Genomic DNA, 72089 nt, shown 5'->3' on the forward strand with positions numbered 1-72089 from the left:
TTAGAAATAACATTTCCTCTGCTCTTCCTGTGAAAAGTTTAAATGGCTCCATTGTCATATAGATCCTGAAGCTGTACTTTTCTCCTTTAGGGATCCTGAAACCCAGAAACCTGGCCCAAGTCTTGTGTTATTTCTCATTTGTAGGGTATTGTGTCACCAAGACAGAGGTGGTCTTCATGTTGGAGCAAGGAGAGGAGATGAGAACATTAGAATCCTCAAGCCAGAGGCATCCAGATATTCTGGTCCCTTCAAGTGTTAACCCTTTGGAGTTTTTCAGGATTTGATTTCCTTCATCCCTCCCTCCTTCCCCTGCCCCCTTCCTTCCTCCCTTCCTCCCTCCCTCCCTCTTCTTTTATGGTACTGGGATTTGAACCCTCAGCCTAGCACATGTTATTTATTTATTTATTCCCAGCCCTTAAAATTTTTTTTTGAAATAGGTTCTTCCTAAATTGCTTTGGCTGGCCTCCAACTTGCAGTCCTGCTGTTTTATCCTGAGGAGTTGGAATTACAGGTGTTTGCCAACACACCTGGCAGGAATTTGGTATTTAAAGGTACCACTTTCAAAGAAGCTGAGAATAACTGGCCTATATTCTTCAGATGCACATCACATATTTACAGATAATGTTCTCAGATTTGAACATGTTTGGGTTTTTCTTTAAAAATTTTAGACATATTTATAATTCTTAGCCTTATAAAATCCAATTCTTTATATCTATTATATCTATATATATAATATATATATATTTTTTAGTTGTAGATGGACAAAATATTTTATTTTTTTAATGTGGTGCTGTGGATCAAACCCAGTGCCTCACAACACATACCAAGCCAGAGCTCTACCACTGAGCCACAATCCCAGCCCCCAAATTCAATCCTAACCTGTCTCATTTTAGATCATTTTCTTATTTATTCCCTTTATTTATATATCATTTTAATTATGGTTTTTTTTTTTTGCGGTACTGGGTATTGAACCCAGGGCCTTGTGCTTGTGAGGCAAGCACTCTACCAGCTGAGCTATCTCCCCAGCCCTTTAATTATGTATTTCTTATTCAACAAGTTTAAAATGCCTTATTAATGTATGTGCCAGTTATATCTGTGAGCTGAGGATAACATAACAATATAATGAGCTGTTGTGGAGTGCATGTTGTTGTTTTGGAAGAGAGTATGATATTTTAAGCAAATGTTTTTAGAAAAACCCTCTGAGGTGAAAATCAGAACACATTTTTTCCCCCTGTGCTGGGGCTTTGACCTTTGAGCCACATCCCCAGCCCCAAGAATACACTTTTTTTTTTTAATAATGGTGTGAAGACATATTTATTCCTACAGTTCATTACATAGTATGTGACAACAGATATGGTCCTGGTGGTCTTTGTTAAGAGGAGACTCACACCCAGCATGATGTATATTTTGGTATCAGTGGAGGATGATTAAAATAATGGTTGTAACAATAGAAGCATGTAAAACAAAAGCTACATGAAGAAAAAAATATACTGAAAGCACATGATAATAATTATTTTTGACATGAAATCACTTGGCAAACTTGTAAATCTGATTCCTTATAAACTTATGATTACAATGGGATATTTGCAGGTATCTTCTGAGTAAATGAAAAAAAGTTAACATTTGTTAGTCTACAAGTTGTTTAAAAAGATTGGAGAAAAATCGTGTTTGAAGAAAATATGTATTGAAGAGTTAAAACTTTAAAATCCACATTTAAAAATGTCATTTGTTTCATAAAAATGAAAGCCAGGTTACACATAAATTTTAGGAATATGCCACATGCCCCAATAGGAAAATAACACTTAACAAAAATTAATTTTTAATGGCACATTGAGCACAATTTTTTTATATAAAATTATAGTAAAAGTTAAGTCTACTGTAGGCTGGGGATGTGGTTTAGTATTTAGAGTATTTGCCTAAGCATGTGTGAGGCCCTGGATTCAATACTTAGCACCACCCCCACAAAAAAAAAAAAAGCCTACTGGGATAGGCATTCAGTTCACCTTTGAAACAAACACAGAAAAAACATTACCTGATTTGATTTCAAAAGATAGCACTCACTAAACTCATATGCTATTGCATTAACAAGTTTCAAAATTATATCACTTTAATACACTTGTTTGATACTAAGGATTGAACCCAGGGGGATTTAATCACTGAGCCAAAGCCCCAGCCCTCCCCAACTGTGCCATTTTTTTTGGTACTGAGGAATTGAATCCAGCAGTGCTTTACCACTGAGCCACATTCCCAGCCCTTGTTTGTTTATTTTTTTTATTTTGAAACAGGGTAATGCTAAGTTACTTAGGGCCTCACTAAGTTGCTGAGGCTGACTTTCAGCTTGTAGTCCTACCTCAAACCTTCCAAGCAGCTGGGATTACAGGCATGTGCCACTTTGCCCAACTTAAATTCTGAAAGTTTTGATAGAAATGACTATTGAATACCACACTTGAATCATTTGTTATGAAAATAGTTCTTTTAAAATATTGAGTTGGGCTGGGGATATAGCTCAAGTTGGTAGAATGTTTGCCTTGCATGCAGGCCTTGGGTTCGATCCCTAGCACCACCACCAAAAAAAAAAAAAAAAAAAAAAAAAAAAATATATATATATATATATATATATATATATTGCATAAAATTACCATTAAGAGTTGGGCACAGTGGTACATGCTATAATCCCAGCTACTCAGGAGACTGAGGTAAGAAAGTTTGCAAATTCAAGGCCAACTTAGAAAGACCCCGTTTCAAAATAAAATTTCAAAAAAAGATTGGGGATGTAACTGACAGGTAGAGTGCTTTTTTAGAATGCACAAGACCCTGGCTTCAATACTCAATCCAGAAAAAAAAAAACCTTCAGGCTATGTATATAAGATATATATGAAACATAAATTAATTTTGTGTTTGACTTGGGTCCTATCCCCAAGGTATCTCAGTATGTTTATATAAACCCAAATCAGAAACACTTCTGGTCCCATTCATTTTGGTTAAGAGATACTCAACTTGTATACAATTTAGTGACTTCTGGTCCATTCACAGTGTTCTTCAACTATTATCACTATCTACCTGCAGAATATTTTTACCATCCCCAGAAGAAACCCTCTACCCATTAAGCAGAGTCCTTATTTTCCTTTCTTCCAGGCTCTTTGCCACCACTGATATGCTTTCTTTCCCTATGAATTTGCCTATTTTGGACATTTCATATAAATGTAGTCATATAATATGTGGCTTTTATGTTTGCCTTTTTTCCATATAGTATAACGTTTACAAGTTTGCACATACTATAACATTTATTAGTACTTTATTCCTTTTTATGACAATAACATTCCATTGTTTGAGTATATAACATTCTATACATCCATTGATGGACATTTGGATTGTTTCCACTTTATTTATTTTTTGTTATTTGTACTTCTGGTGTCAATCTAAGAATCTATTGTAAACCCAAGGTCTTAAAGATTTGCCCATGGGGCTGAGGTTGTGACTCAGTTGTAAAGTGCTTGCCTGGCATGTGTGAGGCACTGTTGTTGATTCTTGGCATTGCGTATAAATAAATAAAACAAAGGTCCATTGACAACTAAAAAATATTAAAAAAAAAAAAAAAAAAGATTTACCCATATATTTTCTTCCAAAGGTTTTGTAATCTTATCTTTTTTACTTGGGTTTTGGATAGAAAGGAAAATTTTATGGTTTGATGGCTATGACCAGTTCTTTAGAGAATAACTCTGGTAGAAGATAATGACCTAGATATTTATTTGCCTACTCCAAATCTAACTTTCTTTTGATATTGCCCCTCATAACTGTTGTGTGCTTATTTTTCTTGCAGTTCTATTTGTTCTTCATGTTTCCTCCTTCATGTCTCAGATTCGTCTGAAAATGCCCTGTTTGTTTTATTTATTTCACATTCTTTGTCTTGTTTTGTAGGTAACATTTCTAAGTGCCAAATCACTATAGCAGATTCCTTTCCTGTTTTCTTTCTTTCTTTTTTTTTTGGTACCAGGGATTGAACCCAGGGGCACTTAACCACAAGGCCACATCCCCAGCCCTTTTTATTTTTTATTTTTTATTTTGAGACAGGGTCTTGCTAAGTTACCTAGGGCCTTACTATACTGCTGAGGCTGGCCTTCAACTTGCGATCCTCCTGCCTCAGCCTCCCAAGTTGCTGGGATTACAGGCATGCGCCACCACACCCAGCTCCTGTGTTCTAATAATAATCTTCAGGTTATTATTTTTTGTCCAGTTCTAAGGAAGTGAAATTATGCACTCAGAATTACTTTGAGAATGGAAGACTGTGCTGTGCTAGGTTTGTGTGTAGTAGGTTTTCTTTCCACATGAAATGTTAACATCATCAGGTATGGTAAATTATTCTCATTTCTAGAATTCTGGAAAGTTGATAACATGATGAAGAAGGGCCAAGCAAACCAAGACCAGCATTTTATTTATTTACTTAGGTACTGGGAATTGCACCACTGAGGCATATCCCCAGCCATTTTTTAAATTTTATTTTACATTTTTATTTTAATTTTTCTTTTTAATATTTTTTAGTTGTCAATGGACCTTTATTTTACTTATTTATATGTGGTGCTGAGAATCGAACCTAGTGTGTCGCATATGCTAGGCTCTACCACTGAGCTTAACCCCCGCCCTTTATTTTAATTTTTTAAATATTTTATTTTGAGAGTCTTACTGAATTGCTTAGGGCCTCACTAAGGAATACAGGCATGTCAATCAAGTGTCATCTTGCTGAGCAGCAGCTGTTATTTGGAACATTTGTGAATATTTTGAGTCTTGTAGCTTTCAAAATAATTCTTTCTTGATCATGTAACAGAGGTTTTAGCTGGTCAGAAATATACCAGTTTGGGAATTGAGGATAAATAATTTCTAGAAATATACTGAAATTCCTATTTCTAATTAGTAATATTTTATTGAAAATATTCAGATAGACATTTACTGTATAATAGGATTCTAACTTTGAGAAACAAAAGTTAGATAATCATGAGAATTATACTGGACACGTGCAAAGAGTCCCTGAATTAGTGTATGTTTTCTGAGAGAAATATTGTATGTGTTGGTTTTCTTATTAGAACTAAATCCTAGGTAAGTGTACTCTTAATTATGGTGCGTTTAAAACTTCCCATTCTTAGTATTCATGTCATTTCCATCCATAAGAACAAAATATGTATTTTAACTGAATTTTTTGTGGAATGTAAATTGACATATCTTTCTTCCTGCTCTTGCTGTATATATGTGTGGCCATTTTTCCTAAATTAACTCACCAATAAAGAACTCTTAAACAATTGTATTTGGAGGTGGATCCTGGAGGTTGAACTCAGGAGCACTTAACCACTGAACCACATCCCCAGCCATTTAAAAAATTTTTAATTTTGAGACAGGGTCTTGCGAAATTGCCAGGACTGGACTTGAACTTGCAATCCTCCTTTCTCAGTCTCCCCAGTCGCTGGGATTACAAGCATGTGCCACCACACACAGCTCAAACAATGTATTTTTAAATTCAGAGTCAGTTAAGTGGAATAATAATCAGTGCAATGGTTAAATACAAAATTATTTAGAGAATGTTTGCTTCCATCTGTAAACTTGCTCCAGCTTCCTTCTGAAATTCTGAAACTGGCAAAGGTAGAAGTAATTGAAAACATACCCTTGCTCAATAAAGAATAGATAATTCAGAGTTTAGGAAGCTCAAGGCAGCTGTAATGTGTGGGGAAGCATTCTGAAAAGGGAGCTAACAGAGAAAGAGCTTGAGAAATCTGAGTGCTACTCTGCACACACAAGGAAGAGATTCTTCAAGGCTTTGCAGAAAAGAGCAGTCTGCTGCAGGTACTCTTCCTGGGGAACTCAAACACTTCTCAGAGCTCATAGAGTTGAAAATCATCCCCCTTCCCAACCGGCAAGATCCCCCCACCTTCTGATCCTAGAATCACAGTCTTTCCCCCTTTGGCATTTTTTTAAAAACCCCTCATGAGTATATTGGGAGTAGACAAGCATGAGGAATGTTTTTAACGTTGTGTGAATCTACTTGGGCTGCCTTAAAAAAACCACAGACTTGGTGGCTTAAACAATAGACAAAGAGAAAAAACATGAAAAATAAGGTAACCCATTAGACCTAATAGAGACATCTAAAAAGAAAACTCAACCTAACAAGGGCAGAATAATCATTCTTTTCAAATATAAATGGAACATCTTCTGGGATAGATCATATACTAAACCATAAAACAAACCTTGATTAATATAATTGAAATATTACAAAATTTCTTCACCACATAAATAATTCAAAATCAGTACAAATTTGAGGAACTCACAAACATACAGAGATTAAATAACACACTCTTTAGTAACCAGTAAGTGAAGGAAGAAATAAAAAATCTAGAACATACTTTGAGATGAATGAAATCACACAATGTATTAAAATTTGTGATAAACTAAAGCAGTATATAAAGGGAATTTATGGGTATAGTGCTTTCCACCTTAAGAAATCATGAAGATACCTCAATAAAGCTGTGGGAAAAAAAGAAACCATGAAGGGTGGGTAGGGGGCTTGGAGGAAGACAGCTCAGTTGAGGAGGTTGTTTTCCAAGCTGCTCCATGGAGTGAGACTAAGAAAGTGAATAAACAGCTTCTCAGTAAGATGGGTGAAAAGGGGGATTTTACTGGGATCTAATACTAGTCAGAATCTAGTTCTGTTCTCAGAACAGCTTGGGGAGTCAGAAGTTTGGATGTAATAAAAGAAGAAAACCCATCACTGGTGCCAGTGGCTGCCAGTGGGGAGCTGATCCAGTGCAAGTAGATGGGGAGGGGGACTAAGAGAACCTGCATGAAAGTGTGTCTTAGTATGAAGAAATCAGAGATCAAGGACACTGTCGGACTGGGTGAGCTGCACTATCTCCTGTGGGAAAGATGTCACACATCATCTAGTTGTCTGTGGAGAGCTAAGGTAGGGGCCATCTTGCCACTGTGCTGTGGCATCCTGCAGCTGTCATAGCAAGTTCAGGAGCCTAGATGTGTAATCCAATCTGGGTCTAAAAACCACACCAAGCAGACCCCCCTTTCTTCCTCTCTCAGAATGTGCCTAGGAAGCATGGAGAAATTCAGGTGTGGAGTGTTTTACACAGAGGAATATGGGTCATTGAGATCCCAGGTACCTCTCACCCTTTGAGTCTGGTGACTTGAAGGGCCAGCTGGGGTGGGCTGAGAATTTGATCAGGTGAGTGGAAGCGATTGTGTTTTTGGGAACTGAGCTTGGGGGCCCAGAAACAATGGGATGCATGGATGGCAGAGAGGGCAAAAGATTGGTTCTTGGACCACATGAGTGGAACCCAGGGGAGACTCCTGGGGTACAAATTCCCAGTATGGATCAGCAGCTGCCAGACTCCGGGGGTGTGCAGATTTAAAATCTTTAGCCCAGCTGCCATTCAGTAAAGCATCTGGGGCCTACCTGGACCTAAACCCCACCTTTAGGAGCTTTGCCTATGGGACATCCCCTCACAGAACTCGACGACAACCCCATCCTGAGAGTGGAGCAGACAACACTCCAACCAGCCCTTCCTCATAAAAGGGAAGCCCAGAATTTTTGAACACCAACTGGCAAAGTGTTGAGCAACACTAAAAGAAGAACTCCTCCTGTATGGAGTACATACCTCAAGCAAAAATGGAAAGAAAGACATTTGGGAACAGACAGCAAACATATTCTCATTGACAATTTTTGACCACTGCAATGGAAACAATTCCTTAATTTTTCATCAAGAACCTTTTTTAAAATTTAATTAATTGATTTTATGTATATTTTTTTATTTTTCTTATCTTCCTCTTTTTTTTTTTTTTTTTTTTGCAGTGCTGTGGATTGAACCCAGGGCCTTGTGCTTGCAAGGCAAGCACTCTACCAACTGAGCTATATCCCCAGCCCTTCTCTTCCTCTTTTTTGATTATGTGCTGAATGGTTCATGCATATTTATACATATACATACATATTTGTCTCACTTTTCTCATTTCTAGCCTTTTTTGAAGGTTTTATTTTTCATGACTCCTTTGTGGGCTAATTTTTTTTTATTTTTATTTTTTTGTTTTTAGTTGTAGATGGACCCACTACTTTTATTTTCTTTCTTTATGTGGTGCTGAGGATTGAACCCAGTGCTTCACGCATGCAAGGCAAGCACTCTACCACTGAGCTACAACCCCACCACTAGGGCTAATATTTTTGATTAGTATATTTTGGGATTTTTTGGTATTGATTTTTTTAAGAAAAAATATTTTTACTAGTTGTTGATGAAACTTTATTTATTTATTTGTATGCAGTGCTGAGATTTGAACCCAGTGCCTCACACATTCTAGTGCTCTAGCCCCTGGTATTGATTTTTCACATATCTATTTCTCTTGACTCTCTTTCTTTTGCAAACAGCCAAATTCTATTATTCTCTCTTTTACTTTTCCTTTTTTAAAAAAAATTTTTTTTCTAATTTCTTCCCTCCTCAATCATAATTGAGGGCTGGGGATGTGGCTCAGTTGGTAGAGTGCCTGCCTCACAAGTATAAGACCCTGGGTTCAATCCCCAGCACTGCAAAAAAAAAAAAAAAAAAAAAAAAAAAATCATAATTGACACATCCTACATCTCTTCTGTATTCTCCCTGTTCACCTTTTAAATAGCAAACCCTTTTTTCAAACTTTCTGTTTTTACTGTTGGTAATTGCTTATCATACCACTTCTGTTTATTGTGCCAATTAACATTGTAAATGTCATAATAGGAACTATTATTTAATGCTCTATGTTGTTTGCATTAGTAGTTATTTGTCTCCCCCTAAACTGTGAGGTACTAGAAACCTTCAGGGACACTATAAGTTCATAGAGTAGAAAATCTGCTGCCTCAGATTCATACTGATAAGTGGGTAGACACAGAAACAATATGAAAAAGCAAGGAAATAAACCATCCCATACAAACCAAAATACTTCAGTAACAACGCATTGACACCAGAGTGGAAGAAATGTCAGAAAAGGAATTTAGAAAGTTTACAGTTAGCCATGTACAAACAGAGAAACAACACGTATCCCATTTGTTTACAATAAAAAAAAAAGAAAGTTTACAGATATACTGAACTGTGATGTAAAATATAATGTATGGAGTGAAATCAGAAAATACAGGAAGTGAAAAATCACTTCAATACAGAGAGATTCTGAAAAAGAACCAAACCAAATGAAAGTCCTTGAAATGAAGGAATCAATAGGCCAAATTAAAAATTCATTGGAACAAATAAAATTTTAAAAATTCAATGGAAAGCATCACCAATAGACTAGACCACTTGGAGGATAGAGTTTCAGTCAATGAAGACAAAATATATAATCTTGAAAATACAGTTGAACATGGAGAAAAGATATTAAGAGATCATGAACACAACTTTCAAGAAATATGGAATAACATGAAAAGGCCAAATTTAAGATTCATTAGGATAGATGAAGCCTCTGATTGTATTTCTAGTATTAGTATTGTATTCTAGTAATAGTTTGTATTACTAGAGGAATGCACAATCTTTTCAATGAAATAATATTAGAAACTCCCAAACCTTAAGAATGAAATGGAAAACCCAATATAGGAGGCTAACAAGACCCCAACTATACAAAATTGCAACAGACCCACACCAAGGCACATTGTTATGAAAATGCCTAACATACAATATAAGTATAGAATTTTAAAGACTGCCAGAGAAAAATAATAGGTTCTATTTAGAGGTAAACCATTCTGGATTACAAATGATTTCTCATCCCTGACTTTAAAAGCTAGGAGGTTTTGGAATAGTATATACCAAACTCTGAAAGAAAATGGATGCCAACCAAGAATACTATTGTCACTGGCTCTTAGCGGTAGCGAATCCGCGGGTATTTGTCACCGCCTGCAGCAACAATTTGCACGGGTATTTATGGGTGGTGGACTGGAAACTGAGCCACTTCCATTTCTGAGCTGCTTCCTTACTTGCCTGCTTGTCTATAGAGGATAGAGGAAATGAGGTTTACTTGCTTTGAGAGGAGAGAGAGAGAGAGGCCCTGCTTATCGGACAGAAAGAGACTTAAGAGAGAGAGACTACACTTTCAGAGATCCTATCCACCCAGCTCCGCTGCTTCCTCTTAAAGGTGTGTCCTGCATCCTGTGAACTAAGGGTGCGTCTATCTGAGGTGCTTCTTAGTGATGCGTCCCATGTACTGCAATCTGCCTATCTGTCATCTAGAGGTGTGTTCTCAATTCTCTGCTCTGTGATCTGCCTTCTGCCACTGCCTGCTGCTTCTCTCGGTGAGCCTCTTCTATCTGCTTGCTGCCTTTTCTTCTTCCTTTCTGCTAGTGGTTTCTCTTCGCTTCTTTCTGCTAGCTGCTGCTCTGCTTACTGCTGCTCCTTACTGTTGCACCTTACTGTTGCGCCCCCGCCCACCACCTGCTTATATTCCCTCTGGGAGGCAGAGGGCGGGGCCCCGCCAGTTGCGATCAGGCGAGGAGCCAGCTTGCCCTATCACGGCAAGGGTTAAAACGAGCAGGCACAAGCAGGCGCGAGCAGACGCGCTCGGGAACACCTGTGCATGCGTTGTGTGCATGGACTTAACTGAATATGGCCAGTGATAAATTACCTGAGTGCGCTTATGCCAATTAACCTCCTCACTGCCGATGTGATCAGGCACCATTCTGGCTGGCACAGCCCCCAACAACTATACTTCAGATTTGAAGACAAATAAAAACCTTCCATGATAAACAAAAATCAAGAATTCACAACCAGAAAACCTGCACTAAAGCATGATATATTTCATGAAGAAGAAATGAAAAATAAAATTGAAAACCAGTAGAGGGAGGAACTACATTAGAAGAATAGTCAAAGGAGAAACTAATACAAATTAAAATCTAGAAATAAGTCAAAATGATAGGAAATAAAAATTATCTCTCAATAATAACACTGAAGGTAAATGACCTAAACCCATCAATCAAAAAACATAGACTGGCAGGTTGAATTAAAAAATAAGACCTAGTAATATGCTGTCTCCAAGAGTCACACCTCATAGGCAAAGACATACATAAACTGAAGGTGAAGGGATAGGAAAAAAGCATATCATTCATATGAATCTTATAAACAAGTAAAAATTTCCATCCTCAAATCATATAAACTGGACTTCAAATTGAAGTTAATTAGAAGAGACAAAGAAGGTCATTTCATACTACTTAAGGGAATTATACAACAACAAGAAATAGCAGTCATAAATATTTATGCTCTGGAGCATCTACATACATGAAACAAACCCTTCTCAGTATCAGGAATCAAATAGACCACAACACAATAATACTGGGTGACTTTAACATGACTTTCTCATCACTGGATAGATCTTCTAAAAAAAAAAAAAAAGCAAGCAAACAAACAAAAAACCTAAATAAAGAAGTCATAGAACTAAAATATACAATGGATAATTTAGAATTAACAGACATATAGAATATTTTATCATCAGTGACTAAGTGCACTTTCTTCTCAGCAGCACTTGGATCAAGTGCTTTTGATCTATTATGGTCTATTTAAAATAGACCATATCTTAGGCCACAAAGCAACTGTTAAAAATACAAAAAAAAAAAAAAGATAATACCTTACATTCTATCAGATTATAATGAAATGAAATTAGAAATCAATGATAAAATAAAAAATAGAAGCTAAATAATATACTGAAAGATGAATGGATAGCAAAACAAATCGGGTGAAAAAATACTTATAAATGAGAATAGTGATACAACATATCAAAATCTCTGGGACACTATGAAGGCAGTTGTAAGAGGAACATTCATTGAATTGAGCTCATTCATTAAAAGAATAGGAAGACACTAAATTATCTAACATTACATCTCAAGGCCATAGAAACAGAAGAACCTACCAATACAAAATCAGTAGAAGACAGGAAGTAATTAAAATCAGGGCCAAAATCAATGAAATTAAAATGTAAAAAATTTCAAAATATTAATGACAAAAAGTTAGTTATTTGAAGAAATGAAATTGATAAACCCTTAGTCAAGCTAACCAAAAGAAAGAGGGAAAAGCTTAAATTATTAAAATTAATGATGAAAAAGGAAATATCACCACAGACACTACTGAAATACAGAAGACAATCAGAAACTGTTTTGAAAATTTATACTCAAATAAATTAGGAAATCTTGAACACATTGACAAATTTCTAAAACATAGAACCAAAACTCTGCCCAAATTGAACCAGGAGGACAGAGAAAATCTAAACAGATCAATTTCACATAATGAAATTGAAGATGCCAAAAGACTACCAACAAAGAAAAGCCCAGGGCCAAATGGATTCTCAGCTGAATTCTACCAGATTGTTAAAGAAGAACACACACTAAAATGTCTCAAATTATTCTATAAAATAGAAAAGCAGGGAACCCTTCCAAACTCATTCTGTGAAGCTAGTATCATCATGAAACTAAAAGGAGATAAAGACACATTAAGGAAAGAAAACTTCAGACCAATGTCCCTGAAGAATATAGATACAAAAATTCTTAATAAAATACTAACAAATTGAATACATACAAGAACACATTAAAAAGATAGTGCACCATGATCAAGTGGGTTTCATCCCAGGGATACAAGTTTGGTTCAACATATGAAAATCAAAAGTCAACTGTAGTTTACACACTTTCAATGAACAATCCAAACATTAAATTATGAAACCATTCTTTTTACATTAGCACCAAAAAGAATAAAATAGGAATAAATTTAACAAAATAAGTGCAAAATATATACTCTGAAAATTGCAAGTTATTGTCAAAAAAAGATGAAAGATCTAAATAAATTTTTAAAAATCCCATGTGATTGGATCAGGAAAACTCTTAAGACGGAAATTCTTCTTAAATTAAACAAATTCAACACAATCCCTATCAAAATCCCATTTGATGCTGAGTGTACACAGCATCAAATTGCCTGTAATCCCAGCAATTTGAGAGGCTGAGGCAGGAGGATTACACATTCAAAGTCAGCCTCAGCAACATACTGAGACCCTAAGCAACTTAGCAAGACCCTGTCTCAAAATAAAAAGTAATAAAGGCTTGGGATGTAACTCAGTGGTTAAACACTGCTGGGTTCAATTCCCAGTACCAAAAAAAAAAAAAAAAAAAAAAAAAAAAAAAAAAAAAAAATTATCCCATTGGAATTCTTTAGAGAAATAAATTAATTCTAAAGTATATATGGAATTGCAAGGGACACAGAAGAGCCAAAAGGATCTGAAAAAATAAAAAGAGTAAAGGGTCTAAGAGGACTCAAACTTCCTAATTTTAAAACATAACCACAAAGCAATGATGGTCAATAGTGTGGTGCTGGAAGTAGGACAGATGTATATTACCAAGGAATATACAGAAATAAACACAACTGGACAAAGGTGCCAAGACCACTTAATGGGAAAGGAATAGTTTTTAAAACTATTATATATTTTCATTGATCCAGAATGCTGGAACTATTCTTTAACATAATGAAGTTGACTGCTTACCTCGTACCATATAAATAATTAACTGAAAATGAATCAGAAAATCTAAAGAGCTAAAACTCTAAAATTCTTAGAAGAAAACATTATGTGAATCTTCGTGACCTTGGATTTGGTAATGGAGTCTTAGCTATGGCATCAAGGTTTTGAGCAAAAAAGAAAATAGATAAATTGGACTCCATCAACACTAAAAACTTTTGTACTTCAAATGACACTATCAAGAATGTGAACTGGGTGCAGTGGTGCTCAGGAGGCTCAAGCAGGATTGTTTGAAGCCAGCCTCAGCAATTTAGTGAAGCTGTAAGCAACCTAGTGAGACCCTGTCTCAAAATAAAAAATAAGAAGTGTTAGGGATGTGATTCAGGGGTTAGCCAGTGAGTTCAATCTCTGGTACAAAAAAAAAAAAGTGAAAATATGTGAAGAAAAAAAAACCCCTCCCCCCAAATAGAAAGTGAAAAACACCCCATAAAATAGGATAATATATATATAAATTTTACAAGGGACTAGTTTCTAGAATATTTTTGAAATCTTTCAATAATGAAAAAACCCAAATAATGCAATTTTTAAATGAGCAAAGGCTCTAATAGACATTTTCCATGGAAGATATACAAGCAGCCAATAAATACATGAAATTACTCTCTATTATTCATGAGGAAAATGCAATTCAAAACCACAGTGTGGTAATACTTCACATGCATTTGGATACTGATAATAAAAAAACAAATGTTGGCAAGGATGTGCAGAAACTGAAGCCCTCATATATTGCTGGTGGAATTATAAAAAGTGTGGCCATTTTGGGAAATAGTTTGACAGTTCCTCAAAATATTAAATATAGTTACCATATAACTCAGTAGTTCCACTCCTAGTTATATACCTAGAAGAACTGAAAATGTATGCCCACACAAAAATTTGTACATAAATGTTCATAGCAACACTAATAGACAAAAGCAAAAGTTAGATGTAGAATCGATAAATGTCCACCATTGAGAAATTGGATGAATATCTTGCCAGTATAGTCCTGGATGGAATGTTACTCTTTCACTTGGAGGAGTAACGTCCTGAAAGGATGTCTCTGTCATATTTTGAAATAAAAATAGCAGACTGAAAATAATAGGTACAATTGGACCTGGTTTTATTTAAATAGAAAGCACTCACTAAATGTGTTGTGCTAAGCCTGTTCTGTGCTTAAAAACATTAACTAGAGCCATCTAGTCTGTCATTGCTTATGCATTTATGCCTTTGCTTTACCATTAAAGATTTGAGAAGAATAAATTAGTGAAAAGTGTATCGATCCCATATTTTATATATGACCTTACATAATTGTTCTGAAATAGAGTAGTTAGATGATACAGTGATAAACAACTCTCTTATTAAAATCTTAATCCTATTTGTATTTTGTTTATTCCATTTTTAGCATTCATTTCCATCCATGTTGCCTCATGTAACAGGATTTCCTTTTTTTAAGACTGGATAGTATTTCATTATACACATGCATACACACTGCATTCTCTTTATCTGTTCATCTGTTGATGGACAGCTAGATTGACTACATATCTTGGCTATTGTGAATAATTTGTCTTATTTTCTTATTTTACTCTCCACGCTTGCTGGTTGAAACCATCAACTCCAAGTACACACAGGTACTGTGCTGACCTGGTGGGATGACCTCTGGTTGATTCAAGAGGAAAAATTTAAAAAATGATGTTGGAAACATTGGACTCAGGACTCATTAGTTAAACTCAAAGGCCATTATAACTCCATTCACTTATTCTCAGAACTAGTTTCCCTGATCTAGTCTGAGCCAAGAAAATGGGAAAGACTAGATCTAGAACTATGATTATGAGAAACTCTAATCACTGTATTTATGTATTTTATGAATTTATGTTGATTCCTCCACCTGGAGCTGGACCTCTTCAAATGATTTCAGTAAAATCTTATTCATGGAATGGCTGCATGAGTTTATGTGATAGGAACAATGTTTTAATGGTACTCAGGAGGAAGATATCATTTTAAACTTTAAAGTCTCACCTTGGTCAGAGATGAAGATTTTACATCCTCTTTCTCTACAAGGTATCTAGTTTGTCCTTCCTATGTTCATTCAAGAGGTCTGGGTGGCATCCTATCTAATGTCTAGGATGTTGGATGGTGGGTAGCCACATAGGATGAGTTGGACCTGGGTGCTGGGCAAGGCTTTTGGAGAGATGAGTGTCACTACAGAGCAATCGGTGCATGCTAAGTTGACTGCACACAATCAGTTATTCTCCCCAGAGAATGGTAAGAGAATCAATGAACCTGTGGGTTAACTTCTTTGAAAATCCTTGGTACAGATGTTCAATAGTCCTTCCTGCAGTCCTGTGTGAATATAGTCTTAAAATTATAGTGTCTTCCAATCTCTTTCCCCCAAAACAGACACTCCCTTCGCCTTTCTATTCAGCCACTGGAATCTTCATGTTGCCTCTAGGATTGGAAGTCTTGCATTTCAGGAATGCAACTGAGTACAATATTTAAGCAAGTAACTTCGAACCTTATCTGTTGAGACAGAAAACAAACATCCGTTGTTTCTGATTTCAGGGCGGGGGCCAAAAGTTTCAAGACAGAGTCTAAAGAGTACACACCTATCCAAGAACATGGGAGATCTTTCCATCTTCTAAGGTTTTCTTTAATTTCTTTCTTTAGTGTTCTGTAGTTCTCGCTGTAGAGGTCTTTCACCTCTTTTGTGAGATTGATTCCCAAGTATTTTATTTTTTTCGAAGCTATTGTGAATGGGGTAGTTTTCCTAATTTCTCTTTCTGAAGATTCATCGCTCATGTATAGAAATGCCTTAGATTTATGTGCATTGATCTTATATCCCGCTACTTTACTGAATTCACTTATGAGATCTAAAAGTTTTCTGGTGGAATTTCCTGGTTCCTCTAAGTATACAATCATATCATCAGCAAATAGGGATAGTTTGAGTTCTTCTTTTCCTATTCGTATCCCTTTAATTTCTTTGGTCTGTCTAATTGCTCTGGCTAGAGTTTCAAGGACGATATTGAACAGAAGTGGTGAAAGAGGGCATCCCTGCCTTGTTCCAGTTTTTAGAGGGAATGCTTTCAGTTTTTCACCATTTAGAATAATATTAGCCATGGGCTTAGCGTAGATGGCCTTTACAATGTTAAGGAATGTTCCCACTATCCCTATTTTTTCTACTGTTTTGAGCATGAAGGGGTGCTGTATTTTATCAAATGCTTTTTCTGCATCTATTGAAATAATCATGTGATTCTTGACTTTAAGTCTATTGATATGGTGAATGACATTTATTGATTTCCTGATGTTGAACCAACCTTGCATCCCTGGGATGAAACCCACTTGATCATGGTGCACTATCTTTTTAATATGTTTTTGTATGCGATTTGCTAAAATTTTGTTGAGAATTTTTGCGTCGATGTTCATTAAGGATATTGGTCTGAAATTTTCTTTCCTCGATGTGTCTCTGTCTGGTTTAGTTATCAGGGTAATATTGGCTTCATAGAATGAGTTTGGGAGGGTTCCCTCCTCTTCTATTTTATGGAATACTTTGAGAAGTATTGGAATGAGCTCTTCTTTAAAAGTTTTGTAGAACTTGACTGAGAACCCATCTGGTCCTGGACTTTTCTTTGTTGGTAGGCTTTTGATGACTTCTTCTATTTCATTACTTGAAATTGGTCTATTTAAATTGTGTATGTCCTCCTCGTTCAGTTTAGGCAATTCATATGTCTCTAGAAACCTGTTGATGTCTTCGAAATTTTCTATTTTGTTGGAGTATAGATTTTCAAAATAGCTTCTAATTATGTTTTGTATTTCAGTCGTGTCTGTTGTGATATTTCCTTGTTCATTCCGAATTTTAGTGATTTGGGTTTTCTCTCGTCTTCTCTTTGTTAGTGTGGCTAAAGGTTTATCAATTTTGTTTATTTTTTCGAAGAACCAACTATTTATTTTGTCAATTTTTTGTATTGTTTCTTTTGTTTCAATTTCGTTGATTTCAGCTCTGAGTTTAACTATTTCCTGTCTTCTACTACTTTTGGTGTTGGTCTGTTCTTCTTTTTCTAGGGCTTTGAGCTGTAGTGTTAGGTCGTTTATTTGTTGAGTTTTACTTCTTTTATTAAATGCGCTCCATGAAATAAATCTTCCTCTAAGTACCGCTTTCATAGTGTCCCAGAGATTTTGATATGATGTTTCTTTTAATATTGTCAAAATGGCCATACTACAAAAAGTGCTATACAGATTCAATGCAATTCCAATTAAAATCCCAATGATGTACCTTACAGAAATAGAGCAAGAAATTATGAAATTCATCTGGAAGAATAAAAAACCCAGAATAGCTAAAGCAATCCTTGGCAGAAAGAGTGAAGCAGGGGGTATCGCAATACCAGATCTTCAACTCTACTACAAAGCAATAGTAACAAAAACGGCATGGTATTGGTACCAAAATAGAAAGGTGGATCAATGGTACGGAATAGAGGACATGGACACAAACCCAAATAAATACAATTTTCTCATACTAGACAAAGGGGCCAAAAATATGCAATGGAGAAAAGATAGCCTCTTCAACAAATGGTGCTGGGAGAATTGGAAATCCATATGCAACCGAATGAAACTAAACCCATATCTCTCACCATGCACGAAACTAAACTCAAAATGGATTAAGGATCTCGGAATCAGACCAGAGACCTTGCATCTTATAGAAGAAAAAGTAGGTCCAGAGCTTCAACATGTCGGCTTAGGACTAGACTTCCTCAACAGGAATCCCATAGCACAAGAAATAAAAGCAAGAATTAATAACTGGGATAGATTCAAACTAAAAACTTTCTCTCAGCAAAAGAAACTATCAGCAATGCGAAGAAAGAGCCTACAGAGTGGGAGAAAATCTTTGCCAATCATACTTCAGACAGAGCACTAATCTCCAGAATCTATAAAGAACTCAAAAAACTCTACACCAAGAATGCAAATAATCCAATTGACAAATGGGCTAAGGAAATGGATAGACACTTCACAGAAGAAGATCTACAAGCAATCAACAAACATATGGAAAAATGTTCAACATCTCTAGTAATAAGAGAAATGCAAATCAAAACCACCCTAAGATTCCATCTCACCCCAATTAGAATGGCAATTATCAAGAATACAAGCAACAACAGGTGTTGGCGAGGATGTGGGGAGAAAGGTACACTCATACATTACTGGTGGGGCTGCAAATTAGTGCAGCCACTCTGGAAAGCAGTATGGAGACTCCTTAGAAAACTTGGAATGGAACCACCATTTGACCCAGCTATCCCACTCCTTGGCCTATACCCAAAGGACTTAAAATCAGCATATTACAGAGATACAGCCACATCAATGTTCATAGCTGCTCAGTTCACAATAGCCAGATTGTGGAACCAACCTAGATGTCCTTCAATTGATGAATGGATAAAGAAACTGTGGTATATATATACAATGGAATATTACTCAGCCATAAAGAATGATAAAATTATGGCATTTGCAGGCAAATGGATGAAACTGGAGAATATCATGCTAAGTGACATAAGCCAATCTCAAAAAACCAAAGGAAGAATGATATCGCTGATAAGTGGATGAGGACACATAATGGGGGGTGGGAAGAGTTAGTGTTAGGGTTAGAGTTAGGGTTAGGGAGAGGGGCAAGAATGGAGGAAGGAAGGACTGTATAGAGGGAAAAGAGGGGTGGGAGGGGTGGGGGAAGGGAAAAAAATAACAGAATGAATCAAACATTACCCTATGTAAATTTATGATTACACAAATGGTATGCCTTTACGCCATGTACAAATAGAGAAACAACATGTATCCCATTTGTGTACAATAATAAAAAAAAAATAAAAAAAATAAAAAAAAAATAAATAAATAAAATAAATAAAAAATTAAAAAAAAAATAAAGAGTACACACCATACTGCAAACATTTAAACACAAACTTTTTCTTTCAAACCAGAGGAGACATATATCTTGTTCTACATTAACCTGGGGCAGAGGTAAGTTAAGGGCAATAGATATCTTTGGTTGTAGAATCATCTCCAACATACACATAAAGCTGTGTTTCTACTACAGTACACAATGAACACATATTTTCTCACCCCTGACCACACCTATGAACCTTCATGTAACTATCTTCTACATGTTTTGCACAAAGACCAGGAAGTCTCATTTGATTAGTAAAAATAAGTTGACTGCCTAGAGTTGTAGCAGAGACAAAAGGCAATGAGTGTTGCCAACATTTCTTTTTTTTTTTTTTTTTTTTTTTTTTTTTTTTTTGTGGTGCTGGGGATCGAACCCAGGACCTTGTGCTTGCAAGGCAAGCACTTTACCAACTGAGCTATCTCCCCAGCCCCCAACATTTCTAATCACATTTTTTAATCTGGTTTTATTCTTCAGGTCCAGGAACAGTCCTGCCTTTGATATCTTAAACACTCCTATATTCTTTTTAATCAATTTCCTACTTCTATCTAGTCTCTCAATTAGGACATTTTATGTTGTAATAAATATAAAATCCAACTCAAACTGGTTTAAACAGTGGGGTAGTTTATTGACTTGGATGTCTATAAAGTTCATAGGAATACAGGTTTCAGGGATGGTTTTCTCCACATACTCCACACATACAGAAACTGTTATTCTCTCTAATTCCATTATTCCCTTGTATTTCTTATCTTAGTACTGGCTCCATGAGATTTCAAGGTGGCTACCAAAAGCTCCCAAATCTATATGTTCCTTGTTCATAAGAGCACAGACTCTGTGTGCCAGCATTCCAAACACAAACTCTGAGATTCACTTAAATTGGGTAAACTTAGTTACTGTCCTCTCCCCATAAACTTTGACTGAGGTCAGAAGGGCAAAATTTGATGAATTAAGCAAATCTAATGGGCTGCATGGTAGAAGCGTGTACACCCCAAAGATATTTGGGACTCAGGATGGAGGGGGAGGAGCAATAATTAAATGGAGGGAGAAGGATAACAAGAAGTAGGCAACATATGTCAATTCACTACTCTTAGTTTGGTTAGTTTCTATTACTTTTTTATTTCATTTTTATTACTTTTTATTTCATTATTATATACATGTGTGAGTGTGTAATTTTTTTCAGCACTGGGGATTGAACCCAGGGCCCTTGCATGCTAGGAAAGTGCTCTATCACTGACCTACACCCCCAGCTCACTTTGTTACTTTCAATCCAAGAGTCATAATAAAAATATACAAGCCATAACTGTTAGGAAAGGAAAGCAGATTAAATTTATGGAAACTGTAAGAAGAAATTAAGGAGGGTGCTTATGTACCATTCCAGCAAGAAGTTACCTTCAGGGTGAATCAGCAGGAGTCCTTGAGACCTCCATCATAACAAAAATGTTGTACCAGTATTATACTCTTACGACTTGCCTGCTTCACCATTTTATTCTATAGGCTATATATTATAGGGGTTTAGCATGGGTGTGAGGACAGTGTCAATTATGACAAAGAGCTTTCTGTTTTGGATTTAGCTTTCATAGAGGTAAAGATGTTAGTAGAATAAAAGAGGGTCACAGTAGGTAGGTGTGAGCTGCAGAGGAAATCAGCTTTCACTGAAGCCACCTCAAAGCAAGCATAAGTAAGCAGGAAAAAAGGACATGGATGTCTATAGTGGAGGTCCAGCCTCATTGAGGCAACAGTGAGCCCAGAAATATGGTTAAATATAGCTGCCTTGTCAGCTGGGTGCAGTAGTGCATGCCTGTAATCCTAGCAACTCGGCTGAGGCAGGAGGATTGCAAGTTTGAGGTTAGCCTCAGCAACTTAGCGAGACCCTGTCTGGGGCTGGGGATGTAGCTCAGTGGTAAAGCACCCGTGGGTTAAATCCCCATTGCAGTAAGTAAACAAATAAATAAAATAAATAAATAAAAAATCTGCCTTGCAACTCCACAGACAGTAGACTCCAGTTGAGGCTGGTCAGATGTCTAGAGAACACAGACTGTCACCACACTGCCGTCTCTGAGCTCACTTCCTAGGAACAGTGAATGTGGAACAGTCAGATAGCTGCTGGAGGACAGTGACAGACTAGGATGTGTTCCTGAAAAGTGTCTTATACCTCACAATGTAGAATCTTGGATATTACAAAGCTTTTTTCATGTTTATTATTTTAGTTAATTCTCATGAATAGTTTGACATAGATAAGGAAAATGAACTTTAGAAAAAAATGAGTGATAAGCCCAGCTAAACAATACTAGTAATGTATTAATATGAGATTAGAAACCAATGTTTCTACTTCCACTGAAGTACCATATTTCCCCCAGGGTTGAGCACATGCTAAAAGTGCTTATTGGGAAGGTTCCTTTTGTCCTAGAGGATTGCCTGCCTCACCTTTACCTTTCTCCAAGATAGGATCCCAATTAAGACAAAGCAGATCTCAGGGTTGGTAGATGAATTCACTATTCCCCCACCTCAACTCATGTACTTTCCACACTTTCCTCCTCTTAGCCAAGATCCTGGAAAGGACAATATTCCTAAAAAGTCAGAAGAAAAGCACTGCACCAAAGTTACTATGTCTTATCTTCCTCGTAAGTAATACATTAGTCCACCCTGATGTGCATCTTTCTATAGTTTCAGTTATGTGTGGTCAGCCAAGGTCTGAAATTTTTAAATGGAAAATTACAGGAATAAGCAACTTATAACTTTTAAGTTGTATCCCATTCTGTTTTTTGCAGTGCAGGGGATTGAACCCAGGGTCTTGTACTTGTGAGGCAAACATTCTACCAACTGAGCTATATCCCCAGCCCAAGTTGTATCCCATTCTGAGTAGGGTGCTGAAATCTCATGCTATCCTGTTCCATACAACCCAGAATGTGATTCATCCCTTTGTCCAGTGTACCTTGTTGTATATATCCACTACCTTCCAGTTAGTCACTTGGTAGACACCTTGGCTATCAGATTGACTGTTGTATTGCAGTGCTTGTGTTCAAGTAAGAAGGCCAATGGTAGCCTTACTTCTTCATAAGGCCTATGCCAGTTACTTCACTTCATTTCAGCATGTAGGCATTGTATCTCATGTCTTCATCACAAGAAGGGTGAATACAGTACAAGAAGATATTTTGAGAAAAAGACATTTGCATAAATTTTGTTATAGGATATTGTTATAGTTGCTGTTATGTTGTTTTTATCCTCTTTCTGTGCCTAATTTATAAATTAATCTTTATCATAGTATGAATAGGAAAAATAGTATATATAGGGATAGGGTTTGGTCTTATCTGTTCTTTCAGGGATCCACTGGGAGTCTTGGAACATATACCCTTGTGGATAAGGGTAAGGGGACTACAATATCTTATTCATGTAGATAGTGACAGCGTTTTAGCCTTATTTTTAATTCCATAAAGTGCAGAACTGGGCCTCCTTTTTAGCCACAATATCCCTGTTGTGTTCCACACATGCTTGTACCTAGTAGATGATCAATGGAGGTGGTGAATGCACACAGCGGGGAGTGAGGCCCTGGTCAATAACAGTCATCATCTCCAAATTTCTCTGAGAGGAAAGATCTATGAAATGTGGAGAAAATATCTTATACTCCTCAAATGGGATCCTAGCTGAACATAACTGCTGATTGTTCAGTCCCACTAAAAATGGAGTTTCTCTACTTCTGCTGGTCAGTGGGGTCTGCATAAGTTGCAGGTTTCTGCCGCTAAGAAAGTCCGTTTTAGTGTTAGCAGCTAATCAAGGCAGGGGATGCCTACCAGCATCAGCTGCAAGGGTCACAACTGGCAAACCTGGATTCTTCTGCACTATGAAATGGTGTGTAGCAGCAACTCTTAATGGCAGGTTATGCCCTCCAGTGTCACAGCCGACCCAGCAGCAAACTGCCGATTTCTTTCTGAGTTCTTGTCTCCCAAATCCAAAGAGTGAAATTCACAAAGAATAGAACTCAAAAGTGAAAGGAATAGGATTTATTCAAGTATGAGAATAGAAACAGAACTCTCACAGGCCAAGGAGGACCTGAGAGCAGGTTGCTGTTTGAGTGTGTTGATCTAGGGATTTATATACAGCTCTTGGGTTAAGGCCGTTGATCCAAATTTATGTAAATCAGGTTTCAGAAAAGTACCAACACTATTAGATAGCCCTTGAGTCTGAACTTTCCTCCATTTGGGTCTGCTCCCACTTCCATTTTCACACTGTTTATCAGGCCCAGACTGCCGAGGGATGACGGCTTGGTGCACTCTGGCTCACCTCAGCCTGCACTCCAGCCTGGGGGGCAGGTTGACATTCCACTGATGCTTATCAGTGGGGGTTAGTGTGCAGGCTTCGAACCTTGGTTGCCGAAGAGCCATATTGACTGGGAAAGGGCTTAGATTCACCACAACTACTGGAAAAAGGGAAACATATATTTAGGCAAGAGATGTATAGAGAATAAGATATGGTAGTGAGCAGTGAGAGAAACCCATTGTCAGTGTTTCTGACAATTGTTATTATCTGGTTATTAAAATAAATTATCTGCTGTTGTATAGCTGCCAACCCTTTCTTTCTCCCTTCTCCCAGTGTTAACCCACCATCAAGTATTAGTGAATAATGGTGATTAATTTTGATTTGCTTTTATAACACGGTCCTTCATTTTTCTCTTGACTCTTCTGAGCAGCTGGTAGAGTTGAGATTTGAAATGAAGTAAAACTTGAAAGAAGGAGATGTGTGCTTATTTTTCCAATATGAGGTGAAGTAATCCTGAATGTTAAAGTAAATGTATACATTTTTTATTGTTGGTGGTTATCATAGCTATGATTATAATGAAGCTCTATATGGCTTTTATATATTGCTTCCTATTTTATTAAACTTTTCCACCCATATTGTTTGATACTTAGAGACAGATAGGGGTTATCATAATCCCACTCTTACTGATGAGGACCCTTGGGCTGTTTCTCTGGTGTTCACCTCAGTCAGGATTCATGCCCAGCATTTCTCTGAACCAGTCTTTGTGATCAATGATCACAATGACCAAAGCATCAGTGATCAATGTACAACTTATGAGTGGTCAGATAAAATGGTCAATCCAACCTACCTGAAGAATAAGCATCACTTGCCACTGTTGATTATTTCTTCCTTTGTCAAATACCTTTATCAATTGGCTCCCAGCACTTCACCCTTTCTTGGGTTTCTTACTGTACTGACTGTCACTTCCGATTCCTCTTTGTCTTTTCCACTTCTAATTATTAGAGCTCCCCAGACCTAAGTCCTTTGTCTTCAGTTAAATCTACACTCACTCTCACTTCCTGGGAAATTTTGGCAAGTCTGTTGGTTTAAACATCTGTATGCTAATAACACTTGGATTTATATACAGGTGTTCCCTGACTTAAGAATGATTCAGCTTATGATCTTTTGACTATACAATGGGGCAAAAGAGATGTGCACTCAATAGAAACCATACTTTGAATTTTAAATTTCAATCTTTTCTCAGGCTAGTGATTTGCTCTATAAATTTCTCATCATGCTGGGCAGTGCAGTGAGTCACAGCTCATAAGGTGCAGCAACTAATACTCCACAGTAGACTGTGTTGTGCTGAGATAGGGCGTTCAGTAAATTAGTTGTATTAAGTGCATTTTTGATTTATGATATTTTCAACTTACAATGGGTTGTAATACCTTACCTCATCTCAAGAGAAGAACCCTCCTGAGTTAGTCAGTTTTCTGTTGTACTGACAAAATATCAGAAATAAACAGCTTAAAAGGAGAAAAGATTTATTTTGGCTCAAGGTTTCCGAGATTTTCAGCCCATGGTCAGTTGGCTCCATTACTTTGGGCTTGAGGAGAGGGGGAACATCATGGCTATGGGAACATGTGGTGAAGAAGGCTGCTCACCTCATGGTATTCAGTAAGCAGAGAGAAAAGGGGCCGAGGACAAAGCATACTCTTCCAGGACATGCCCCCAGTAATCTATTTCCTCCAGCTAGGTCTCATTCTACGGTTTCCATCACCTCCTAACAGTTCATTCAATTATGAACCCATCAATGGATTAACCCATTGATATGATCAGAGCCTTCATGAGTCAGTCACATCCCAAGAGCCCCACCTCTGAACACTGCTGCATGGGGGACCAAGTCTTCAAACATGAACCTTTGGGGGATATTCCAGATCCAAATCATTGCAGCTTTCCTGAACTTCAGACTTATAGATCCTGTTGCCAAATTTATATCTTCACTCAAATATTTTTTCCCTATATTGTGTCAAGTCCCTTATTTATGCACCAAGGCTTGGAGAATTGTTATATGTATTACAAAAGAACTAAAGAAAGAAAGAAAATCTCACTCACCCCCATATCCCACATACAGAAACTGCAACCAAGGGTCCCCCAGCACAGATCTGTCCTGGGATCCATGTGAAAATGCCCTCATTTGATTATATAACTGCAGGTCTCCAGAAAGATCTTCACAGCCCAATTCCTAATAAAAGCTCTGAAAGGACAAAACAGGAAGTTAGATGAATGGTGAACATTTAACAGGCAATAAAGTTAGAAAAAGAGGAGTTTTCAAGATGGAGGACTAGAGGGCGGCTGCATTTCGTGTTGCTCCAGGACGCAAGATTCAAAAGAGGAGATAGTGAGAGACTTGGGACCAACTCAAAGCCGCCGGGTGAGTCTCTCCTGTTGGGGAGGTGTCCTGGATGGGGCGGTAGCCCCGGAACGCAGGGAACTTTGTGAAGTAGAGTTGCTCCACGAGACGCCCCTCCCCCCGCTGGAGCGGTAAACACGGACAACTGGGATCATCGTAGAGGAGGCGGCTCAGCACAGTGCTTGGACTCGGAGCAACCACTGGGGCTCTGGGCGGCTGCCTGAGGAGGAGCTGCGTGGCCTGCTGTTTAGACTCAGAGTGACCGCTTCTGAACACCGGGGGGCTGCCCAGAGGAAGAGGAGGAACGTGGCGGGTCGCGTGGTCTAGGAGTGACTGCATCAGAGCCACAGGCGGTTGCCAGAGGAGGAGCTGCATGGTGAGCTGTTTGGACTCAGAGCAATCACTTCTGAACACCGGGGGGGCTGCCCAGAGGAAGAGGAGAAGTGTGGTGGGTCACTTGGTCAAGGAGTGACTGCATCAGAGCCACAGGCGGTTGTCAGAGGAGGAGGCGACTGGTGAGTTGTTTGGACTCAAAGCGACCGCTCCTGAACACCGGTGGCCTGCCTGGAGGAGGAGGGCGGTGGGTCCCTTGGTCTCGGAGCCACCGCTCCTGAACACCCAGGGGGCTGTTCAACATCTCTAGTAATAAGAGAAATGCAAATCAAAACCACCCTAAGATTCCATCTCACCCCAATTAGAATGGCGATTATCAAGAAAACTTGGAATGGAACCACCATTTGACCCAGCTATCCCACTCCTTGGCCTATACCCAAAGGACTTAAAATCAGCATATTACAGAGATACAGCCACATCAATGTTCATAGCTGCTCAGTTCACAATAGCCAGATTGTGGAACCAACCTAGATGTCCTTCAATTGATGAATGGATAAAGAAACTGTGGTATATATATACAATGGAATATTACTCAGCCATAAAGAATGATAAAATTATGGCATTTGCAGGCAAATGGATGAAACTGGAGAATATCATGCTAAGTGAGATAAGCCAATCTCACAAAACCAAAGGACGAATGATATCGCTAATAAGTGGATGATGACACATAATGGGGGGTGGGAGGGGTTAGTGTTAGGGTTAGAGTTACGGTTAGGGAGGGGGGCAAGAATGGAGGAAGGAAGGATTGTATAGAGGGAAAAGAGGGGTGGGAGGGGTGGGGGGAAGGGAAAAAAATAACAGAATGAATCAAACAACATTACCCTATGTAAATTTATGATTACACAAATGGTATGCCTTTACGCCATGTACAAACAGAGAAACAAAATGTATCCCATTTGTTTACAATATAAAAAAAAAAAGTTAGAAAAAGAATTGTTGAGTACAAGATACAGCATGTGGAATGAAATTGAGAAAACAAAGAGCCCAGCAGGGAAGATTTTCCTTGCTCCTAATGGGCCTCCTCCTGTGCTTAAAAGAGGGGAAAAATAATAAAGAAATGAAGACTAAAAGAGAAGGTGTGCCAAAGACAGAAACCTTCATTATAATAGAAATGGATGAAAACACTGACAAATTCAACCTAAAGATAAACCATAGTCAGGCAGGAGTGTCCTGAAGATTTGGGTCTTTGAGACTGACCTGCGCTCTCTGGTTGAACCCTTTCATTATTTGTGTGCTTGTTTTTAACAACAACTAAAATGCACACTTTTGTTTTCCACTTATTTCTCCACAGGTTTTGAAGGATTACTCTTGAGACACAACCACTGGCTTTCCAAAACCATTTGAGTTTGGCATGGCCATTGTATGTGACTCCTATGTACCTGAATACATACCTGTTGAAATGCAATATGAGCACTTTTGAAGGAAAAATGAACACATCTATCTATCTATATTCTCTGCTTAACCAACAGCAATCATCTCTTTCCCCACTGCTGCCATGAGGACTGCCCACAAGAGAGAACACTGTCTTTCCCTTAGAGAAGGCCACATCTCAGCAAAGTGGTTTTTTTTTTTTTTTTTTTTTTTTTTTTGGTGCTGGGGATCGAACCCAGGGCCTTGTGCTTGCAAGGCAAGCACTCTACCAACTGAGCTATTTCCCCAGCCCCAGCAAAGTGCTTTTTATCTGAAGTCTTCATAGTATCATATAGCAGAGGTCAAATGTTTTCATTTATTCACCAAATACTTATTGATTTTTCTACTGTGGCAGTAAATTGGTATGAGAGATTCAGTGCATAAGAGGTATTGTAAGTAGTGGTCATTCTCATTCCCGTTTGTTCAGGATCTTAGCCTTCAATGAAAAATGTTATTTGCCAATGGTGCTAGAAATTCATCTTTCAGGGATCCACCAAATACCATATATCCTTTCTCTGTCATACATATCATCTATAGGCTCCACATCCATGGATTCAACCAATTACAGATCAAAAATATTTGAAAAAAATTGCATCTGTATTGAATATATATAGACTTTTTATTCTTTTCATGTCCTCCTAAATAATACAACTATTCACATGGTACTTACATTGCATTATGTATTATAAATTATCCGGATTCAAAGGATACAGTGGATGTGCATAGGTTACATTCAAATACTATACACCTTATATTAGGGACTTGACATCCATGGACTTTGGTATCTGTAGGGGATGAGGGAATCCTGGAACCAATACTCCATGGGTACAGAGGAAAAACAGTATATATAAACTCATACACATATATACGTACATATAGTTACATATAGACCCACACAGGGCTTGGCACAAAGCATATGTTCAATAAATTGCTAACATTAAGGTGGTGATAGTGGTAATAAGTAAAAACTAATTCATCCCTGTATTCCTAGATAGGATTCAAATGTAGACATTGTTTGGGTTAGGGTTACAGTAAAACTTCTCACCAGGGACAATCTTTCTCCCACAACCCATACATTTTTGGAGATATTTTTGGTTGTCACATTAATGGAGAGTGAGTTTTCTACTGGTAGGTAGTATCCAGAAATTTTGCTAAACATCCTACAATACATAGGACAGTTCCCCAAAACATAGAATTATCTGGTTTTGCTTCCCAACAGCTGGATGTTCCTGGACCCCGACCAGGAGGGTGTTAATCACCTAACAGTGCTGACCTGATGCTCTCTCAGATCATTCCTTACAGGTTGTCTGTGCTGACTGCCAATGTTCTGTCATCTTTGGGACCCTCTTATTCAGCAGACCAAGTTGGTAGTAACAATAGTATTATTTATATCTCATCTACTATGGAACAGACCATTTAAAATCCTTTACATTAGCTCAATCCTCATGACACTTGGTATAGGAACTATTACAACCTCAGATTACAGATGAAACTGAGAAACCAAAAATTCAAGCAACTTGTCCAAGGTAACACATAGGGCTTGCAAGTGTAGTTGGGATCAACCTCTAGCATTCTTGTTCTTAAATTCCACACTGTATACCTCTCAGTCCACAAATGAGGTTAGGTACCAACGGTCAGCAGTGAAGAGGGTGTTCACATTAGGAAGCACACACATGCTTACCAAGGTGAAGAAAGTTCTGGCTTTAGATTGGTTATCACCCATGTGTCAAGAGATTATAAAATGTCAGTTCAAAAATCCATTCACACGAGATGGTGGACATGTAATTGGGATAGAGTAACAGGATAGAGTGGCCCACTGAAAACTGGTGAAAACTCCCCTGGTGCTAATGGGAATGGTAGGAAAAAAACAAAAGACAAACAGAATCCTACAAGCCTCAAAGAAGGGGAGACAAACACATTAAGGTACTTGTGTTTCATTTACAGCATACCCAATGTATGAAAATTCATGTTTACACACAAGACGAACTAAAATGATCTTATTCCAATTAATAAAGGAGTCCATTAAAAAAAGGAGGAGGTGGACATATAGAGGAGCAGAAAGGTTGGGGGAGCGGGAGGAGGAGGAGGAATTATCTGAGTTATGAGGCCTAGATGTCAATGGTGTTTGAGTGGGTTAGAATTATAACTAGGGCCTATCACTGTCCCTTCCCAATTATTCTAAAAACCGAAAAGACACCCAATACAAAAACAAAAACAAAGGAACAAACTCAGTTCAAATTCAAGTTGAGGCCCTTAGAAGCCCATCACATTAGAGGTTGAGTGAGGTGCTGGAGATAGCCGAACTGAGTAGAATGCCAGGTCTTCCTCTTACCTGTTGTGTGAACTTCAGCAAGTCATTCACTTAACTCTCTGCGCTTGGATTCTTCAACTGTTAAACAGAGGTTCATAACAGTTCTTCCCTCAGAGGTCATGTCTGTAGTATGATGGACACCAGTGACCAATCTTCACGAGCACTACACAGGTTAGCTACTATTTTTACCAACCATTGACTTTGTCAGGTCATTGATTTGTGGCCATCTCAGTATTTTTAATTCCTAAATCTATATAATGAGAATTTCTACTTCACAGGGTAGTTGGTGAGGATTAAATAACACAGAATAAGAATTGAAAACTATGGGGCTGGCCATATGACTCAGTGGTAATGTGCTCACCTAGCATGGGTAAGGCACTGGGTTTGATTCTCAGCACCACATAAAAATAAATAAAATAAAAACATTGTGTTCATCTACAAATAAAATGTTTTTAAAACAATAAAAAACTTAAAAAAGAAAATTAGAAAACATCATACAAATATAAGTGGGTATAATTTTAGAGAGGCTTGTTGCCACTTCTTGCACCACAAATACATAAAAATTATGTTCCTGGACTGGGTGGGAGCATTCTCTAATATCTAGAGCCAAAATCAAGTTATAATTTGCCTAAGTGAACTTTAAAAAAATTTTTTTTGGGTGCTGGGGATTGAACCCCAGCTCCTCCCACATGCTAAGCAAGCACTCTTCCTACCAAGCTATCTCCACTTAGCCCATTAATAAACTTTATGGTGGCTGACAGGAGGTCAGCAGAGGCCTAAATATGGAGGAAAATAATTAAGTCTGCAATGTCTTTTCTGTCTCTGCTTCTACTGCCTGCAGCTCAGTTTTAACTAGTCAGGTGAAAGATGGTCAAAAAGATAAGGAATGCCAAGTGTAGTGGTGCACATCTATAATCCCAGTGACTCAGGAGGCCAAGGCAGGAGGATAGTCAAATTTCAGGCCATCTCAGCAATTTAGCAAGGCCTTAAGCAACTCAGCAAGACCCTACCTCAAAGTAAAAAAAAAAAAATTAAAAGGGCTGGGGGATGTGGCCCAGTGGTTAAGTATGCTTGGGTTCAATCCTTGGTACAAAAAAAAAAAAAAAAAAGTGGGGGAGGAACTGACATCCAAGAGTCCAGGCACAGTAACACTAAAAAGTCTTCACAGTTTGATTCTAGGGTGAGATCCCATTTCCTTGGATCTCAGTTCTACTTTCTACCAGTTCTGCTATCTCTGTAACATGTAAGGAATAGAAAGGAGGAACACTGACATTTCTGCTTAGAGAGTGTTTAGATAAATCCTGGGAGGAAGAGATGGGACTGAGAAGCACAGTAAGGTTTTTCACCTCACATGACAATGCATGCCTCTTCCTCCTCCCCATCTGAACCCCTACTCCACAATCTAACAAGCTCTCCCTTCTGCTGTCTGCAGGATTCAATACTGTTGATCCTCTCCCGTAGATGCTCTCATCTTCTTGCTTCCTTGGTGGTTATTTATTTATTTATTTTTTTGGGTGCTGGGGATTGAACCCAGGGCCTTGTGCTTACAAGGCAAGCACTCTACCGACTGAGCTACCTCCCCAACCCCTTCTTGCTTCCTTGGAACCCTCTCTCTTTTATTTCCTCCTTCCCCTTAATAATAGAGGCCTGTTACTGTGTAGGATTTGTTCTCACATTTTGAGCGAGGCTAGTGTGGTTGAAGTGAAAAGAATGATAGTGTGTCTGAAGATGAGGTTAGGGAGAAGGATCCAGAACAAATACTGCAGAACTTGGATTCTACTTTGTCATGAAGTCATTAGAGGGGTTTTGAAGTTTTGTTCATATTTGATTTTTAAAAGGTAACTCTGGTTTCTTTTGTGATTAGTCTCAAGGGAACAAATTGGAATTGAGAGATGACTGTAGCAAAGGCAGATGAGCAATGAGACTGGCTTAACCAGGGCGGTGCTGGTAGAGGTGGAGTCAAATTTGGGATATTAAAATGGCAGGGACTGGAACAACTTTATTATTTTTTCTAGTTTCTACTGTTTGAGACTTTCTACAGTAAAAAGATAAAACGATAATGAAGACAAATTGGATAGTTCTCATAAAAATCTCTCTGGCTAGCGTGTCTAAGAAAGATGGGTGCTTAATTTCATCTGTGTGGTATGGTTTGAAATGGCTTGTCCCTTCTAAAAACCCCCATGTGAAGTACTAATAGTAGAAATTTAATCCAACTATGGTGATTAGTAGTCGGGCCTTTGAGAATTGATTAGGATTTAGATAAGATCATTAGGGTAGAACCCCATAATTGAAGACTGGTGGGTTTATAAAAGGGAGAGAGAAAAGAAGACACAATAACACATGCATATTTGCCATGTGATGCTCTCTGCTGCCATTAAGAACACCATCACTAGATATAGTCTCTAGACCTTGGACCAGAAACATGAGTCAAAGTAAACCTCTTTTCTTTATAACCCAATTTGTAGTATGGTTATTAGCAACATAAACTGATACTGTGAGTTAGGGCTTCCAGAAAAAGCTTAAGAGTCCTGCAGGGCTGGGGTTGTGGTTCAGTGGCAGAGCACTTGCTTAGCATGTGTGAGGCCCTGGGTTCAATTCTCAGCACCAAATATAAATAAAATAAAGTTCCACTGACAACTAAAAAAACATAAAAAGAAAAAAGAATCCTGCAACAGAATCTTTTCTCTGTAGAGGGGAGAGGATTATCTGTTCAGATTGCCCAAAATGAGGAGCAAGTGGTAAATTTTCAAGAAGAAAAGAACTGGGCTGAGGTTATAGCTCAGTGGTAGAGCACTTACTTGCCTAGCACATGTGAGGCACTGGGTTCAATCCTCAGCACCACATAAAAATAAATAAATACAATAAAGGTATTGTTTCATCTACAACTAAAAAATATTAAAAAAAAAAAAGAAGAAAAGGACTAAAGGACTTTTACAAATTAAGATTCTGATTCTTTTGAAATCCTGACAATCATGCTGGCTCAGACCTATGGGAAGAAAATTCATGTAAATGAGCCACAGTGTTCTCAGGAAATCAGAGATCAGTTGGTGACCCAACAAAACCTGAACAAAAATTACGTGGGGAGAATTTTTACCTGAGATCAGAGAAACCCATGGTTAGTATCTAACAACAGAGCTTAAAACTCTAGTTTTCAACAGTAGAACAAACTGCCTAAGAAGAGACTGTAAAACAAGTGTTTTGATTTCAAGGTGATGGGAACTGGTGTGTGTATGTTCATTAGTTTTATCAAGGTACAATTTATATACAATAAAATCCACCCATTTATGTGAGCAATTCAATGAATATAGTCATGTAGTCACATCTGAGATAGAAAGTTTCCATCCCTCAGGCTGGTCTGAAGGTAGTGAGTTATCTCAATTGACTGATCAGTTACAGAAAATTTCCATCCCTATGCCACTTCAGTTACTTCTCACCCCACTAACAACCACTAAACTGCTTCCTCTCATTACAGATTTGCCTTTTCTAGAATTTTCTATACATTATGCAGTATTTTGAGCCTGAATTCTTTCACTTGGCACAATGCTTTTGTAGTTCATCCCTGTTGTTTTCTCAGCAGTTTCTTTTTATTGTGAAAAAAGTATTGTTATATGGATCTCTGGTTTGTTTTACTTTTTCACCTACTGATGGACACTTAGGTTGTCTTCATTCTATTATGCCTGTTATAAACTTGCTATGAACTTTCATGTAAAGGCTATGGGTGAACATAATTTTCACTACTCTTAAATAAACTCCTAGAAATGGAATTGCCATGCAATGTGATAAGTTTGTCTCACTTTATAGGAACAGTCAAATTGTTTTCCAAAGGGTCATACTGTTTTGCATTTCCATTAGTAACCTGAATCCCTGTTCTTGTCATTTTGAATTTTAGAGAGGGTTACCTAGAACCTAAAGGAAATATGAAAAAGTAAGGCACATAATTTGAAGAGAAACAAGAATCCCAATTTCTCAATAGAATGTGAACAAAGGAAAATATGCCCTCCTTGGATAAACATAAAGTTCTTGCAGTTAAAAATGCTGGATAGGATATACAGTTTTAACACTGGTTAAATTGCAAAGTACAGATGGTTTCACTGTATCATCAACTAGAACAATAATCCACTCATTGTATAGCATAAGAAAGTGCTTGATACTTAAAATACTTTAAACGGATGAATGATTTTTCAGCAAGAGAACATATCTGAATAACCTTGCTATCTATCTCCTTCATGAGATACAGTAAGAGTTATACTAAAAATATTTAAGTCTTTATAGTACAAGACCTGAAAAAGTTCATGTCACTTAAAGGGGATCCTTCCTGTGAACCCGCTGGTGGATGTGAAGGTTGGAGCTCTGGCTGAAGCCCTTTCCACATTTGCTGCACTCATAGGGCTTCTCTCCAGTATGCACTCTCTGGTGGATGAGGAGTTTGGAACTCTGGCTAAATCCCTTCCCACACTTGCCACAGTGGTAGGGCTTCTCTCCAGTGTGGACCCTGAGATGGATGCGAAGGTCCGAGCTTTGGCTGAAGCCCTTTCCACACTCATAACACTGGTAAGGCTTCTCTCCTGTGTGGATGCACCGGTGAATGTGAAGGTTTGAGCTCTGGCTGAACCCCTTCCCACATTCTCCACATTTGTAGGGCCTCTCTCCTGTGTGGACTCGCTGGTGGATGTGCAGGTTTGAGCGCTGACTGAAGCTCATACCACACTCCCCACACTCATAGGGTTTCTCCCCAGTATGGACTCGCTGGTGGATATGCAGTTTGGAGCTCTGACTGAAGCCCTTCCCACACTTGTCACATTTATAAGGTTTCTCGCCTGTATGGACTGCATGATGGATCAGCAGACTCGAGCTCCTGGTGAAGCCTTTCCCACACTTGTCACACTTATAAGGTTTCTCATCCGTGTGGACTGCCTGATGGATCAGCAGACTTGAGCTCCTGGTGAAGCCCTTCCCACACTGCTCACATTTGTAGGGTTTTTCTTCTGTGTGGTCTCTTTGATGAAGTGGTAGTTCTGAGTTCTGATTCAAGTCCTTGCCACACCCACCACATTTGCAATGTTTCTCTGTAGTGTGGATTTTTTCAGAGGGATGAGCATCTGGGCTGGTATTTGGTGTTTTCCCACAGTCATTATGGTTACAGGGTTGCTCCTCTGTGTGAGCTCTCTGATGACTACATCTGACCAACTTTGATTTCCATCTATAAATATCTTTACAGTTATAGTCAAAGGGATCCAAAGAGCCCCCCAACTGGTTACTCTGGCAATTTACCTCATGACCAAACAATGGTGACTCCAGTTCTGTTAGATCAGACACAAGTTTAACTTGAAGGTTTTCTGAACAATGTTTCATAGGAAGATTTTCCCCTCTTATCACTTTTCTCTCAGTGCTTTCTTCAGTTACAAAAAGACTTCTGCTCTCCTGAGGATCCTGAAGTTCATTCTTAAAGAATTTCATAGGGGAGTCTTGTGTGGCCATTTGGCTTAGGACTTTCAAAGACAAATATATTTCACTTGCAATGTTCTTGAATCATCACTCTGAAGAGTAACGACACTGTTCCTGTTTCTGGAACTATGACAAGATGCTTCTCTCCACTTTTGACATAGGGAAACACCTCAGGATCCCAGTATACTTCCCCTTAAGGAGTTACAATATAATCCAGATTCCAGGTATTGAACCGTCAACTCTCCCAAAATTGCCAGTAGATTCCATAACAGATCCTGAAGTTCTTTCTCTTGATTTTCCACAGAACTTTCATTCAGGTCTCCTAGGGAACAAGAAGAATTTAGTGATAATACCCAAAGGTAAATTTCAAGATTTCAGAACAGGAGTAACTAAGGCCTAAACACTTGGTAACTACGAGAAAGTTCAGCTTGTCTTTCTAGTCATGCCCTTGGGTTAATGTCAGGAGAGACTTGAGTTCAGAAGACAGACATTTCCTCTCTAAAAACAAGGTCAATAATTCTGAAGAGGTTACTGAATCCTACACCCTTCCTTCCCACAAATAACATTTCATTTTATTGTACATTTTGTTTTTAACAAATTTCTATTTTATTGGTACTCTAATTTTCATAGGTGTTGGGGATACAAGAAAGAAAATAGAAATCTTTCTGCTTAGCAAGTTAGAGCTTCCTGGGATGAAAGACAAATATATTAACAACAATAATACCAAGGTAAGTAGTACAGATGTATATATAATATAATACATACTCAACTGGTCACAGAAGTACAAAGTAGGGGAAATCGACTCAAACCCTGGGGCCTTGGAAAGATTTCTGAGAGAATATGATGGCCAAAGGGGAAAAAAAGTGAAATGTTCCCAGTGGCTCAGGAGGATGAGGTCCTAGGCAACTTAGCAAGACCCTGTCTCAATACTTCACAGAAGAAGATCTATAAGCAATCAACAGATATATGAAAAAATGTTCAACATCTCTAGCAATTAGAGAAATGCAAATTAAAACTACACTGAGATTTTGTCTCACTCCAGTTAGAATGGCAATTATCAAGAATGTAAGCAACAATAAATGTTGGTGAGGATGTGGGTAAAAAGGTACACTCATATGTTGCTGGTGGGACTGCAAATTGGTGTAACCACTCTGGAAAGCAGTATGGAGATTCCTCAGAAAACCTGGAATGGAACCACCATTTGACCTAGTTATCCTACTCCTCAGTATTTACTCAAAGGACTTACAATTAGCATACTACATTGAGGCAGCCACATCAATGTTTATAGCAGCTCAACTCACTATAGCTTAACTATGGCACCAATCTAGGTACTCTTCAACAGATAAATGGATAAAGAAAATATGGTACAATGGAATATTACTCAGCCATAAAGAAGAATGAAATTATGGCATTTGCTGCTACATGGATGGAACTGGAGACTATCATGCTAAGTGAAATAAGCCAATCCCCAAAAACCAAAGGTCAAATGTTCTCTCCAATATGTGGATGCTGACTCACAATAGGTGAGGGTGGGGGGATGAGGATGGAGGAGTGGAGGTTCACTGGATTAGACGGGGGGTGGGCTGGAGGAGAGGGAAGAGAGAGGGGAATGGGAAAGACAGAATTAATCGGACATAACTTTCCTATGTTCATATACAAATACATGACTAGTAACTCCACATCATGTACAACCACAAAAATGGGAAGTTATATTCTATGTATGTATGATAAGTAAAAATATACTCTACTGTGATGTATAACTAAAAAGAACAAATAAAAAATTAAAAAAAGACCCTGTCTCAAAATTTAAAAAGAGCAAGGATGTTGCTAGGTGGTTAAGCACCTGGCTTTAATCTTCAGTACCAAAAACAAAGCCAACCAACCAAACAAACTGAAATGTGGAGAGAAAATATGTGTTTAGAAAAACTAAAAGTAGTTTACTATGAAGTAGATAAAAAGAAAGGTAACAGTGGTAGTTCAGTGGAGGAGCACATGCTTAGGGCAAACAAGGTCCCAGAGCTCCATCCCCAATCTTTTTTTTCCCTCTCTCCTTCTATCTCTTTCCTTCTCTCTCTCTCTCTCTCTCTCTCTCTCTCTCTCTCTCTCTCTCTCTCTCTCACACACACACACACACACACACACACACAAAGCAGGAGGCAGAGCAAAGAGCTTGATGTCTGACACTGAGGTCTTCTGGCCAAACCGTGCATTGATTGAAACCTATTAAAGGATTTAAATTCAGGGTGAAATAACTGTGATTACAAACACCACTGGAAAGCAAAACTTTGGGTAGAGAGATAGCTGCTATAGCAATTCATAAGAAAAATGGTCAGGGTGATATTGTGGAGAGACAGGGAGAAATTCATTCTAAATCAGATAATAAAAAACTAAACCTAGAAGCCTAGGGGAAAGAGACACTAAGCATGCTCCCTGGGTTCCCTGGCTGAGTGGTGTTTGGGTGCTATATAAAGGATAGGAAGTGAAAGGGAAAAAGGTAGGAGTAGGGAAGGAGGACAAATAACAAACTCAAAATTTGACTTGTTTAATTTGTGGTGCTGGTGGAATGTTTTTACAGCACTGTTCAGCATTAGAGGCTACATGGGTCTAGAATCCTGAGAATTGTGCTTGGAATAGAGTTTAATTACTTGTATGAATGTTGGTTAAAACACTTAGTATAGGGCTGGGGATATAGCTCAGTTGGTAGAGTGTGTGCCTCACAAACACAAGGCCCTGGGTTCAATCCCCAGCACCGCAAAAAAAAAAAAAAACCACTTAGTATAAATATATTATTATTACAATAAAATGGCAAAAAGAAATCCTTAATGGTCTTGAAAAAAAGAGGAAGACTGCTATAGAATAGAAAGGCTGAGGAACTCCTAGATGATAAAGAACAGAGAGATTAGGAATGATGAAGAAATTAGAGAAAAAAAGTACACGGCTCAAATCATGTATAGGAGAAGGATTTGGTGGTAAGAGTTTCTTAAGAAGTCCTAGAAATTCAAAACCAGACTCAGAATCAACAATACAAAGCAAGGTAGGCTTATTAATTCAAGTTAGGCATTCCAAATGGCTGGGCAGTTGTTGCCATTAGTAGCACCACTCTCCCAACTCTCCTCTTGCCCACAAAACCCGAAATTTTGGTGGCTAACAGCAGTGACCCCATATAAAGTCTCAAGAACAAAACAGAAGTATTACTTGGCTGAAGAGAGAAGCAGAGGTTGTTAGCGTTGAATCTACACAATGACAGGACTGATTAAGGTACAAAAAGTAGTAACTGACTTCATATATGCCCAGGATAAATCCTTATGCTAACCTCTGAAGTAAACTTTCTGACAAAGCAGATATCCCAGAGCTGGAGAAGCAGGACTTGCCCCAAGTAGCTTACTGGAACAAAGAGGTACTCTTAAAAAGTGGCCTATACCACCCACATCTGCATTTTCATTAGATTCCTCCCAAGCCCAATCAGCAGAGGTTCCCTAAAGTAGAACACACATGTGCCAGAGTGGTAGAGCATTGGCTGAGGATGCACTCAGTACAGCATCATACTGGGAGCACCAGACTTTTGAAAAAATACATAAAAAGACAATTAAAAAACATAAACAGGCTAAAAAAAACTACCAAGAGGCATAAACTCAAGAAACAGCGAACAGAGGAAATAGGATTTTAAAGGTACATAATTAAAATCCCAGAGAAAACAGAGGATATCACATTTAAACACAAATGAATAATAAAATGTAAACATACTGCTATGAAAAATAAATCATAATTCTAAAAATGATTAATCATAAGTAATACTGTACCTGACTAAAGCACTCAAGCATTGGCTGCATAATTTTGTTACAAGAATTAGTAGGACACTTATTTTGCACATGAAGAAACAGTCTGAAAAAGCTTAAGTACCTGTCTCACAGATAAACATCAGGCTATCTTATTTTAAGGCCTATAATCTAGATGGGGGGAATGGCAAAAAGAAAACGTGGCTAAGCTAGAAGATGAGGGACTCTCCTAAAAGAAAGATAAAAGACCCATTTCCTAGTAGTATTATGAGGATAGTAATGGCAAAATAAAGTCAGAGAAAATTATCAAAGAAATAACAAAAAAATTTCCTCCTCAGAACTCAAGATTCAGGGTCTGAGCTAAAATGGTATTTGAAAAGACCTACAGTTCTTAAGAACACTCTTATAAAATCTCAGGACTTCAAGACAAACAAACAAACAAGACCAACCAAAACAACAACAACAACAATGAATCAAACCCAAACAAACAAACAAAAAGCTGGGCATGGTGGCACATGCTTGCAATCCCAGCAACTCAGGAGGCTGAAGCGGGAGGATCAGAGGTTTGAGACTAGCCTAGGCAACTTTAGTGAGACCCCGTCTCAAAATTTTAAAAATAAATAAATAAAAAGGTCTGGGGTTGTAGTTCAGTGATAGAATACACTTGGGTTCAATCCCAAGTATAGGAAACAAATAAAACAAAACAAAAACAAAACAAAACAAAACAAAAAAAACCCAGAAAATGCTAAAAAAGCAACCAGATAGGGAAGTCAGATCATGTGCAAAAAATGTGAATTATATGAACACTGAACAAATTCTGGAGAAAAAGTGATTGTGAAATTAAAATTCTATGGGCTGGGGTCATAGCTCAGTGGTAGAGTGCTTTCTTAGCATGGGTGAGGCACTGGGTTCGGTTCTCAGCACCACATATAGATAAATGCTCATTGACAACAAAGAAAAATCTTAAAAAATTCTATACACATCGATTCAGTGGAAGGAAAAAACTTTTTCAGATAAACAATTACTGAAACATTCAGAGATAGATTGTATGCAATTTTTTAGTTAAGGAAAAGAAGATATATGATAGAAGAAATAGCAGTAAGCAAATAAGTCAATAAAATACATAATTAGGTTGCATCAACAGTTAACATATAAAAAAAAATTAACCCAAACTCTACAATAGCAGTATGGAATGAAAATCTCCCCAAATAGGATATATTTTTGAAAAGCAGTATTAATCACACAAGACAGTGCACATCAATAATTCTGGCAGTTTGCGAGGCTGAGGCATTGCAAGTTTGAGGCAAGTTGGGGCAACTTAGTGAGGGCCTGTCTCAAAAGTTTTTATAAGGGCTAGGAGGATAGCTCAGTGGCACACTGCCTGCCTGCCTAGCATGAGCAAGGCCCTGGGTTCAAGTCCTAGCACTGGTGGTGGGGGGCAGGGGAAGCAAGTATTAGCTAGAGGTATAAAAAAAGGAATCATAATCATATATATACTACTTGACCCTACAATTACCCTTAAGTCCAAAGTAAAAAGCAATGTAAGCATTAATTACTGAAAGAATAAAGCTCCTGCATCCGCCATTCCTGCCATTCGGCACTAGGATTCACTCATACATTCTGTAGTCCCCAGTTGCTCTGCTGTAGGGGTGCTGAAGATCCCCAGGGAGCAGGCCTGGTTTTTGAGCATCAGGAAATGAAAATGAAATCACCATTTTTTATCCTGGAAAATGTTCTGCAACAACAGCCCAAAACCAGATGAAATAACTTGGATGAAAAAAAATACAAAATAAAACTAACAGGTATGTGAACTGTTGTGGATGTAATGGAAGAAGACAAAATCAATTCTGCAACATCCTTTGTCTTGGACTGGCCCAAAGTTAACTACCTGGTCACTTTAAGAAGCACCTATCCCCAGATGCCTTTACAACCTGCTCTTCCCAACCGGACTTCTACCTTGGACCCCTCAATTGACCCAATTTCTAAAAAGGGAACTACAAACTGTTTGCCCCATCCTGCCCCCTTTCAGCTTGAAGAAGCCAGAGTGGTCATCAACCCCCTTTCCCTACAGCAAAGGAGTTCCTAGAATTAGAGGGGTAAATGAAATCAGAATTGGGTCAGGCAGTTAGTGTAGAAATAGGGAGGGGATCAGTCAAATCGAGGAAATGAAGTCCATGAAAACCATCTGCCTTTGGAAGTCTTGAAGGAGAATGGACTTCTTCCATCTCACCTGCAAAACCAGACCCAGTCACTTAGGCAGGAAGGAGAGAGAAGTCTTCAGAAAGAACTGGAGAGCAAAAGATTTTCTTGTAAAAACAGAAACGGGGGAATGTAATGTATAAAGCTGCTCCCCCACCCATCAGGTGCAGCCATTTCTCCGCCTCCCAAACACTTGTCAATCTGTGAACATCCTAGCTAGCTATTGGTTTATCAGTCAGCTTGCAAGTATCCTTCTCTGATATTGGTCCCCTGTTAGCCCGGCGGAATTCAACTGTTTTACTGTAGCTTCCCCGCCATCTTTTCCATTCTGTCCTACTCACTTTTCTCTATCCTCCTGGCTTTCCACTCTCTCTAGCATGTGCCCTTTCTTTTCCTTTCTCTTTTCCTCTCATTTTCTCTCTTAGCCTGCAGGGAGACACTCTGTTTGCTTAATAAACTCCCTTATGTGATTTCCCGTGTCCGGCCTGGTTCCGTGGAAATTCCCTTACACCTTTATTGAGGCAAATTTTATAAAATATTATGATTATATTTGAATAGCTTATACTATATATATTTTGAGCAAAATAGTTTTTAGTACACCAATAAAATGAATATTACAAAAAAAAAAAAAGAATAAAGTAGATTCTTGGGAGGTAATAATGCTGGGGGAGGTAAGATCCAAAAGTTATGTTCTCATCTATGATATGAGGAAGTCAACAGAAAATATCAAATATTGATAAACTGGGAAAAAGCAGTATATCACAATGCTATAAATTAAAATGATACAGAGGTACTATTTCCCACTTTTTATAACAGCACAAACTCAAAGTTTGAAGACATACTTTTCAAACTGATATCACTCATCATACTTCAGTATAAACTGGTATCACTCATTATGAAGGACATTTGAATAGTTATCCATCAAAATCATAAATATATGCACTCGTTCTAGATTTCCAGGCATTTATGAAATGGTATTATATAAGGTTAATCACCTTATGTGGCTTGTAAAAGCCAGTGACTAGAATCTGGGTAGACTGTTGTTAGGGACACAGAGAAACTTTTCAATGTGTTCCTTTTCAAACTTCTTTTTTTAACCATGTGAATGCATTTATTCTTTAAAAAGAGAGATAAGAAACAGCTGTTTAAGCATACGGTTTGGAATGAAGACACTAAATTTTTTTAGTTGCAGATGGACATGATACCTTTGTTTATTTTTATGTGGTGCTAAGGATCAAACATAGGGCCTCTCAAGTGCTAGGAAGTGTTCTACCACTGAGCCATGACCCCAGCCCCAAATTATATTTTTTAACAGTGTTAGGGATAAAACCCAGGGCCGTGCTTGTACATGCTATGCAAGTGCCCTATCACTGAGTTACATCCCTAGCACTTAAAATTATTTTAATTGTATAAATTTACAGGGTACAGTATAATATTTCTTTTTGGGGGGGGGGTACCAGGGATTGAACTCAGGGGCATTTGACCACTGAGCCACATCCCCAGCCCAATTTATATTTTATTTAGAGACAGGGTCTCACTGAGTGGCTTAGCGCCTTACTCTTGATCCTCCTGCCTCAGCCTCCTGAGTTGCTCGGATTACAGGCATGCTATCATACCCAGTATGGTATGATATTTCAACACACACACACAGTATGTATTGATAGAATACAGGTAATTTATGTTTCCATCTCCTTATCATTGTTTTGTGTTTGGAGACTTCAAGCTCTTCTCTTCCAGTTATCATAAAGTATACAACTGGCTACTGTGTAAAGTATTATATTGTGTTTACAACTGGCTATTGTGTAAAATATACAACTGGATATCATAAAGTATATAACTGGCTATTGTATATCACTGTTCTGTAGAATCAAGAAGTTATTATTTTTATCTGTGTTTGGGTACTTGTTATCCATACTCCCACTGTCCTTCCCTACCTCCTGTTAGCACGCTTAAGTTCCACAGAGCTTAGGTGCACTTAATGTTTGAATTATGGTAAAAATTAGTCATATTATTAAATTCACTTTTCAAGCTCCTTAGGTATTGTACATAGACTTGTCTCCCTTATTTATTTATGTATTTATTTATTTTTGGTACCGAGGATTGAATGCAGGAGTCCTCAACGACTGAACCACATACCCAGCCCTTTCAATTTTTATTTACTTTGAGACAGGATCTCGCTAAGTTGCTTAGGGCCTCGCTAAATTGCTGAGGCTGGCCTTGAACTTGTGATCCTTCTGCCTCACTCTCCTGGGGTGCTGGGATTACAGGCCAGTGGGGTCAAGCCCAGTGACTTGTCTCCCTTAAATGTCACTTATCTGCCATAAAAAGCTGGAATTACCCCAGTTGCTAGTGTGGAGACTAAGCTCCCTGCCTGACTTTTGAGGTCTTTTGTGTCCTGGTCTATAGAGCATTGTTCTCTGCTGCCCCAAGTTTACCTTCCTTTCCAGCTGTCTGTTTTCCTGCAGTCCTCCAAGTGCAAGCACAAACACACACACACACACACATTGAGAAATTTGCAGAAACTGAGGATGGAGAGAAAGAAACTTAATAATGGCCTATTTCTAAACTAGGGGACTGGAAGAATGAAAGTAGGAATATAGGAAGAAGGAAAAGTCTAAAATTTTCAACATGCTGAATTTGAAGTAGCCCTGGATATTCAAGTGTAGCTATCCCATGGCCAAGAAAACACATGGGAGTACAGTTTAATATGAGGATAGGAAAATAAAAACATTAGGGCTATCAAAATAGAAAGGGTAGTTAAAGTCTTTTAAATATATATTAGCTCTTTATACAAATATACACACACAGCATGCATTCTTGACTGGGGCAATATCACCCCCAAAAGGATGAGAATTTGTTCTTAACACAGTTACACTTGGTTTGTGGCCCTCTGAAACAATTCCACTTGTCCCTATCTTATTCTTTAGTACTTAATTTCTGTCAGACAGAAATTTAATTCAATTTGTCTTCTGGTTAAAAAAAAAATGGTTGTGAAACACTGACATACAATGATGGGATATCCAGTGATTAAAAACCAAAGAAAGGTTGAGAGTGTGGCTTAGTGATAGAGCACTTACCCTAGCATCTGTGGGGTCTGGGTTCAATCTCCAACACTGCAAAATCAAAACACAACAAAACAAAATAGCCCTCTGGGATTTACAGATTTAGAAAAAAGTGAATCTGAAGAGAAAAGGAATATGAAGGAGGCTGGAGGAAATAAGAAGAGTATGACCTCATACAAGGCAAAGAATTTCAAGAAAAGGTAAACACTGTAAAACCCATTAACTGATAACAGTAAATACTCTATAAGAAAAAAAGAAAAAAAAAAAAAAAAAAAGGAAAAACTCTCAAGGGGACAAACAAGCCAGCACAGTGGCATGTACCTACAGGTGTGTATTTGGGAGGCTGAGTTGGGAGGATCTTAAGTTGAAGGCCAGACCCAGGAATTTAGTGAGACTGTTAGCAACTTAGCAAGACCCTATCTCAAAAAAAAAAAAAAAAAAAAAAAAAAAAAAAAAAAAGACTGGGGATGTTGTACAGTGGTAAAGCACCTCTGGGGTCAATCTGTAGTACCAAAAACAAAATTAAAAATTAAAAAGCTTTCTCATGAAATTTTGCTTTATTGCTCCAAGTGAGCAATTTTGGCGCAAGGATAAAGCATATGCTTGGGGTTTATACAAAGAACATGAAAATGCATAACTCTTACCACTCAGAAGTATGTTTCAACCTCCTCTCTAGGTTTAGCTAAAATAATGAATGAAGAACCACAGTCACCAAGAGAAGAAGAACCAGGTCCCTGCCATAGAATGAGGCAGGAAAACGTGAGAGCCACCATGACAGTATGCTTCTTTTGTGTCATTTCTGCAGCGTCTGTTTTTGACTACAAAATGGTAATTTCACATGGCTTAATCTAGTATGTGTCCATTCATCTTCCTAACTAATTAAAAATTCTTTAATGACATATTTCTAAATGGCTACATTATCTTTTCTGTGATTCCCAATAATTCATCTAACTAATCCCCTTGGATACATTTAGTAATTAACAAATTTTTTCACTACTTTATTTTTTGTTACCAGGGATTGAACCCAGAGGTACTTTATCACTGACTAAGTTACATCCTCAGTCCTTTTTATTTTAAGGCAGGGTCTCACTAAGTTGGTTAGGGCCTCACTAAATTGCTGAGGGCTGGTCTCAAACTTGTAACCCTGCCTCAGCCTCTTAAACCATTAGGATTATAGGCATGCGCCACCTTGCCCAGTTTTTTCACTACTTTAAATAGCTATAATGACTGCTGCCCGTCACTATTTTCAGTTGTTGTGATTATTTCCTTAGGATAGGTATCTAAAAATGATTACTTCAATCAAAAATTTTTAAAGTTCTTTTTTTTTGGGGGGGGGGGTACCAGGGATTGAACTCAGGGGCACTCAAACACTGAGCCACATCCCCAGCCGTATTTTGTATTTTAGACACAGGCTCTCACTGAGTTGCTTAATGCTTCGCTTTTGCTAAGGCTGGCTTTGAACTAGCGATCCTCCTGTCTCAGCCTTCCAGGCTGCTGGGATTAAAGATGTGTACCACTGAGCCCAGCTACGTTTAAAGCTCTTTAATTTAAGAAGTCAAACTGTTTTCCAGAAAAAAGTACATCAACAATACTGTTATCTGTTTCCAGGGGATGAAAGAATCTTACCACAGTATTAATCACTTCCAGAAAGGGAATGAGATGAATCCCAGAATGTATAGGAAAAGAAAACAATGGAATCTAGGTATCACAAGGCAGGAAGATATTTGATGAAAATAAAGTCCAAGCAAAGATTGGGCCAACCAATTGGGGGAAACGTGGATAAAGATGACAGCATGGATAAGAGGGTCGACATGAAAGGGAAAGACTACAACCTTCTGAAGAGGCAGAAGGGAGGCAAACGGAACAGATCCAGGTAGAACAGTATGAAGAAAGTTGTATCCCAGGTAGCCCTGCTTCCTACACGGACCAAAGAACTTCACTGGACTTCCAGAACATTTACAGAGGAACTCTTCTTTCTTTTGGGTGGGGATGTAGCTAAGTAGTAGAGCTCTGCCTAGAGGAATTCCTCTTGACAGATTAACCTGGGTTTCCAACTTGCCACAATGTCTGATGTTCTTAGGAGTTCATTCTCCATCATATGATGATCTTCATCTTGCTCCAACTAAAGGAGCACATGTGAGAAACACGCAAGTATTGGGTGTTTGTGCGGAAAGCAAATCAGTCCCAAGCCCTGGCTTACGAGGAAGGAACATGTCTGCATTCTAAAAACAATTCAGTAAAGTCACTATTCTTCAATTCTTAAATAAAGTCCTTCAGCTGTTTGGGATAATTAGAAAATATCCTTTGGTATAAAAAAGAATTAGGAAACAAAGACTCCAATAAGCCATGTTCAGGTTTATATGTTCTTACCCACTGAGATGAAGTTCCTGCAATTTTCCACCATCACAATTCTGTACAGCTTCCTCTAAGCAGGATCCAGGTGATTGCACTCTTCCTCAGTGAAGTCCACAGACACATCCATGAATATTACTGGTTCCTAAAATATTAGGCACACCCCTTCCTCAACCAACAACCACTGCACAAATGCCCTAGAAGGAGTGAAACTGGTAGCACTAGAAACAGAAGAGTTGAAAAGTTTGCAGACCAGGGATCTGAGCAAGCTAATCAAGTTTTGTTGGAAAATCTTTCCTTTTCCAGCTACTCTGCTATTTCCATTGAAATCTTCCCCTCTTGAGAACTACCCATCCAAGCTCAAGCTATCAGCTATTCCATTTCCTTGTCCCTATCACCTCTTGGTCATTGCTGTGTTGTTTTTCATCCCATTCCCACCATTGTCCTAACAACCTCAACATTAGCAACGATTGACCTGACACTCTGACCTTGCATTTCTAAAACTTCAATGAGCCAAAGATCTCTGCCTCATTTCATGAAATTACAGTAACTATCATCAGGAATAGTATGATTCCTTCACTCTTCTTTCCATTTTATCCATCACCAATTCTCACCTCCACTCACTCTAGAAATCTGTAGCTGCCGGAGTCCCTCCATCCTGCACTGTTTTTGCTACAACCCCAGGGGTCATCTTCTTCCATATGCATCAACCTTTTGATTACTCTGTTTCCACTTTCGCTAACCTGTACACAAAACTTTCCCATACAGCAGCTAGCATGATCTTTGAAAATCACAAACCAGGTCAGAAATGAGACCTCCCAAGGTTTTTCAGTGGACAGCATGTAAAATCCAAACCCTTCATCTTGGCCTGGAAGCTTCTGCAGTTCTTAAGTACTAAAGTAAGAATTAAGGACAGGCAGTGCAGATAGGTGATCAGTGGGATTGAGAAGATGGAAGTTGATTTTGGGTGGGGGAAGTTGGAGACTGCCTCTGGGGGACTGAAATGCTAATGCCTCCAGAGCCCTTTCTCTACCCATTACCACGATTACCTGCCTATACTGTTCCTCCCAAAAGGTTGTTAATGAAGCACTCCTGAGCAGATGTGGGGTTGTTAATTAATGCCTCCTGGGCTGCTGCTCCCTTCCTGCCAGGGGTTAATGGACCTTCAGTCCATCTGCTTCTCACCTTTTGGCCATCCCACCAGTAGCGCCCCCCCCCCCCCAACTAGTCAGGTCACTCGTCTAGTCATGTAGGCAGGATAGGAAAAGGAAGGAGCAAGATAAGCGGGGAAGAGGACAGGAGAACAAAGAAAATCTAAAATGTATAAAATGGCAGGACGCTCCCATTTTTTTGGATACCAGGATACCGGCTATGGCCCCTTCTTCCTCCCAGGAGAAGTTGGTTACTATTCTTTAAAAAAAAATTTGCTTTCTACGCTTGCCTCAGTGTTTTATCCTCACATCTGGGAAAGGCAACTTTTGTCACCGGTAACCAGTGGTATTGGTACCTGTCACTTCCCCAACCTCAGCCCTAAACACTTCTTTCTTAAGATTATACTTGGCCCCAGCAACCTTGCAGGTCCCTGAACCACATTGGTCATTCTCAAGGCCTTTGCACTAGCCCCCCCGCCACCCAATCCCAAATGTTCTTGTTCACACCTCCATCCCAGTTCTTTTTCATTCAGGTCTCAGCCCACCTGTTGTCTCCTCAGAAAACCATTTCCTTGATCAGTTAAACCACAATAGTACCCAGTAATTATCATTTTCCCAGTTAAACTTCTTCATTCTGCTTCTATCTTACTTCATTATCTATTCATTGGCTTTCTTATTGACTGTCTCTTCCCCTAAGATGTAAGTTTTCTGGGACAGAGTGGTTGTCATTCTTTGCTGCATCCCTAAGGCCTCAAACAGGCTGGCACATAAAAGGAATAAAAATATTTATTCAGTTAATTTCAGATGTCTATTTCTCTCCAGGGTTCTGTCTGATGGAGCAACACTTCTCAAACTATCTGCCACAAAGGACCAGGTATTTGTTTTTTAATAAACATTTACTCTCACTTTTGTACTTATGCCTGCATGGTCCATAGCTGGCACCAGTCTAGAAGCCACACTTTGAACAGAAGAGTGATAGAATATATTAAAAATAACAAGTCAAATGAAGTCTAAAGTTCAATTAACACTTAAAGCTCAATTAACAGGAAGTACACAACACTCTTTAGAAGGCAGCATTGCCTCATAAATTTGATTAGCCAAGACAGCTTCTACCTGAGGCTGAGGAGGCACTCCTAACTCCGTCCTCAGAAACTGAGGGCAGCCAGGCCTACCATGCAGGAGACATATGACTTACCCAACTAGTCACAGTGGAGAAGGTAAAAATGCAGAGAGCAGAAGCTTTCTCCCAAGCTCTCCTTTCAATGACAGTCTCCACTCTGCCTAAAAGACTAGGCGAGACAAGCCTGAGCAAAGGTGGAACAAAGAAGTAGAAGTGGAGAATGCTGCCTTCCTGCTCCATCACCCACAACCTCTAGTGAGGTAGGGCCCAGTGAATACCAAGCAAATGAATTTGTCGGGGTAGAACTCAGGGGGAGAGAGTTTGCCGGGCTTTGCATAAGCCTCTGGAGTCAAACCCCAGCACGGAGTTGGGGGAGGGGGGGGTGTTGATGAGGAGTAGGGGGATTGCAACCAGACCTTTTCTTCCAGACTTTAGAAAGGTTTCTTTCTGCTCAAGCTAATCTCTCTTTTGCATTCTAGATTGAATCCCTTCCTCTTTATTCAGATTCAAATTCATCAATTACCTTTTCTTTCATTTTTTATCCCTTTTCACCAGTCATCTGGATTGTTTAAGCCTCCTCTACCTGAACAATATTCAGACCACTTCAGGTTTTGTATGTTCTACCCTCTAAATTTCCTTCCAATGTGTTCTCTGTCCTCCATTACCAATGTCTTAGTAAGGTCATCATCTTTTTAAAAAAGACTTAGACCACAATAACTCCTTACCAAATTTTCACAGTACAAGTTTTATCATCTTTCAATTCAGTCAGAGTTAGTAGTTTTTTAAGATCTTGCAAATAAAGTGGCAGAAGGAAATCCATAACAAGAATGGAATGTGGGTGGATATGTGGGTGGATTATTAACTGTACTAGGCTGAAAATTCCAGAATAAGAAATAGTACAAGAGTGGACTAAGTGAGAGGAATGGGAAGGAAAAAGGGAAAAATAAATAGAGTTCTCTTTATAGCAAGACAGAGTTGAGACTGAAAGAATTTGAATAATAAACAGTCTTCCTTGATATCAGTGGAGCTAATGAGTTACCCCCCAGGACTGAACTTCTGGTTAGAGTGGAAAAGTGTTCTCAATATCCTGAAGGCTTGTCAAAAAGGAAAGTCATGGGACCAGTAGTTTCCTATTTTCACCTGACAAATGTTAAACTTCTCATTACTACAGACAGGTTATCCCATGGCTCTCCACTTCCTTTCCAGATACCTCCCTGCTGTATCTAACAATTTACTAATGGGCAGGACACAGTAATACAGAAGTTCATTAGTGGAGTAGTCACACTGATTACCTGGAGCCATCTAAACCCACCATGTTCTAGTCTACCTTAGTTCTTTCCACATTTCTTCTACCCTGACTTGAACTTCTCACATCCATCTTGGAACTCCTTTGTCTTGGGACAATCGGCAAGCCCCTGAAGCATGAGGATAGAAGTCAGGTGCTTCTTTCTTTGAGACCTCATAGCATCTTTCACATAACTCTAAGATAGCTATTAAATCTGTCTCCCAAGTTGAATGTAAGATTATGAACAGAGGTCACACTCAACTAATCTTTAAATCCCCAGCAATTAACACAGTCAACTTGGAATCTAAATGATAGAAATTTATAAATTCACATTTTTTTGGTACTGGGGAATGAACCCAGGGTTGCTTCACCTCTGGGTTACATCCCCAGTTCATTTTATTTTTTGAGACAGGGTCTTGCTAAGTTGCTTCGGGCTTTGCTCAGTTGCTGAAGCTGGCTCCGAATTTGTAATCCTTCTGCCTTGGCCTCCAAGGTGCTGAGATTACAGGTGTGCTCCACCATGCCTTGCCACATTCAATTTAAATGACTAATGGAATGCAACAAATAAAGAGACTCTGAAGATCATCAAACCCAACATGTTCCTTTTAAAATAGATGAGAAAACCAAGGTTCATAACGAAGTGACTTACCCAAGGTGGCAGAGGGAGGAAGGGGTTAAACTGGAACTCCTGCTTTGTAGCACACTCAAGGACAACTTCTGGAATATAGAAAATAGTAAGGATATATAGTAAAATAAAGTCCTCCCTTTAAATTAAAAAAGTTATTATTTAACATATACCAGAATCTCAAAATTTACTATGCTAGCAGTCCCTAACTACATCAGCATTGAATAATTATCAGGACACAGGTAGAAGGGATGAAAACACACTGATCACAATGTCTTGTTCATATTAACCTGTCCTGATGTTCTCAAATATTTTCCAATGCTCTCAGTACCTTGAGGGAGGTTACAATCCTCCATATTCACAGATTTTTATAAGGTTCATGGTCTCATCCTATAAACCTGAGGACACAAAAAGATGCTTTTGCTGATGGCGGTGTTAAGAACCAATTCTTGGGGGCTGGGGTTGCGGTTCAGTGGTAGAGTGTGTGCCTCGCACATGTGAAGCACTGGATTCAATCCTTAGCACCAAATAAAAATAAATAAATAAATAAATAAATAAAAGGTTTTTTTAAAAAAGAATGCTTTAAAATAAAAAAAAGGAAACCAAAAAAAAATTTTTTTTCTTCTTAAAATGCAGTCTGAGCCCAACATAGTCATATGGGCCTATGGTATCAGGCTAAGAGAGGAGGATCATTCGAACCCAGGAATTTGAGGCCAACTGGGCAACACAGTGAGATGCCTGTCTCATTGGAAAAAAAAAAATGCAGCCTAATATTTTACTCAAATAACTTCAGGTATTATGACCTATTTAGATATAAAGAACACTTGCATTTCGAAAACACGGGGTTTATTTCTGGCTCTGCTGCTCTTTGCAACAAAGGACAAGGCCTTTCTCGTCAGCTTCCTCTGAGTCACAGTTCCCTACAGCCATAAAATACCAGCACCAGGGCAGAGGAGGCTGGCTGACCCTTTCCATCTCAAACACTTATGATTCTGTCAATTTTTAGGTAACTATCTACACATGGTTTCACAAAGACAATTTTTTTTAAAAAAAGTGTTACTTGGTAAACTGAAATTTACTATATCAATTTAGTAGACAGGTTGGTGGAAGGGAACATAGTAACCAGAGCTAAATGATCTGGTTAGACAGTCATCTTACCTACTATACTTACTAACATCAAGTATATAGAGTTATTATTATTTCACAATAAATCTTCAGATATATAAAGATCAATGGGAGGGGCTAGGGCTGTAGCTCAGTGGTAGAGTGCTTGCCTCACACATGTGAGGCACTGGGTTCGATCCTCAGCACCACATTAAAAAAAATTAAAGATATTGTGTCCATCTACAACTAAAAAAATATTAAAAAAAAAAGATCAATGGGATAACAAAGGAATGAGAGTCTCCTTTCAGGAGGTCTGGAGGGAAGGGATAAGAACCTTAATTCTTGGAAACCACTACCGATGATTCTGATGCACAAGCTGGGTGAGGGGCATTTGTAGAAGGATTCTGTTACTACTGTGATGCCATTTAACAAATGTTCTAATGTTTTTCATTCTTTCACAGTTGATAAGGGATCATCATTAATATGCATAAATTTTGTGTACACATAATCTGCTCATCAAGAAGGTGAGCTCCTTGAAGAAAAGCACCATAATTTATAGTTCTATTTGTTTTCCTGAGACCATTTAGCACTTGATTGGACATATGTAGTTCTGAATGACTTCCAACATGCTATAGTTTGGATCTTGTGTGTCTCCCAAAGAAAGGTTCATATGCTAAAAGAACAGCCTGCAGCACTAACGTAGTGGAACCTTTAGGAGGCGGGGCCTAGTGGAAGCAAAGCTAGGTCATTGGGGCATGCCCTTGGAGGGAATACTGAAATCCCAGCCCCTGCACCTCTTTGTGTCCTGTCTGTCATGAGGTGAATATAACTCCTCTGCCTTGTTCTTCCACCATAATGTACTGTGCTGTCACAGGTCAACAGTGACATGGTCAGGCAACCATGGATTGAAACCTCTGAAACTGGAAGCCAAAATAAGTATTTCTTCTTTATAAGTTGATAACATTAGGCATTTTCTCACAGCAACAGAAAATTGACTAACAGGATGTGAGTAAAATGTCTGGCAGGAAAAGACTCTTAAAGGACCAGGCAAAGATGCTCTGCGGTCGTTCTGTAGAAGTGCACAGCCAGGTACTCTGAAGAATGGACCAACTGTATAGAGGTAGGGCAGTATAAAATATATTCAGGAATATATATTTCTCATACTGAACTTTGACAAGAAAAAGAGAGAGAGAGGAAATATACAGTACAGACACAGGATCTAACACTAGCCAGGCTCTCATGCAGATGTTCTCTTTGTCCCAAGAAAAAAAGTTACGTTTAATTTAAGAAAGAAGGTATTTTAGGAGAAACTCCAACTCACCTGGAACTTTGTCATATCTTCCTCTCAGGGAAATGCAGATTCCTGGAAAGGCAGTTAGAGAAAAAGCCATGAAAACCAAGCCCACCTTGTAGGACGCAGACTAGCCAGTCCAACACTGGAAAAAGTTACTCAGCTCTTGCTATCGACTCCTTTTCAGTTAATTCTTCCTCTCGCACTCCCTTTCCTTCCTCTACCCCTCTCCACAGGGTTTTGGATCAGACAGGTCAAGTCTCAAAGCACATGAGGGTAAGCAAATTCTGCAGCCGTCTGCATCCCCTAAGCTGTGTCTATTTCCTCAGACTTTCCAATTTCTGCCCTAAAGTTCGGGTTGGAATAGGAGCTCTCAAGTTATATAGACCGTCTCTCGAGATAGGATTTTGGATGCCCAAGACTCCATCCTTTTTCTCTGCAGCATGACTCATTACTGGGGTGCAGGGCTCCTGATGCACCCCAGCGAGGGTAGTGTTGTAGAGCAGAGAAACCTGGGTCCCAGTCGGGAGCACTTCTCGACTGCCTAATGCCCACAGAACAACTCCTTGGAATAAGGATATTCACTGGCTTGGAAAAGGCCAACTACAAAGCCCCACGGCTTAGCCACGCGAGAGAAAGGGCCCTCAGGGGTCAGGCCTCCTCTGTGGTAGGGGCCTCGCCTCTGTGTAACCGCGGCCCAGCCCAGGGAGCGCCACTGCTCGGAAACGCGGCGCCCAGACACACGTGCGGCCCCGGGTTGCCCTCCGCGGGTCGCGCGCTCTCCTACGGCCTCCTCTCCGGGCTTCTGATTTTGGCGGCCCAGCACCTCCTCGGGCATACACGATCCTGACCCGCGACGCCTCCGCCAGCGGCAAAGGCATGATATCTTCACGAGGTCTGTCTCACCTTCCGCGTAGTATCCCACACCTGACAACGCGGTAATCCGCATACTGACCCGTGCCCTAGCCGTGGGCCCCCAACTACAAGTACCAGCAAGCCACGCGCCGGGAAGCCCACTTCCGGCGCCTACTTCCGGCGCCGCCGACGGGGCTCGGTTTTAAGAGGCGCCGAGCTACTTGCTGTAGGTTTTTTCCCCCGCAGAATCCGCGGGCTGCTTTTCACCGCCCTTTGCAAGGTGATAAAGTTGTCAGCCAGGCTTTTTATTACAAATGTCTAAGGATTATTTTAGGAATATCTGTTATGATTTTTTTATGTTAAAATACTACTGAGAGAGAAGGACGTAAATACCACCATAATTTTCTCCCTACTTAAAAAAATCTGAAATTAATACTTACCACTTGATATCTTCTGTCTCATCTCCGAAGTTCATTTATATCAGGAGCTGTTCAAGATGTTACTCCCAAATCATTGCCCTTTCAGTGATTCTTGTTAAATTCTAGTTCGGAAACAAGCAATCTCTTAATAGAAATAAATGACATAGTATGATACAAGGTGATATGGAAAGGTGTTATGGAAAAAATAGAGCCTGATGGGGCGGTGCTTTTGTGGTTGTGGGTTGATTTTATGCAGGGTATGTTAAAAGACTGAGGAGGTGAGGGGATTGGTCATGTGACTTTCAGCAGTCAGAACTCTCCTAACTGCACAGATATGACCTTTTACATGTATTTTAAAAAACATGTCATATGTGGGCCTGCAATTTGCTTTTTTGTTTTGTTTTGTTTTGGTACAGGGGATTGAACCCAGGGGGCATTTAACCACTGAGCCACATCCCCAGTCCTTTTTTGTATTTTATTTAGAGACAGGATCTCACTGAATTGCTTAGGGTCTCACTAAATTGCTTGAGGGTAACTTCAGGTCCGCTGGAATTATATGGGTGCTGGGATTATATGGGGCTTCAGTTTGCTTTTTACAATTCAATAGTATCAAAGATTTACTAGGAGAAGCAGAAGTCTTGCCTCAGAGACACTTTTATTTGATATCTTCATGAGGTGGCACCATTATTTTCCCAGCCAGCACTTCCCTTTTCTTCACCTCTCCTTGAGCGACACAGAGCTGGCCTCTTCCAAATTCTTTCAGATTTATTTGGGAGAGCAGAAAGCTGCTTCCTGGGTCTCTCTTCTATACCATTCTTATTCAGTCTATTAGTTTCCATTTGTTCCTTTAACTAATTACCACAAAAAATTTTTTTATCTTGCAGTTCTGGAGGTCAATAGTCTGAAATAATTCTCACTGACTAAAGGTGTGTACAGGGCTGGTTCCTTCTGGAAGCTTTAGAGGGAGAATGTTTGCCTTTGCCAACTCTAGTGACTCACTGTATTCCTTGGCTCGTGGCCTCTTCCTCTGTCTTCAAAGTACTGTGCTCCAATCTGTGCTTCTTTCATCACATCACTTTCTCAGGCACTGGTGACTCGTACATTTTCCTTTTAATAAATTACAATTATATTGGAGCCAGCTGGGTAATGCGGGATAACCATTCTACATCAAGCTGCTTAATTTAATCACATTTTTAAAAAAATCCCTTTTGTCATGTAAGTTAACATTCACAGCTTCCAGGGATTTGGACATGGGCATATTTGGGGAACCATTATGTTCAGCCTATTTTACATGGATGGGCCCATTTCCTGTCTGGGCTCCTCTTCAGAGCTTCTCTCCTACCTTTTATCTGGCAACACAAAGTTATCTCTTTTAGACTCACCACTAGATCTCATCACAAAGATCTTTGATGGAAAGATTAATAGTGGTTAATAGTGGTTAATCTTTCTGATCAGAGCTATTCCCTGATCATTTGATTCTATAACCCTTGCCTCACCCCTCACCCCTGCCCCCATGTCCTCATATCCCTCTTTGCTGATATATTTTAGAGGCCATTGCTCATCGTATGATCAGTTCTCTGTATACACTGTCTTGCCCCATCTCATTTTATTTTATTCTGATAAAACCACAAAATCTAGTTGAATCCAACTCCCTGTCTGCTCTCTGCTTGTACTTGCATAACAGATGTGGCCTGAGAAAAACACATGGCCCCTGATGATTGTTCTTGCTTTCAATTTGTGACCACTAAGTTCAAGTGGACCCATTATGCTACCTAGCTAGCCTACATTTTCTTAGTCCATCCATTCTCCTGAATGACTAATTCACAACTTTTACTTTTTCCAAGTCTCCAACAGCTACTTTTCCCACCTCACTGATAACTAATGAATTTGAATTCTCTGTTACTGAGAAAAGAGAATTTCTGTACACAAATACAAGTACATCTATAGACCTCTGCATGGAACCTGTATGCTCCACTTTGTATTTTGAATGAACTCTCCTGTGTCCTGGATCTTATTCCTTTTCTCATGCACAATGACATTCTCCTTTTTCTTCTGTCAACAATTTTTCATTTCTATCCTGAATTGCCAACATACTAATGGATATGCTGTACTATCTGCTTTAAAATACTGTTTTCCAGAAACGGGGGAATGTAATACAAAGCTGCTTCCCAGCCCTTTGCATCACAACCTGGCTTGTCAGTCTGAAAGCTGCTCTCCCACCCTTTCCACTGCAGTCATTTTCCCCGCCTCCCAACTACTTGTCAGTCTGTGAGCATCCTACCTAGCTATTGGTTCATCAGTTAGCTTGCAAGTTTCCTTCTCTGTTATTGGTCCCCTGTTAGCCCAGCGAATTAAACAGCTTAAGGATATCTTCCCCGCCATCTTCTTCACACTTTCTCTCTCCTACTCACTTTCTTTCTCTCTCCTCCTTGCTTTTCACACTCTCTCTGGCACGCACCCTTTCTCTTTTCCTTTCATTTTCTCTCTTACCCTGCAGGGAGACACTCTGTTTGCTTAATAAACTCCCTTATGTGAAAAAAAAAAAAATACTGTTTTCCTCTCACCTTATTTCTCTTCAGCTACCACCCAATTTCTCTGCTTCCCTTTACAGCATACCTCCTCAAAAGATTTTTCTATAGATATTTCCGATTTCTCTTCTCCTCTGTTCTCTTAAATCTACTGCAGTTAGGTGTTTTCCATTACCAGTCCAGTGGAAAAGTCAACATTAACTTTCAAAATATATGAGTAACCCATTTGTTTACAATAAAAATGAATTAAAAAAATATGAGTAAGAGAGTTTTAGCCTGGGGATATAGATCAGTGGTAGAGCACTTGCTTAGTATGCATGAGGCTCTGAGTTCAGTCCCAAGCACCAAAACAAAAACAAAATCCAAATCAAAGAAACCACCATTTTCATTATCAGGAAAAAACTTTTCTTAAACCCTGAAATATGTGAATGTTAATTTATGTTAACTATCACCATGGAGAATTTTTCTGGAACACACTTCTGACAGAAAAAAAAGTATCAACGATAATATGCTTGGGATATAGAAAATCAGAAAGACATAGTTAATGCACTTGATTTAGAAGATATAGACTAGTGGACTCCCAAATTTTTAAAAAATGGTATTTTGAACATGAAATGGTCACAAAAATCATTTCCATTAAATCTGGAAGAAAATTTCAACAAGTTTTTGGTTGGTATTAATGCAGTCAAATTTCACTTACCAAAAGGAACTATAGGCTGGATGTGATGGTTCACACCTGTAATTCCAGCTACTTAGCAAACTGGAAGCAGGGAAATCACAAGTTTGAGGACAGCCTTGGAAATTTAGCAGGACCCATCCTAAAGGAAGGGAGATAGGGTCAGATGGTAAACAAAAGGATAGGAAGAGAAACTGGCATTCACACCCTGATTAACATGATATGGCATTTCTGGGTTCTGCTGTCTGCTGTGAAACAGCTGATCATTTGCAACAGGAAAAGGTCCATATAGTCTTGGTCTAGTAGGGAAAAGGAATACTATACTTTCCTGTCATGTAATCATTCTAGACACCCCAGTTCATAGCTTTTAGGTTTTTTTTTTTTTTTTTTTTCAGTTTTTGTGGGGAGGGTGCTGGGGTCCATACACATGCTCTACCATTGAACTACAACCCCATTCCCTATAATTTTTGCTTTTTAAAAAGTTAAAAGATTTTATCCTGAGTTTCAGGGCCCATGTGCGCACACATTCCCAAAGCTTTAAGAAGCATATTCAGCCAGGCACAGTGGCACAGGCTTGTAATTCCAGTGACATGGGAAACAGGCAAGATTGCAAACTTCAGGCCAGCCTAGGAAACTTAGCAAAGCCCTAAGCAACTTAGTGAAGACCCTGTCCCCCTGCCAAAAAAAAAAAAAAAAAAAAAAAAAAATATATATATATATATATATATATATGTGTGTGTGTGTGTGTGTGTATATATATATATATATATATATATATATATATATATATATATAAAAATTAATTAAAAAGGGCTGGGGTAGTTCAGTGGTAAAGTGCCCTTGGTTTCAATCCCCAGTATCAAAAACAAAAACAAAATCAAAAAACAACAACAAAAGAAAGCAAGCAAGCAAGAAAAAAGCATATACATTGTCTCATAATAAAGGCCAGAGGACAGATTCAAATCCAGTTTTTTTTTTTTTTTTTTTTTTTTTTTTGTATGTGTGTGTGTGTGTGTGTGTGTTATTTTATGTTTATTTATTTAGTGCTGGGGATTGAACCCAGGGATGCTCTACCATTGTTACACTCCCAGTCTTTTTTATTTTTTATTTTGGACAGGGTCTTGCTGAGGCTGGCTTTAAACTTGCAATCCTTCTGCCTCAATATCCAGAATTGCTGGGATTACAGATGTGCACCACCATGCCTCTCATATGTGTGTGTTTTAAATACAAAGGCACGCATTCTTCATAATTGACTATTATTTTCTTGCTTCCTCTTGTTAATCCTCATAAGACTTGGTTTTTCCATTTATAATGTTGCGGGAATCAGACTGGTCAAGAAGCAGCAAATGGCAGAACTCAAAACTTAATTTTTACACCAGCAGGCCCAAAGGAGTTCATACTCCAGATACTGAGCCCCATCCCCATTTTGTCACAACATTTATAGGTTATCTAGTGCCCTAAAATTTCTAGTCTATAAGATACGTTTTTTTTTTTTTTTTTTTTGGGGGGGGGTGGGGGAAGTGTATTTATAGAAGCAGAGTGTGATAAGGGGAAAAACTGGCTCTTTTCACAGGCCTCTGATAAATCTCTACCCTCAACAGAGGCATCTACATTTCAAAGGGGGGTAGTTAGATTACAATAAAAAAGGCAAGGACTTATGGTTAATTAGGTTTCCTGAAGAAGGGCTGACAGAAAGAGGAGGGGAACTTACCTTTTCCGCAGGCAATAGTTTTTCATATTAGTGTTCTTATAATTTCATTTTACAACCAGGCCTGGTTTTGCCATCCATCACAATAAAAGGGAACCAATAATCATAGCCCCTTTCTTTGAAACTTGCAGGAAGGCAAAGGAAGTTAAAGTATAGTTAGGAACATTCTAGGAATCTGTACAGTTGGAGGTGATTCTCATTCCTTCAAATGTGGAATAGTTCCAGGTATTTGTGGAGAAGTTGAGGGGTCTCAGCAGGAGAAAGAATAGAGACAAGGCATTCAGATTGTGTTCTGTGCAATTTGGGGTTCCTGGAGAATGATAACATTTCTTTGTCTATGTTGAGTGATGGTGGGAGCCAGGATGCATGCTGAATGACACTGTGCTGACAGTTACCCACCTACCACTAACATATAACTCATGTTCATCATACAAACTGTTTTCATAAATATAATCTGTATCCTTTCACAACATGATCCCCCCGACCATATTTGTACACAGCATATATTCACATTTTCACCCATTATTATGTGTGGTAGCTTGCATTATTTTTCTTCAGTTTTCCAGTCCATGTTTTTGTAAGACTTTTGTTTTATCTCCAGCACTTCCCGCAAAACTTTTTATTTTGAAATAATTCTAGACTTACAGGAAACCAGAAAGATATAGAAAGGAATTATTAGATATGGAAAATGACAAATCCCAAAATACTCAGACCTGGGAAAAGGGGAGTAAGAAGGAAAGCCATACATTGAAAGCATTGATCCTTTCCCAGTACATTCTTTCCTGGTGATAAAACAAACACTGGGGAGGAGGTGTCCATCAAACCTAGAGAGGCAGTCTCTAGGAAGAGGCCAAAGCATTAATCCTTCCCTAAACAAATCCTTTCCAGATATCAACCACTGACCCTAGGCCGTCCATCCGGTCCAGAAAGACAAATCCCAGAGACTGACCACTGACCCCAGACTCCCTCCCATTTTGCCCAATGAAACAGACCCCAAATTCTTGAGAGCCCAAGCTGACCCGCTCATTAATTAAGTCACCTCTCAGTGTAACCTACATAAGCCCATTCCCCTCCTTTGTTTTTTTTTTTTTTTTTTGGGTGCTGGGGATCGAACCCAGGGCCTTGTGCTTACAAGGCAAGCACTCTACCGACTGAGCTATCATCCCAGCCCCCCCCCTTTGTTTGATGGCTCATTTTCCACCAGGAAAATGGATCCATTGGAGGTATAATCCCGTTCCTTAATAAAAAGCTGAGATGATCTGTGAAGTTTGCATCTGGTCCGGTCCTTTTGTTCTAAAATGAATCCCTGTACTTTCAATTTCTACCAATAGTACATCTTACATAACTAACTTTTGTAGGTTTTAGATATGGATCTTGTACATGTGTCATTAAATTTCCTAAGTATATAATTTTCTTTGGAAAGTTTGCAGATCGTATTGCTTTGTTTTGTTTTTGGTGTTGGGGATTGAACACAAGCCTTTATGCATGCTAAGCATGTGCTGTACGACTGAGAACTGAGGTACACCCCCAGTCTGCATAAAACTAAACATAAAATAAAGGCACACTGTGCATCTACAACTATAAAAAATATAAAAGAAAAAAAAAAGAATGATTATAGGGCTGGGAAGATAGCTGGGAAGATAGTTGGTAAAGTGCTTGCCTTACAAGCACAGGGCTTGGGATCAATCCCCAGCACTGCAAAAAAAAAAAAAAAGAATGATTATAAACTGGGCGTGGTGGCATAGGCCTGTAATCCCAATGATTTGGGAATCTGATACAGGAGGATATCACAAGTTCAAATCCAGCCTCAGCACTTTAGCAAGACCCTAAGCAACTTAGTGAGACCCTATTTCAAAATAAAAAATTAAAAAGTGGTAGAGATGTGGCTCAGTGGTTAAACATCCTTGGGTTTGATCCCCAGTGCTTAAAAAAAAAGTCTTGTGAGGCATAAGAAAGGTTAGATTACTAGATTTAGCAAATAAACATACATAATGCCCAGATTCATTTTTTAAAAAGGGATATTCCATGCAATGTTTGCCTATCTGAAATTCAAAGTAACTGAGCATCCTGTATTTTATCTGGCAACCTCATAAAGGGTCATACTTGCAAGAACTCCTGAAAAGATTTGCATGTAGGTTTACCTAAAAGATTAGTTTATACCTGCCTTCAGCTCAGTCATCTACCACAGAGAAAGAGGACACTGAGAATAGCACTTGGGTCAGACCCCATAGTGCCCAAACCTTCTCAATAGAAGTCCTAACCAGCTCCTCCTTCTACTCTCTTCTTTGTCTTTCCTACGTCTTTGGTGAAAACTTAATCTCCTCAGCTCAACATAACAGTTAAAGGCAGGATTTATGGAATCAGATCATTTGGAGTTAAAAACAGGCTCTGCCACCAGGAAACTATCTGACTATGAGTAGGTTTATCAATTGTTTCTAAGCTCCCTGTCAAATAAGCCTCATTGTCTCTATTCCTTCATGTTGTACAGTCCCTATTCCTTCCCGTGGAAGAGTACATGAAATAATGGAAGGTGATTATCACACGAATTGGCACAAGTTAGCTGTTGTCCTTCTTGTTATTGACCTCAGGTGACTCTCTTGGAGGTATAACCTTGGAGACAGGAAAGCATGATGGCAGTTATGGTTTACCTCTGCTCCTGAAGTGTCTGTTCTCTGTCATGGCAACCTACTCCTCCTCCTCTTCCTCCTCCTTCTTCTTATTCTTTTCATGGGTATTTGACTTTATTTGACTTATTTCACTTAACATAATGTCCTCTGATTTCATCCATGTTGTTCACATGGCAGGATTTCCTTTTTGATCTGGCCAACATGTTGATGAAACCAAAATTATAGGTAATTGGGTCAAATGGAGGAATGAAGGTCATCTGAGTCTGGGAAGTTGGAAACCACCCCTGGGAGACTGGAATGTCAGTGTCTCCAGAGCCCTTTTTATCACCAACGTTATCTGCCTAGTCTATTCTTCCCAAAAAGCTGCAGGCAGGGAATTGCTAATTAATATGCCCTGGGCCCGTACCTCCATTTGCCCCCCCCCATCTGTTTCTCACCTTTTGCCATCTCACTGGCATCTCCTGGGCCTAGTCACATAGGTAGGAAGGAGAGAGATAAGGGGGGAAGAACAGGAGAACAAAGGAGACCCTAATCTATAAAAGATGCAGGGCGCGCTCACTTCTTGGGATTCTAGAACATCGGCCTCCTTCTCCCTTCTGGGAGAAGTTTGTGTTACTACCTTTAAATAAAACCTGCTTAGTATGCTTGCCTTGGTGTGCTTCCTTGGTGTTATACTTCAATATCTGAGGAAGCAGAACTCGTCACGGATAAATGGTGGTATCATTGATACAGATGGATCATTTCTGGGCAGGCCACTACTGGACCTCTGCCCCATGAACCTCAGGTGAGGAACTGATGGGGGAATTCTGTGAGGTCTATCACTCATTTGATCTAAAAGCCAGTGAATGATGAGTGGTGCACATAGCATTCTCTTGAAATTGAGCAGAGCAACTTTCTGCAATGGACATCAAAGGATTTAGCATAAGGCATCAACCTGGGCACCTCAAATAACTGTCTTATCAAATCCCCAACTTGGTGTTCATCAGATTGTTTTCCTGACTCCTCTGAATGAACAATATACCTATTCTGCAGTGTAGAAATCAGTTGTAAAACCACCAGACAAAATCCATTTATATTAACTCAGGAGAACCATTTGTGTTCCTCCCAGCTTGCTCCAATTTACAGAGTTAGAATTGCTCAATCAATGAAAGACAGCCCACAGCTACCCTAAGAAGGGTATTCAAGCATCACTGAGCTTTTCTCCAACTAGTCTCTACATGGTTTTTAGTACCCGATTCCCACAGAGTACAGTGCTAGTGCTCTTAGTGGTCCCTCATATCAGAAACTGTTCTGCAAAGAAGCAGGGGTTTCCTTTAAAATCAGCTTGCTTAAGTTTAGTCATTTTCTCCATTGGGCACCTAGACAAATAAAGGGCAACCCTTGCCACTTTTCCCTTTTCTTTTATCTCAGTAAATTATCACAATGGTCCCAGGAAGTAGATGAGCAGAGAGTGTTAACTGTTTTGCAGATGAGCAAATTGATGCCATGTTATTTAGTCTCAATCTTCCTTGTGTGTTTTTAAAAAAATTAAGTGCAGGGTGAGATCCTGATGGCAGCAGAGTTTTAAGATCACCTCAAATCATTCATAAAAATTGACAGAGTAACTAGGATAACAGAAGAAACATCCCTCTGGCCAACATTTTGTTGCCAACATGTAGAAGTTACCAACAAGTAGTACAGCCCCAAAGAAGAAAGCCCCACTGTGAGTGGAATTGTCAGCAAGCAATTCTGTGAATACCACTGAAACCAGGCTAGAGTTTCACAGATTTCTCCATAAACTGTTTTTTTTTTTTTTGGGTGCGGGGATCGAACCCAGGGCCTTGTGCTTACAAGGTAAGCACTCTACCGTCTGAGCTATCTCCCCAGTCCCCATAAGCTGTTTTTACAAGCCCCAGTTTGCAGGCAAGTCCAAACAAGATTGCTGAGAACTGAGGAATCCAGGGCTTTTTTGAGAAATAGCTGGTTCATGGCATAGTACAGTGTGAACCTGGGCTGCCTTGTCCTGTCAGAGAAAAAAGCACCAGTGATGAATAACATCAGACAGATGGTGGTCAATATTTGGTACTCCAGGGGGCTGACAAGGTCAGACTTGGGACCTGAGATCTTCGTGTAGTACCAGGGAGTTTCTGTGGTCTTCTGCCTTCAATTGTATCAAGCCTTCCTCTGTCCTACACACCAATTCTCTGCAACAGAAAGGAAACTGAAAGTAAGTCAGGATGAATATTCCTAATCTCTAGGTGAATGGGGATCAGCCCTGCCTGCTCAACAAGCCTGTCACCTGAATCTTGTCCATATTACTCACCCTCTGGTAGACCCTGGGCAAGCCCTTATAAATATAACATGGAGGGTGGTTGGGTGAGTTCTTTGTCTCATGATTTCAAAGAATGAAATCCATGGACAAAGGGGTGAGAGAGGGTAAAGCAACAGAATTTATTAGCATAATAAAATCAGAGCTCCCAAAGAGGGAGGAGTCCCAAGAGAAGGAAGCCTTGAGGGGTTGAAAATGTGAAAAGGTTAGCAGTTTTGGCAGAGAGTAGGTATCAGGCCTGGACATAGAGGACAGCAGATAATTTGCCATTGCATCGGAGAAAGCTTTCAATATCTTGGAGAATTTGGAAGTTGAAAGCCATTTCCAGGTCAGCCTGTGTGGGTGCCAGACAGTGTTACAGAAGAACACCAGTTGTTGTGTTTTGTTTTTGCAGAGCTGGGGGTTGAACCCAGGGCCTTGTGCTTGCAAGGCAAGCACTCTACCAATTGAGCTATCTCCCCATCCCAAACACCAATCTTTGAGATTTGAGTATGTCTTGGAGACTAAGGATCTTAATGTGTTTAAGGAAACACCCTAAGGGAGTGTTTCTGGGAGTTTTGAGGGGGCCTGACCCATGCTGAACAAAAAAATCGAGGAGGGCCCTCAAGGACTACAACAGAGAGAAAAGTCAAAATCAAGGACCATCCCCACAAGAATTTTGGTTTCTGTAAGGATATTCCAGGAATGACTGATGGAAGAAAAGAAGATCAATGGGCATCTTTAAATAAAGTACTGTGGTGAGGTTTTCTCTCACCCAGCCCTGGGATTTGTCAGAAAAGCAGTATCCATGGAGAAAGAAACTGAGGCAGGGATGCCAGGAATCTAAGGGAGTTGGAGGGGGTCACTTACCCAATAGGTAACGGTTGATGGTGGATGAAAAATAAAGCAATGTGAGTGGTCCTAGAGACACAAGAAGGAGAAAAGGGACAATAAGCTCCAGTCAAGGGTGGAGCTCAAGGGAAGGGCCGCTCACGGTGGGAACCTCAAACACCTAGACTGGGTTTCAGCACCAACATGTAAGGAAGAACTGAATGAAGGAAACAAAGAGAGAAATATGAGAGGCAACTCAAAAGTAATGCAAATTTTTATCAGGAAAAACCCAAGGAGGAGGGCCCAGTGGGGACTAGAACCCCTCTTCTGCTTATAGCCTAAGGAAGTTAGAGGGAAGTGAGAGAGTGGGGGACTTTTTGTGGTTAGACGTTTGCTAGGGGGTTATCAGGAAAGGGTTCTTGTGGTCATCACCTTCATTCTTTGTGGTGGTTACTATTCCATAGTTACCGAAAGCTTGGTCCTTGCTCCCCCCCATGCCAATCCAATAATGAGGATATGGTTTTGAGGAAAAAGAAAAAAATGTATTGCTTTGCTAGCAAAGGAGAAACATAGGAACACCTGTCCCAGGGACTGTGATTCTGCCCATCAGGGGGAACAGAGGGCTTTTAAAGAGGTGAGTCAGAGGCTATATTCCAGGTATTCCCTGTCCGGGGTTGTAATTCACTTGTTAAGTTGGAAGGGAGTAATTTCTTAGATCTGGCATCCCACCATCCCTAAAGTCTAAATTTTTCCTGTGGCAGGTGTGTGCTTAAGGACAGGAATCTGTTCAGGATGGGAGATCACTACTTCTCCCTGAGATTAGGAAGAAGAGTTTAAGGATGGGGAAGAGAAAGAGAAACATGTGCATTTTAAAAATAAGTTGCAGTGGCAGAGTATCATGGGCTATATTCAAAGCATGAAGTTGACCACTGTTACATCATGTTGAACAAGTGTTTCTCCAGATTTCAAACCCAGATAATAATTCACTTTCTTTGTGTAATGATGGAGTATTGTCTGGGGTTTAGATCAGGCTGATTCAGAGAGAATGTGGGGTGACTTGTTCTAAGAAGGAGGATAGGTTTCAAAATGGTGTTGCCTAGGTCAAGTTCTCCCTATCAATAAGGACCCAGGACAAACAGGAATGTCTCCCCTATTTGATTAAAACAAACACCTATAAATGAAATATTTTAGGCATTTCAGGAGGTTTGAATATGGACTGGATGTTATATACTAAAGAATTTGTGGAAATATAGGAAGACCAATCAAATGAGAACAAAACCTATTTATTCACAAGAAACAAAAGAAAGGTGGGTCAAATTCCTCTTTTGGGAAAGATTATTTAGCAGTTAACATCTTCATCATTTAGGTGGGGCTTCTTTATTTATTTATTTAGTACCAGGGATTGAACCCGGGGGTGCTTAACCACTGGCAAAATCCCCAGCTGTTTTTGTATTTTATTTAGAGGCTAGTTCTTGCTGAGTTGCTAAGTGCTTCACTAAGTTGCTGAGAGTGACTTTGAACTCTCAATCCTTCTGCCTCAGCCTCCTGAGTCACTGGAATTACAGGTGTGCAGTTCCCCCCATTTTTTTTTTGAATTACATTTATTGATTTCCTGATGTTGAACCAACCTTGCATCCCTGGGATGAAACCCACTTGATCATTGTGCACCATCTTTTTAATATGTTTTTGTATGTGATTTGCTAAAATTTTATTGAGAATTTTTGCGTCGATGTTCATTAAGGATATTGGTCTAAAATTTTCTTTCCTCAATGTATCTCTGTCTGGTTTAGGTATCAGGGTGATATTGGCTTCATAGAACGAGTTTGGGAGGGTTCCCTCCTCTTCTATTTCATGGAATACTTTGAAAAGTATTGGAATGAGCTCTTCTTTAAAGGTTTTGTAGAACTCGGCTGAGAACCCATCTGGTCCTGGACTTTTCTTTGTTGGTAGGCTTTTGATGACTTCTTCTATTTCATTACTTGAAATTGGTCTATTTAAATTGTGTATGTCCTCCTCGTTTAGTTTAGGCAATTCATATGTCTCTAGAAACTTGTTGATGTCTTTGAGGTTTTCTGTTTTGTTGGAGTATAGATTTTCAAAATAGCTTCTAATTATGTTTTGTATTTCAATCGTGTCTGTTGTGATATTTCCTTGTTCATTCCAAATTTTAGTGATTTGGGTTTTCTTTCGTCTTCTCTTTGTTAGTGTGGCCAAGGGTTTATCAATTTTGTTTATTTTTTTCAAAGAACCAACTATTTATTTTGTCAATTTTTTGTATTGTTTCTTTTGTTTCAATTTTGTAGATTTCAGCTCTGAGTTTAACTATTTCCTGTCTTCTACTACTTTTGGTGTTGGTCTGTTCTTCTTTTTCTAAGGCTTTGAGCTGTAGTGTTAGGTCGTTTATTTGTTGAGTTTTACTTCTTTTATTAAATGCGCTCCATGAAATAAATTTTCCTCTAAGTACTGCTTTCATAGTGTCCCAGAGATTTTGATATGATGTTTCTTTATTCTCATTTACCTCTAAGAATTTTTTAATTTCCTTCCTAATATCTTCTGTTATCCATTCATCATATAATAGCATATTGTTTAATCTCCAGGTGTTGGAGTAATTTCTGTTTTTTACTCTTTCATTTATTTCTAATTTCAATCCATTATGATCTGATAGAATACAAGGTAATATCTCTATCTTCTTGTATTTGCTAACATTAGCTTTGTGGCATAATATATGGTCTATTTTAGAGAAGGATCCATGTGCTGCTGAGAAGAAAGTGTATTCACTCTTCATTGGATGGTATATTCCATTAAGTCTAAATTATTGATTGTGTTATTGAGATCTATGGTTTCTTTGTTCAATTTTTGTTTGGAAGATCTGTCCAGTGGTGAGAGAGGCATGTTAAAATCACCTAGTATTATTGTGTTACGGTCTATTTGGTTTCTGAGATTGAGAAGGATTTGTTTGACATACATGGATGAGCCACTGTTTGGGGCATAGATATTTATGATTGTTATATCTTGCTGATTTATGCTTCCCTTAAGCAGTATGAAATGTCCTTCTTTATCCCTTCTGACTAACTTTGGCTTGAAGTCCACATTATCTGAAATGAGGATGGATACTCCAGCTTTTTTGCTGAGTCCATGTGCATGGTATGTTTTTTCCCCATCCTTTCACCTTTAGTCTATGGGTATCTCTTTCTATGAGGTGAGTCTCTTGTAGGCAATATATAGTTGGATCTTTCTTTTTAATCCAATCTGCCAGTCTATGTCTTTTGATTGATGAATTCAGGCCATTAATATTCAGGGATATTATTGAGATATGATTTGTAATCCTGGTCATTTGACTCATTTTATTTATTTATTTATTTATTTATTTTTGACACGACTTGGTTCCTCCTTTATTTGACAGTTCCTTTAGGATAATTCCTCCCTTTGCTGATTTGCTTCTTTGTTTTTCATCTCTTCTGCATGGAATATTTTGCTGAGAATGTTCTGTAATGCTGGCTTTCTTTTTGTAAATTCTTTTAGCTTTTGTTTATCATGGAAGGATTTTATTTCATCGTCAAATCTGAAGGTAAGTTTTGCTGGGTATAAGATTCTTGGTTGGCATCCATTTTCTTTCAGGGCTTGAAAAATGTTGTTCTAGGCCCTTCTAGCTTTTAAGGTCTGGATTGAAAAATCTGCTGATATCCGTATTGGTTTCCCCCTGAATGTAATTTGGTTCTTTTCTCTCACAGCCTTTAAAATTCTGTCTTTATTTTGTATGTTAGGTATTTTCATTATAATGTGCCTTGGTGTGGGTCTGTTGTAATTTTGTGTATTTGGAGTCCTATAAGCCTCTTGAACTTGATTTTCCATTTCATTCTTCAGATTTGGGAAATTTTCTGATATTATTTCATTGAATAGATTGTTCATTCCTTTGGTTTGTTCTCTAAGCCTTCCTCAATCCCAATAATTCTTAAATTTGGCCTTTTCATGATATCCCATAGTTCTTGGAGATTCTGTTCATGATTTCTTACCATCTTCTCTGTTTGGTCAACTTTGTTTTCAAGGTTAAACATTTTGTCTTCAATATCTGAGGTTCTATCTTCCAGGTGTTCTATCCTATTGGTTGTGCTTTCTATGGAGTTCTTAATTTGGTTTATTGTTTCCTTCATTTCAAGGATTTCTGTTTGGTTTTTTTTCAATATCTCTAACTCTTTATTGAAATGATCTTTTGCTTCCTGTATTTGCTCTTTTAACTCTCGATTGGTGCGATCATTCAATGCCTGCATTTGCTCTTTCATTTCATCATTTACTTCCCTTATCATGTTGATTATGTACATTCTGAACTCCCTTTCTGTCATTTCTTCTGCCATGCTGTCATTGGCTTTTATTGATGTAACATCTAGGTTTGTTTGAGGCATTTTCTTCCCTTGTTTTCTCATATTGTTCAGGTATCAGTGGACTGCTGAGATGTTGCAGATTTCCTCTATTGACTTATAATGTCCCTGAAGATTGCTAGTATATCCCCTCTTAGCCTTCAGTAGCCTGAAGTCTTGGAGGAAGTTGATAATGCGGTGCTCCCCAAGAAAGCTGCCTCTCTAGGGGTGGTGGCCTTCAGGTGGGGTATATTCCCTGTTAGTGGGACTAGTTAGCCACAAGTGCCTCCACTTTTTGACCAATGGTCAACCAAAGGGGAACTAGGCTTCGGGCTGAGGCAAGGCCTGTTTGTGCCTATATCTCTGGTTTTACCGTCCTTGTGGGAAAACTTCACCCGGCAGGTAAGACTCACCCGGTGGGGAGGTCTTGTTGGTCAGTTCCCCTCCTGGAGATTCCCCTCAATCCACAACTACTGCCTGGGCAGGGCAGCCTTCCTAGGCAACGTTCCCAGGGGCCCGGACCTACCTCCTGGGCTTGGGAGCCTTGCCCTTTGCAGACGAGTCTCCTTAGGCTGCCCCTCCTCAAAGAAGCTGCCCGCAGTCCTGGAACCTTTGCTCCGCCCCTCAGCTTGTCTCTGTGCAGCTCTTCCACCGAGAAGCCGCCTAGGTCTGTGCTTTGCACCTAATCGCCTGGCTATGCAGCCCCTCCTCTGAGCAGCCACCTGGAGCCTCATACAGGTGCTCCGAGCCCCAGCGACCCGCCGCATGCCTCTTCCTCCATGCAGCCACCGGTGTTCTGTGTGGTCACTTCGAGACCAAGCAACTCACTGCATACCTCCTCCTCCTCAGGGCAGCCCCCCCCCCCCCCCGTTGTTCAGGAGGTTGCTCTGAGTCCAAACAGCTGGCCGAGCAGCTCCTCCTCTGGGCAGCCTCCGGAGCCCCGGCGGGTTGTTCTGAAACCAAGCATTGTGCTAAGCTGCCTCCTCTACAAATTCCCAGTTGTCCATGTTCACTGCTCTAGTTGGGGGAGGGGTATCTTGCCGCCTGGGCTGGGCAGTCTTCCTCTGCAATGTTCCCAAGGGCCCGGACCTACCTCCTGGGCCTGGGAGCCTTGCCCTTCACAGACGAGTCTCCTTAGGCTGCCCCTCCTCAGAGAAACTGCCCAGAAGCTGCCCACAGTCCTGGAACCTTCACTCCACCCCTCAGCTTGTCTCTGTGCAGCTCTTCCACCGAGAAGCCACCTAGGTTCTGGGACCCTGCTCTGCAACTAATCGCCTGGCTATGCGGCCCCTCCTCTGGGCAGCCGCCGGAGCCCCGGAAGGTTGCTCCGAAACCAAGTGTTGTGCTGAGCGGCCTCCTGTACAAAGCTCCCAGTTGTCCGTGTTCACTGCTCCAGCGGGGGGAGGGGTGTCTCGCCGGGCAACTTTACTTCACAAAGTTCCCTGCGTTCCGGGACTACTGCCCCATCTGGGATGCCTCCCCAATGGGAGAGACTCACCTGGCGGCTTTGAGTTGGTCCCAAGTCTCTCAATATCTCCTCTTTTGAATCCTGAGTTCTGGAGCAACATGAAATGCAGCCACTCTCTAGTCCACCATCTTGAACCCCCCCCCCATTTTTTGAATTGGTTCTTTAGAGTTGTACATACCAATGGGATTTGTTGTTGCATATTTGTACATGCAATACACAATATGACAATATTGGCCATTATCACTTCTGCTTATATCCCTACTCCCTCCCACCTCCCACCTCGCACCTCCCACCTCTTGGGCCTTTTCCTCTACTGATTTGCATGAGATCCCCATGCTTTCACCTTTCTTTCCCTTTTTCCACTATAACTTCTGCATAGGAGAGAAAATATGCAACCCTTAACCTTCTGAGTTTGACAAATTTTGCTTAACATGATGGTCTCTATTTCCATCCATTTTCCTGCAGATGACATAATCTAATTTTTCTTTATGGCTGAATAAAACTCCATTGTGTATATGAGGCAGGAGAAAGGGTTAAATAGATGGCAGGAATCTTGGGCTCCTTTGAGTTCTGGTCTCTTTGTAATAGGGCTGAGAAACTACAGCTATAAGCCAAGTCTCATCAATGTCAGGTCAACTCCTGTGTAAGCAGAGGAAAATAAAAAAAGAACTCACTGATAGTGAGACATCTGTTGCTTGGTGCCCAGATCCCCACCAAAAAAGACAGGGTAAACTGATTGGAC

The 72089-nt window shown here is 39.3% G+C and overlaps 1 protein-coding gene and 1 long non-coding RNA gene across 6 annotated transcripts in view; one reads left to right on the forward strand and one right to left on the reverse strand.

Moving 5' to 3' along the window:
- LOC124985418 (uncharacterized) overlaps nucleotides 1–375 on the forward strand; it is a 2981-nt gene extending 2606 nt beyond the window's left edge. For both annotated transcript variants that reach the window (XR_007108856.1, XR_007108857.1), the window contains one exon: nucleotides 145–375. This is a non-coding gene — a long non-coding RNA (uncharacterized LOC124985418). The remainder of the gene's footprint in view (nucleotides 1–144) is intronic.
- Nucleotides 376–31280: 30905 nt separating this feature from the next.
- Znf239 (zinc finger protein 239) lies at nucleotides 31281–54580 on the reverse strand. Of its 4 annotated transcripts, none has more exons than XM_047554107.1 (5): nucleotides 54500–54580; nucleotides 53624–53665; nucleotides 51223–51290; nucleotides 47036–47162; nucleotides 31281–35950 (listed from the first exon to the last, which is right to left on the reverse strand). In XM_047554107.1, exon 5 carries the CDS (start codon nucleotides 35659–35661, stop codon nucleotides 34483–34485), a length of 1179 nt encoding a protein of 392 aa, XP_047410063.1. In that variant the 5' UTR covers nucleotides 35662–35950; nucleotides 47036–47162; nucleotides 51223–51290; nucleotides 53624–53665; nucleotides 54500–54580; the 3' UTR covers nucleotides 31281–34482. The 4 variants fall into 4 exon arrangements, 3 of the variants coding, with proteins under 3 accessions (XP_047410063.1, XP_047410066.1, XP_047410065.1); XM_047554110.1 differs by lacking the exon at nucleotides 54500–54580 and adding an exon at nucleotides 54381–54445; XR_007108854.1 differs by having other exon boundaries at nucleotides 35574–35950; nucleotides 54500–54574.
- Between the last annotated feature and the right edge of the window lie 17509 nt (nucleotides 54581–72089).

The sequence above is a fragment of the Sciurus carolinensis genome, chromosome 5 (genome assembly GCF_902686445.1).
Source record: "Sciurus carolinensis chromosome 5, mSciCar1.2, whole genome shotgun sequence".
Lineage (NCBI taxonomy): Eukaryota > Metazoa > Chordata > Mammalia > Rodentia > Sciuridae > Sciurus > Sciurus carolinensis.

Coding starts and splice junctions, on each gene's coding strand:
- Znf239 (XM_047554109.1), bottom strand. CDS start 35,661: ATGGCCACACAAGACTCCCCTATGAAATTCTTTAAGAATGAACTTCAG.